At 50.5% G+C, this 61,412-nt stretch overlaps 1 protein-coding gene and 1 pseudogene across 2 annotated transcripts; both read left to right on the top strand.

The window, feature by feature from the left end:
- The first annotated feature begins 979 nt into the window (after positions 1 to 979).
- LOC308494595 (mitochondrial glutathione transporter SLC25A39-like) lies at positions 980 to 2,136 on the top strand (annotated as a pseudogene). Its single transcript has 2 exons — positions 980 to 1,009; positions 1,081 to 2,136. The product of its transcript is annotated as a mitochondrial glutathione transporter SLC25A39-like (transcript).
- A 10,453-nt stretch (positions 2,137 to 12,589) lies between these two features.
- On the top strand, positions 12,590 to 34,382 carry FGD2 (FYVE, RhoGEF and PH domain containing 2). The gene is made up of 16 exons (XM_081038727.1): positions 12,590 to 12,808; positions 15,807 to 16,038; positions 17,665 to 17,745; positions 18,433 to 18,581; positions 19,815 to 19,971; positions 20,697 to 20,835; positions 21,383 to 21,441; positions 21,692 to 21,838; positions 22,557 to 22,649; positions 27,635 to 27,714; positions 27,794 to 27,824; positions 28,285 to 28,374; positions 28,916 to 29,047; positions 31,941 to 32,087; positions 33,320 to 33,466; positions 33,821 to 34,382. Exons 1-16 carry the CDS (start codon positions 12,741 to 12,743, stop codon positions 34,034 to 34,036), a joined length of 1,968 nt encoding a protein of 655 aa, XP_080894853.1. The 5' UTR covers positions 12,590 to 12,740; the 3' UTR covers positions 34,037 to 34,382.
- Positions 34,383 to 61,412: the final 27,030 nt, after the last annotated feature.

The raw sequence follows: 61,412 nt of genomic DNA, 5'->3' as shown, positions 1-61,412 counted from the left end.
CAGTAGGAGCCGGCTTCAGCATACCGCTGGGACAAGCCTTTATTTCAAAGCCTCAGGGGAGTGTTGGCAGAGTTGAGGGAGCAGCAGTTAAGCAGCGTGTGGCTCTGGGGTGAGCAGCCATTTCCTATTAGCTTGAGTGTGAAGGATGGCAAGAAGGAACGGACTCTGCCCTAACGTAGTCGTGTGACATACTAACCCCATTGTAAGAGGGGTCAGCCTTGCAAGATATGGCAGTTTCGCAACCGTATACTCATAACTGGGGTTAGCAACCCATTGGCAGCATCAGGACTTTTTAGTGAAAATATGATTTGTTTCATTTAAAATTCCTGACTCCTAATTTCTCCTAGGGAGAACAGAGAAGAAAACCTGGCACCACAGGGCCCGCATTCCCTCCTGACAAGCACAGGTCATAGTGGAGTAAAAACGGCCCCTGTAGGAAGGACACGAATTCTCACCCGTCACCACGTCTCAACAACACACATGCCCCTGCAACCGGTTGTGTTACCTGCACGGTTCTAGTCGGCATTTGAGTTTGTAGATCCTGTGACTGTGTTTTTTGACTGTGACATTTCTGAGAATTCATTTGGTTTCTGGTATGAAACCAAACAGTGTGTGTGCATATGTGTGCGTGTGTGCACGCGCGTGCGTGCGTGTGCATGTGTGTATGTGTGCGTGCGTGCGTGCGTGCGCATGCGTGTGTGTGTGTGTGTGTGTGTGTGTGTACACCTGCTGGGTGAGCTGAAGAATATGCACAATCCCCCAGTTGGAAGAACAAGACTTGGCATCTTAGGGTACCCAGGCTCACTCTGGATGCTCTTGGGAGAGAATCCAACTTGGCCAGGACATTGCCTGGACCCCTCATAAAATCACTGAAGGATTTAAAAAACAAAAAACAAACAAAACAACCCCAGGCCTCAGCCCAGACAGTTGATTCAGAATCTCTGAGGCGCACAGACCCTGTACCTGCTGCAGAGCCGCTATGGCCCCGCCTGGCCTGGCCCCAGGCGCCGTGCGGCCTGGGCACCTGCCTAGAGCAGAACTGAAGCTACGGGGTGGCTTACCAGGACCCTGGAGCATTAGCCTTTCCAACAAATGGGGGCCTCCGGTGCTGGGCTGTGGTCACCTCCTTCTCCATGGCTCCCCTGGACGTGATGAAGGTCCGCTCGCAATCTCAGCCCCTTCGTGACCAGCAGGCAGATGCCTCCCTCCAGACTGTGGGGCCTCTCCTACACCAAATTGCCCTCCTCTCCCCACCCCACAGGGAAGTGCCTCTTGTACCACAGTGGTATCCCGGAGCCCCTGGACCTGTGCCCAGATGGTGCCCTCTGTGCCACTTGGTTTCAGGACCCCACTCGCTTCACTGGCACCATGGATGCTTTTATGAAGATTGTGACACACAAAGTCCAAGGACCCTGTGAAGTGGCCTCCCAGCCACCCTGGTGATGACTACGACAGCCACTGCCATCTACTTCAACCACAACCAACTCAAAGCCTTCCTCAGTGGTCGAGCCCTGACCTCTGAGCTCTGTGTGTCCATGGCGGCTGGCCCACCGGCCCCCATGGGCACCGTGACTGTGATCAGCCCCCTGGAGCGGGTGCTGATGAAGCTGCAGGCTCAGCATGTGTCATACTGGGAGCTGGGTGCCCGTGTCCACGCAGCCGGGGCTCGGGGCAGCTGGCGCTCACTGTGGCTGTGCTGGGGACGCACTGCCCTGAGGGATGTGTTTTTTGTAGCCCTGTACTAGTTCAACTCTGAGGTGGTGAAGAGCTGGCTGAGTGGCCTCAGGCCAAAGGACCGGACATGGGTGGGCATCAGCTTTGCCGCCGGCAGCATCTCAGAGATGGTGGCAGCCATCTTGGCTCTACCCTTCAAAGCCGTGGTGAAGGCTCAACCCCAGGTCACACTGGGAGCAGTGGAGGCTGAGCCCTCCGTCCCTGCACACCACTGACGCCACCTGGCTGCTGCTGCGTAAGATCCAGGTGGAGTCGGGCACGGGGCCTCTGGGCAGGCTTCCTCCCAAGCACCATGAAGGCCCCCTCCTGTGCCACCAGGGTCACACCCATGAGTTCATCAAAAGCTTCTTCCAGAGGCTCAACCAGAACAGCCGTGGGCCCCTGAAAGGATGGAGGGGATGAAGGCCCAATTTCTTCCCTGGATGGGGTGGGGCAGGAGGAGACTGAGCCAAGGGCCTTGTCCTCAGGGGAGGGGCCTCCGTTTTCTTCCCTCTCAACTCTAGGCCTGCCCAAGCCCTTGTCAAATAGCTTTCTTCTTTCTGGTCCTTGTTCCCAAGCCCCCAGGATCATCACTTTTCCACCCCATCCCCCAAGTTCAAGAGCAAATCTGTTAACTTACCCACCACATTTCCATGTGTGTTTGTTGTCTCCGGGCCTGCCTGCAGGAGCCACAAAACCAACCCCTGTTAATCTGTTAATTCCTTGAGCCTAAAGATGATGAACTTCTCAAAAAAAAAAAGAAAAAAAAAAGAAAAAAAAAGAAGCTCTGAGGATGGAGAGTCTGGAAATAAAATGTTTTAGAGAAACTCTACAGATGATAATTCCAACGTGCACCCTTTGATTAATTAGTGAATTAATTAATTTTAAAGGAAGGCACCCCTTACGTTACTTTTTCCTTGGACTGAGGGAGAAGTCACAGGTAGTAGCATCAAAGAAGTTTAAGTTTTCTTCCTACCCCAGGATGTAGCTCCCATTCCTGCCTCTAATAAAGGGGCAGGGCAGTAAGGAAGTGTGGCTTGCTCCTCCCACCCTGCTGGGGACCAGGTAGAAACTGCTTCTTGTCCAGGAGACTAGGCCAGAGGCTGCAGCACGGACCAGAGGCAGAATTAATTTTGGCTCACAGTGAGGCCAGGCCCTAGAGGTTCTGCCTGGTGAGAGCTCAGGAGGGACAGAAAGTAAAAATTCCCCTTGACTCCTTCAACTGATATTTATTGAGCACCTACTATGTGCCAGGCACTGTTGTAGATGCTAGGGATATAGCAGTAAGCAAAACAGATAAAAACACCTGCCTTCATGGAGCTAACGTTCTAGTGGGGGGAGACAGACAATAAACACAGTAAAGAAATCAGTATATCAGAAAGTGATAAGTGAGAAACTAAAGCAGAGAGGAGGACTGGGAATGGCTGGCAGTGTGACAATTTGGGGGGTACCTGGGGAATGAGGAAAGGCTTTGGTGAAAAAGTGACATTTACGTAAAGATTTGAAGGAGGTCAGAGGGTGAGCCATGCAGATACCTGGCAGAAGAGAGTTCTAGATAGAAATGGCAAGTACAAAGGGCCTGAGGTGCGAATGTCTCTGGCAGGTTAGAGAGTAGAGAAAAAGCCAAGTGTCCAGAGCAGAGTGAGAGAGGGGAAGCCGGTGGAAATGCGGCCGGGCAGTGAGGCCTTGTAGGCCACCGGCTACGGAATTGGTTATGACACCAGGAGACATAAACTAGGTATATCCCTAACGTAAACCAGATGAAGGAAGTCTTCAAAAAGCATGGGGAAACTGAGGCTAGAGTAGACATTCAGCCAGCAAATCTTTCTGATTTGCCTTTTTGGGGAGGGAGGTGGCTCACTCACTGGAGCACTGAGCCCCGAGGTGGATGGAAAACTGGGGATGAAGAGCGTGCTCTAGTCTGAGGAGCCGGGGCCTGGGGCAGGAGAAGGGACAGAGCTGGGGCTGACGGAACCCGGTCAGGGTGGACAAGGAAGTTGAGGACACGAGAAACCAAACTCAGAGAGGGCAGAAGATGGAGGAAAGAGAACGCTACCCTCTCCTACAACCCCTTCCTACATGCTCAGAACATCCTGCTCCCTACGCAAGAAAGATTTATGGAGGCTGTACTATGTGGCAGGCATTGTGCTAACATCTGGGGACACAGAGACACATAAGCCAAGGTTCTGCCCTCTCAAAGCCTTGTAAGGACTAAGGCCTCAGGCAAGATTTATGAGTATCATTTGTCACATTTCCCCAAGTTCCGAGCACAGGGGCTCCGTGTTGAAAGAAAGAAGGGGGAAACTTAGTGGGAAGGAAGGAATCTTGCAGCGCTTTGATGGGAGAACTGAATTTCAGTGGGCTTCTGTGTGATTGGATATGTAACAGCTCTCCTGGAAATATGTAAAAGAAGAACTTAGACAAAGTGCGTAATGGTGGAATTGCAGGCAGAGAATAACTCCTGCTCTTGTGTGAGAAGATGGGAAGAAGTGGCTCAGGCTGGAAAGTGGGTCATGGGAGAAAGGTCACCAGTGGGCAGGGCAGCTGGCTGGCTGTACAGAAACAATTGGTTCTCTTTCTCCACTTGGAAACCTGTCGATTCTCTCCAAGCCGCTCATGTTTCTCCTTGAGCTGCTGTGAAGGACCCAGCAGTCCTTGAGAGAGACCCACCCCTGTTTGGAGATAAAAGGGGCCTGACCTGGGGGTGTGAGGCCCCACATGCTGCCCATGTGCTGGCACTCTGGGCGCCTTCTCAGGCACGGCCTGGCACCGTTCCTGGGCTCTGGTCTTGTCTCGCTGGTTCCCTTCTGGCGCCTTCCTGCCCAGATCCTGGAGCTGGCTCTGCCGGGCCCTCTGTCCTCCCCCAGAAACACGATCTGTCTCTCTGCCCGTCTCCCAGCCTCCTGGGGACATGGCTCCTGCCTCCTGCCCTGTTGCTATTTCACACATGCTGCCCCTCCCTCTTCATTCCGGGTTTCCCAGGACACCTCCCTCAGCCCCACCTGCTGTCTGCCTCTGATGACCTTGAGTCCTTCCTGCATAGTGGGGTGGGTGCCAGGGCCTGGCACAAGCCTTGCCCAATCCCTGAGAATGCCAACTTTGAAACTAGATAGTGCGCAGGCCGCCAAAGAAGAAAGCTGCTTATGTTCTTCACTGACGTCCTCCTGGCCACCCACGTCAGGACTGACACGTTAGCTGTCTTATCTTTCCACTGTCTTTGCACCCTTAGCAGACCCTCTGCCTGGGCAGCCGGCCCTGGGAGAGTGTGTTGAGGGGGTTGATTTTTGCCCCCTCGCGCCCCTCACAGAGCTGAATGGCTCTGAGTAATTATAGCCCCCAGACTGACAATACAATTTAAGAACACCCAGATCACAAAGGGGCTGGAGCCAAAATGTACAGAAGCCAAAATATGGGAAGTGTCCTGGAAAAGGTGCAGGGCAGGGAAGCAGGCAGCCTCCTGAGGCCTGGACCCACATCCATTGACGGCACAGGTGGCAGACCCAAGCAGTCCCAGATGACAGCCTCAGCAAAGGGTGGGAGTGTGGCAGAGGGACAGAGTGGGGAAATTCCGATTATCTGGGGGAGGGGCCAGGCCAGACTGGTCTGCAAGGGAGGTTAACTTTTTTCAGCTTCCTCCCTGCAAGCCAGGGACTGATGACCAAGGCACTAGTGGTGTGGTCTCTGTTCACCACTTGACTACCCAGACAGCCCCTGCCAGCGCCTCCTGAAGACCAGCAGGGCAGTAGGAGCTGAGGGGGGAAAAGGGGTTGTGAGGTGGGCATGGGGAGGGGTGACAAGGGCTGCAGCAGCCGCAGGAACAGGTTTCAGTTGGCTGCCTGCATCTTCCCTGGAGCCACTTCCCTCCCTCCTTCACCGTCACCGTTACCGGCCTGTCTGTCACAGGCCATTAAGCTCTCAGCAGGTGCTATGCTTGGCTGAGGCTGGGGGCCAGCAGCGGGGTGAAGTTGAAGGCATGGAGGAGGCTCGAACATGCCAAGCCAGCCTATCCCCTCTCAGTCCTTGGCTGACTGGGCATAAGTGCTTCCCTGAGAAAGCTGTACCCTCATGAACCCCTGAGATTCCCTGCACACGCACACGCACACACACCACATACAACACATACACCATACATATCATAGAAACACCACACACATACCACACACACACACACACCGCACATACCACATGCACACACCACATACCCACACCACACACACACCACATACACACCACACACACCCACACACACATACATGCACACCACACACACACCATGTACACACACACCATGTACACACACACCACATACACCCACACACCACACACTCACCACACACACCACACACACACCATGTACACACACCACATACACTCACACACCACACACACACCATGTACACACACACCACATACACCCACACACACCACACACACACCATGTACACACACACCATGTACACACACACCACATTCACCCACACACCACACACACACCATGTACACACACACCACATACACTCACACACCACACACACACCATGTACACACACACACCATGTACACACACACCATATACACATACATGCACACCACACACACCACACACACACCATGTACACACACACCACATACACCCACACACCACACACACACCATGTACACACACACACCACATACACCCACACACCACACACACACCATGTACACACACACACCATGTACACACACACACCACATACACCCACACAGCACACACACACCACATACACATACATGCACACCACACACACGCCATGTACACACACATACATGCACACCACACACCACACACACCATGTACACACACACCCCACATACACTTGCAGCATCCAGGTACCAAATGTTGACACTTCTGCCCTGGCAGCCCCCAAATGTCCCCTGATGCTCCAAGGTTCTCAGTGAGAGGCCTTTTGGGTGTCCCCATCTGCACACAAAGCTGCCATTGCATCCCAGGGCAAAGCTTTCTGGACAGCCGGCCAGCCCTGCCGTTAATGCTTGGGCATCTTTCTTTCTTTCCCTCCGTCCCTCTCTCCCTCCCTCCCTCCCTCCGCCTCCCTCTTTCCTCTTGTCTGGGCTGCAGGGGACTGAGCTCTTCCATCCTCTTAGGGCTTGAAAGCACAGGAGAGAAAGCATAAGGCTTATATCCATGCCAAGGACACCAAGAGCCTTGAAATGGAGACGTTGCCCCACTCGGAGGGAGATGTGTTTACGCCCATCGGATCAGGGTCCTCTGCTTAAAATTCTGGACACACTCCTCTTACCTCACAAGCACCTCAACTCAGCAGACAAAGCCTGTCAGGACCAGGCTCCTGGGGCCCCCTGAGCCGGTGCCCTGCCATTCCCCAGCCCCTGGACATCCCAATGTGCTGGACCCCAGCTCTTCTTCCTGGCCTCTCAAACCCACACCCTTTTGCCCAGGCCGTTCCTTCTGCTTTGAATGCCTTTTCTTACCTTGTGCTCCTGGAGAGTTCATTCATCCTTCATTCTTTAGGTTGCCTCTGCTGGGATGCTTTCCTTAATAGCACTCTCTGTTCTCTGCAGACTTTGATGCTCCCTCTTTGAGTGTTCATAACTCCCTTGCTCAAAGCATTTCCCACATTGTATTTTAGCAGTTAACAGGCCCATCTTCCTCATTACATTGTGAGCTAAGGGGCAGGGGACTGTGTTTAATCCAAAACCTCTACCACAGAGTTGCCACATAGTAGGTGCTCAAGAATACCTGTCAACTGAATTCATGACTTAATGAATGGGGCAGAAGAAATGAAAGTAAACAGAGGGGAACACCAGGTGTCTGAAGAAGGAAAGGAATTTCCAGCAGTGGATATCAAAGAAGGCTTCCTGGAGGAAGTGACCAGGCTGTTGACAGGATAGAGACATTCACGGCAAAATAGCTAATTGGTCAAGGTAGAGGCAGCTATAGGAGAGATTTTCTGTCAGGAATAAAAATGTCTGTAGCCAACATTCTCGGAGTACCTACTCTGTACCAAGACTTACTCTAAGCCCTTACACGTTATTATCCCAGTTAATGTTGAAAACACTAATTACAGGTTGGCACTGTAATTATCCCCACTTCACAGATAAGGAAAGTGAAGTTCAGTTACTAGCCCAAGGCATATAGGTCCAGTTTTTAAAAAATAATTTGAATTGTGTTCAATTACAGTTGACATGCAATATTATATTACTTTCAGGTGTACAACATATTGGTTAGGTATTTATATAACTTATGAAGTGACCCCTCTCCAATAAGTCTAGTAGCCATCTGACACCACACATAGTTATCACAATATTACTGACTATATTCCCTATGCTGTACTTTACATCCCCGTGACTGTTTTTCGTAAATGTCAGATTTGATGAGAGAAGCATAACAGCCAGGAGTGAGACAAAATATGGAATTTGACTTTTTACAATGGGGAAGCTACTTTAAAAATTGATACTTCTGAGACTAAATTTATCAGGGCAGGCAGTGGGGCAGGGAAAATGGATGTGAAGTGAGGGAAACAAGAATGAACTGAACCAGTGAGAAAGAGCTGGGACTCTAGAGGACGAACAGGAAGCCACCTCCAACCCATCAACTTCAATGACACAGGTGACCTGCAGAAGTTGACACACTTTGTCCTGTAGCTGAATACACACATGGTCCAGGACCTAGACAAGCTAAAGAAGCAGGTGGGTAGAGCGCCCAGAGACCTGCATCAACAGGTGTGAGGTGCAACAATGCAGCACCTACCTCAGGAGTGAACACGGCTGCTGCGTCCCCTCCTGCGACCACGGCCAACTCACAGGAAAGGGGATTCTGGAACTGTTGTTCAGCTTAGCTCAGCTGACATAGTGCCGAGCCGCCCTTCAGGTCACAACCCACACCTGGGAGTGGGGCTGGGAAGGTTGATCAGAGCCAGACAAGGAGGGTCTTGACAGCTCACCAAGGCATTTGGGAATCCTTCTGTGGGATAAGGTTCTAGTTTTAGAGACTGCACGTTGAGTTGGAAGCAAAGATGGGGCATGCCTTGGCCATGGCCTGAAGGTGTTGGGCGTACTCAGGCTGGGGTAGGAAGGCAGGAACCCTGGGAGAGATTCTGAACTGGGCAGTGCAGGGTGTGTGTGAAGAAGGAGACCAGAAAGCCTGGGTTGAGCCTCAGCTGATGCTTGCAGGTAAGACATGAGTTAGGAGGAAAGGCTGGCAGAACTGTAAAGGGCCAAGGTCAAGGATGTGGAGATGTAGGCGTCTTGACCCTTCTTCCTGGGCAGGTGCAGCTCTGATGGTGCCTGTGTCACGTTCAGAGCTGGGCTATTAGGTAGCTTCGTACAGGTGCCTCTCCCCACTCTCTCGCCTTTGTGTGAGGGGCGGGTCCTGCTGTTTGTGCCCAGATTCTGCTCTGGAAGCTCAGGCACTCGCTGCTAGAGTATGAGAGAAGCCTCTGGGCTTAAGGTGTGACATTTGTCCACTGCCTTCTGAGGCCCCCACTGTATGCGGGACACTGGGCTGGGCTGTGGATCAGCCAGCCAGGAAGCATGTGTGCCCAGGCCCTGCCTTCAGGGAGCCATCGTACCATCTGCTAGAGACAGAGGAGGAAAATGGGCATTGTAGTTGAGGGAAGAGGAGCACCGAGGAAGGAAGCCTCCCCAATCTGGGAGGACGTCCGGGAAGAAGTGGCGTTTAAGTATGAATCTGGTCAAGCCCCTAGATCTAACCACCACGAACAGGAAATCCAGAGGCCGATGCTGCCGTCGTTTCAACTGTGGGAACTGTAAGGCCAGCAATCCAGTGTCTTCTCTGCTATACTGTGCAGGAAAACAAAAACAGCAAGGTGAACCTGTGGATAAAAGGAGAGTTAATAGACAGGACAGCTCATTGTAACATGTGGACCTTATTTGAAAATGATGATGAATTACTCTGCTCAGACTGCTATAACAAAACACCACAAACTGGGAAGCTTAAAAATAGCAGAATGTGTTTCTCACAGTTCTGGAGGCTTGAAGTCCCAGGTCAAGGTCTGGCAGGGTTCCGTTTCTGGGGGGGACTCTCTCCTGGCTTGTACAGGGCCTTTCCTTGGAGCCATGTGATGGGGGTGGTGGTGTAGGGGGCATGTAGAGAGAGATCACTTCCTCTTCTTATAAGGCCACCAGGCCTATCAGATGAGGAACCCATTGTTATGACCTAATTTAACCTTAATTACCTTCCAAACTCCCCATGGCCAAATACAGTCACATTGGGGGTTAGGCCTTCAATATACGATTTTGGGAGAAACACAATTCAGTCCGTAGCAGATGACATTTATGAGGAACTGGCACTTTGAACGTTGGCTGGGTATTTGATTATATTGAGGAACTATTGCTAAGTATCTCTTGGGGTATGATAATGGCAATATTGTTTCATATATTTACATATACATGTACAGTTGACCCTTAAACAATATGGAGGTGAGTGGTGCTGACCTCCCACGCAGTCGAAATTTCGCATATTACTTAAGTCAGCCCTCCACATACTAGGATCCCAACCACCGAACGTACAGTTGAACCTTGAACAAAGCAGGTTTGGCCTGTGTGGGTCAATTGAACTGCTCGGTCAATTGAAAACAATCCATTTATAAGTGGACCGACACAGTTCAAACCCACACTGGTGAAAGGTCAACTGTATATAACATAAAATTTATGTATACTGGGGGTACCAACAAAATGTATACAGTGGACACTTTGGTCAACGTTGCTCAAGCAGTAGCTCGCTGTAATCAGAAGTGTCTGGATGCTGATGGGAACCCCTTTGATTTTTCACGTCTTGTAATTGCAGACGTCAAACATGACTTGTATTCATCTTTTGTTATTGGTATACAGTGAGTATTACAATTTTAATACAGTTTTCCTTTCTTAAAATGTGTATACATTTTTTTGGCACCCTCTGTATATGTACGAGTTTGGACAATTCAGTTTGTGAACTCACCTCAGAAAAAGTGCTACTACACACCTCATTGCTGAGTATCACTACAATCACCTTTGAAGTCCTCCCCTTGGGAAGCTGTGCACTGATGCCAGTGCCTAGTCCACCCTTCAAAGCTATTTTGGAACTCTTTTTCTGGAACGGCCATCAGAGCTGTCGTCGTATTACCCTTGATGTCCTAAATGTCATCAAAATGTCTTCCTTTCAATATGTCCTTCATCTTCGAGTAAAGAAAGAAGTCATTGGGGGCCGGATAGTTGAGTACGGTGGGAGTTCCAATACAGTTATTTGTTTACTGGCTCAAAACTCCTTCCCGTGTGAACTGGTGCATTGAAAAGTTCATGCAGCCTTTTCAGCACTTCCAAATAGTAAGCTTTGTTAACTGTTTGTCCATTTGGTACAAATTCATAATGAATAATCCCTCTGATATCAAAAAAGTTAGCAATATTGTTGCAACAAATTCATGAACTCAATTGTCAGACCTCGTATGTCTGCATATATAGAATATTATCATTGTGTGTGTGTGTACCTTTTTCTTCCAGACACACATGGAAATATTTATGGGTGAAATCATCTGATGTTTGGGATTTGCTTCAAATGACATGGGAAGGGAGAGTGAATGTGGCTGCATATGGAGCCGGTCTGACCGTGAGTTGATTGTTGTTGGGTCTGGGTTATAGGTTCATGGGGTGAGTTATATTATTCTGTCTACTTTTTCTGTGTTCTGAATTCTCCACACTAAAAAGTGAAAACAGGAACTGAGGAGGGTTACGAGTCAAACAAACAAGTTAGGAGGGTTAGGATTGGGGGGAGGAGCCAGGCATCTGCTGGAAGAAATTGCTCAGCTGAAGCTCTGAGAGAGCAGGGCTGTTGGCGTGTGAGGCCCCCATTGTTCACAGGCGCTGGAGTGTGAAGCTGTGCCAGGCCCTTTGGGTACCAAGTCCCTGTACTGCAGGACAAAGCCCAATCTCAATGGAGGGCCCTGGCTTAGGCCAAGGGAGACCAGAACCTAGTGGGAAAACCCTGAAGGGCCTGTGAGGCTTGAATAGGGAGAAGAGGCAGTGCCCAGTTGTTCTGGAAGGGCTGGGAGACCGGTGATAGAGGAGATATCAGGCAAAGACAATCTAACATGCCAGGAGCAGGGAGGCCTGAGGATGGAGCAGTGAGAACATGGTCATCCAGGCTCCCAACCAAATCTTTGCTAGAATTGTAGGACATTTACCTCTGCTTTGGAAATATCGCTTCTTTTGTGTTCTTACTGGGTGTCTTTGGGTAAGTTACTTAAGCTCTCTGATACTCAATTTTTTCTTTTGTAAAATCAAGATAGTAATAGGACCCACCCCATAGGCAGTTGTACAGTTAAATAAGAAAATACTAAAACACTAAAAAGAGTTATTATGTATTAGCTATTATTATCATCAGAGTTTCAGGGAGGAAGTTGCTGTCTCCTGGGGCAACGAGGTGGAGACAGAAGCCATTAAAATGAGAGAACCCAAGTAGGGATGGAGGGTAAGAACACATACTCCTCCCTGCCAGCCCCTAACAGTTTTGTGATTTATTTTTAATTTAAAAAAATAAAGAAAGAAACAAAACTCTTTCCTTACAGCAGTGAACAGGGTCATATGCAGAAAAGAAGTTGTTGAGAAAGAACCGTGTAAAATCCACTGGACCTTGAGAGAAAGTGTAGTTAGCCAGAGACACTCAGGCCAAGAGGCCAGCCAATGGCTCAACTCAAAAAGCTACCTCTTGCCCCCGTGGTGGCTTCTGTAAGTGGGGGTCTGCAGGAGTGAAAGGTCAGTGCCTGTGAGGGAGGGGTGGGGCCTGAGCGGGCTCCTCCCTCTGCGGGGAGCACCGGCCTTTCCCCTTCAGGGCTGTGGCTCTGGGACCATTTCCTCTTTCTTCACTCTGAAGCCAGGAGCAGGCCTGCTGAGCTCTTGGGAGAGACAGGAGCAGATTCCCGATGCCTTACCCACCTGTGACCCCAGGTGGGTGTGGCTGAGTGTGCTGGCCGGAGGCCTCTCTCCCTGCTTCAGGCCCCCTGGAGACCTGCAAGATGGAGGAGGCGCGTAAGGAGAAGCTGGCATCTGTGTCCAATCTGGTGACTGTGTTTGAAAATAGCAGGTATGGGGTGGTGGGGGTGGGAAGGGTCACCTTGGCTAACTGGCCACCTCCCTCCAGCTCCTCTGTGGCAGCCCTGCGCCCCAGGGCGTCACAGGCTCTCCTAGCCTCCAGGCTGAGGAACAGGATCAGGGCCACCTTGGGCCCCCATAAGTGAGCAGTTCTCTCTCTGGGCCCTGTCCTAGACACCTCCTCCTGTCTGGCCAGGGCCCAGGGCCCTCGGTCAGGGGGTCCTCAGAGCATGGGAGAATGTTGTTGGGGCACCTGGAGCTGAGCAGAGGTGAGAGGGTAGGGTGTGTGTGGATGTGTTGGGGAGAGTCCAGACATGTGTGTAATTATGCATGAGAGTGGGTGGACCAAACACAGTGTTTGGGCTGCAGAACTCCACCCATTGCCCCACCAGCAGAAATAATAGCTCATACTTATCAAGCACTTACTCCTGATGCATAGGATAACCATATAATTAATCATTCCAACCACGACACAATTGACACTGAAAGTGAATGCCACTGAATTGTTTTTGGCGAGGGGGAGGGGACAATAGGAAAAGCAGAGACTGTCTCAGGTAAATCAGGATGTAGGATCAGCCTATCTATGGGCTTTGTTACTTATTTCATTTAATCATCTAACAACCTAACGGGTCGGTAGGTTCTATTTTTATTCCTATCTTACAGATGAGAAAATAAAGAACAGAGAGGTGGGGAGGGGGCAAGAGGCAATGCAGGGGCTTCTGTCCGAAGGGAAAAGCCTGGGCCAGATGTGTGGAAGTCTTTGGTGGCTGTGGCAGGGGTGTGTGTGTGTGTGTGTGTGTGTGTGTGTGTGACAATCCGCTCTACAGGCATGTTAGGGACAGTTGTAAGTAGAGTTCTCTGGAAACAGACTCTGAGATAGAGATTTACTTCAGGAGATTTGCTGGGCGGAGTTTTGGGAACAACACTATGGGGGTGAGGGACGCAGCATTGGGCAGAGAGAGAAGTGGAGCTGCCATACACACTTGCAACAGAGGCCCCAGCCTGTCCCAGGGAGCTCAAGTTGTTCCAGTTGAGGCAAAAGCTAGGCCTTTGTATATGGACTAGACATTGGTGTGCACTTCACCTTGGGTGAAGTTAGCCAGCTCTCTTCCAGGGAGGGCAATTCCCAGAGAGGAATTTAGTCAGTTACCTGTCAGCTGCCATGCTCCCAGGAGCTAGGAAAAGTGCCTCAGTCCTGAGTGGGTGCGGGGGGGCACAGCGCAGCATCACGCAGGAACTGCAGCAGACACAGGAGCCTAAAGAATGAACCCTCCCTGGCAGATTTCTGCCTTTGGATGCTAAGCTCATGGAATTACCATGCCGCCAGCTCACTGACAACAGATATCCTGGGAGCGGCCTAGACTCTGTGCTGAGGGCATCAGGGCCGACAAAGCCTCCTGTGCGCTTCCCAGCAGCAGTGGCATAGATGTGGACCCACAAGGGCAGTTCAATGTCCTGAGCCAGGTAACCTTACCCTGCCTCTCCCAGGGTCCTTTGCCAAGCACGTTCTGTTCAGCACCTAGGACAGCTCTAGGAACCACATTCCTGGTCCACCAACCACCTTCATGGCTGTGGAAAGAAGGCACACCAGGCATGCCCAAGGGAGACCCTCAAAATGTATGCTCTGCCCAGGTCAAAACCCCTAGCAGGAGGGGTCGGCCCTCAGCCCAGAATGGGGTCAGAGGAGGCCCTCTCAGAAGGTGAAATTCACCCCTTATTGTGTGAGGGGCCCCATGCCAGTTAGCTTGGCTTGGGCTTTCTTATGAGGGTTTCCAGCACTAATCTGAAACCGAAGGGTGAAGAGGAAAGAGAAGCTGGCCTGGAGCATTTTGGAGAAAAATGCAGAAGCTGAAACCACATATAGAAGAGAAAGCCTGAGCCCAGCAACTTCCATGAGCTGCAGACCTGCGGGCTAAGGAACTAGGCATTGGGGTACCAGAGAGGGGTGGAAGAGCCCATGAGGGGCTATTGGGGACTGGGCCCCAATCCCACCTCTGCCACAAACCAGCTGTGTGACTTGGGACCAGAGGGTGAGGGGACAATAGGAAAAGCTGAGGGGACAGAAGGAAAAACTAACTCTGGACCTGTTTCTCCTTGACTCAAATGGCGAGGGGTAGTTTAGGGCAAAGGTTCAAGAGCCAGACTGCCTGGTCTGAATCCCACCTCTGCTTTCCCTAATGGAAAGTTACTTATCTTCTCTGTACCTCAGTTTCCTTAGCTGTAAAATGGGGATAATGAAAAACTTTCTCACAGAATGTTGTCTGGTTGTCTATTTCCCATCCCGTTTCTCTCAAAAGGGTACCCACGTGTGTTGTCATCACAAGTCTTTCCACATCAAAGGGAATGGGATACAGGCCAAATCATTGGATACATTCAGTGAGGGTTGCCTCTGTTATCGACAGAATTTCACTGGCCTGCAGACCCAGTAGGGAGAGTAACAAAGCTGCCCTACGAAGGCCCATGTCTGGTGGCACAGGGAAACTGCTCCCAGACTGGCTTTCCCTGCCCAGAGGTGTGTAGGACATAGCTCCCATTGAAAAAAGCTCCAGCTTTTATAGCTCTGCCCTCTCTTTGCAGTGTTCTATGGCTCTCACCTTCCCTCAATGTATCAGTTACTAAGGTTTTAAGGCCTTTCCTGCTGCACAGACTAAAAACGGGTGAGCTCCACAGGTGAGGGTGATGGGGGGCACTTAAAAATCTCTGTGTGCAGAAGGAGGGCTCCTTGCTGGCTTCTAAACAGGGAAGCATGTAGTTCCCCAGAGAACAAAACGCAGTTCATGCTGACTCATTTTGAAGACTGGAGTTCCTTCCAAAAAAGTGTTGGAAGGGAAGTGGAAGTTTTACTTAGCAAACTCCTCCTCAGGGCCAGTTACTCAGGGGCCACTGCACACCTGTGATTTGCATGAATCACCCCAAAATCCCCACCAGGAAGGTGCTATTCTTCTTCCCACTCTACAGACAGGATACTCTCAGGTCTGCTTTCTTCTCAGGACACCGGGAGCAGCACCCGGAGCCCACGTGCTGGAGGCCACGCATCACAGCCCTGGGTGCAGGCCTCCCCCTCCCGCAGGAGCATGGGAGAGGCCCAGTGTAGGGGAGGCCCTGGGGTCCGGGCCCAGGACGGTCAGCAGGAGGTACTTGAGCTCCCTGAAGAACAAGCTGTCCAGCGGAGCCTGGAGGAAATCTTGCCAGCCTGGGACCCACCTGGGGCCAGGGATGCAGGTGCCTGAGGGCTGGGATAGAAGTGGGGAGCCGGGGGTCCCCTCCACTGACTTCCTCCCCAAACATTCTCTTCTAGTCAGAGTCAGCACTTCCCCAGCTGGAACCTAAATTCTCCCCCGTGAAAGGCTTTTAATTGTCTAGTATGCACCCCACTGTTGGTATTATTTCATATACCCCTCAGTGTAGGAGAGTTTTAGCCAAGGAAATCAGAACTCAGACAGCTTAAGGAATTGGTCCAAGGCCACACAGCTTGGAACGATCTCTCTCTTGTGAACCAGGTACCCTTCCCAGGTGTGGCCTCAGCTTACCCACTGAAGGAGGCAATAATCCCAACTAGAAATAGAGGCCAGTGCTAATTCCTTAGGTTGATCTTGGGCAGGTCACCTCCTTTCTCTGGGTTTCAGTTTCCTCGTCTGTGGAGTGCAAGGGATAGGTTGCGTCACACGGTGTACCTAGAGCCACATGGCAGGGTTCACGTCCCAGCTCTTTTGCTTACTAACTGTGTGACCTTGGGCAAGTCACTTTAACCTCTTTGTACCTCAGTTTCCTCACTTGCAAAATGGGGATGGTGGTCATAATAGTATGTTCTGGTAATTAACTGCTTTGTGACAAACCACCCTAAAATGCTGTGTCCAGATACAATGTATTATGTCTCACAATTTTGTGTGTTGACCGGAATGCTATTGGATATTTTTTCTACTGGTCTCATTTGGTATTTGTCCTAGTCAGCAGAGACTGCGGTAAAGTACCATAATAGACGGGGTGACTGATACAACAGAAATGTATTTTCTCATAGTTCTGGAGGTTGGAAGTCCAGGATCAAGGTGCCGGCAGGGCTGGTTCCTGGTGAGGCCTCTCTCCTGGCGTGTAGATGGCTGTCTTCTTGCTGTGTCCTCACGTGACCTTTTCTCTGTGCTGACGCTCTCCTGGTGTCCCTTCCTTTTCCTATAAAAATACCAGTCCTAGTGGATTAGGTTCCCCACCCTATGACTTCAAGTAACTTTAACTACCTCTTTGAAGTCCCTATCTCTAAATATAGTCACATTTGAGGTTAGAGTTTCAACATATGAATTTAGTGGAGGACACAATTTAGCCATCTCTCGTGTGGCTGTAGTCGGTGGCTGGAGCTGGAATGGTCAAGCAGCTCAACTCTCAAGCCCGGTGCCTGGCCAAGGATAGCCAGGAGACCGGGCTCAGCTGGGAAGCTGGCACGGCTGGGTCACTGACTCTCTCTCTCTCTCTCTCTCTCTCTCTCTCTCTCTCTCTCTCTCTCTCCCCCCCCCCCCCCCCGTAGTCTCAGGGCTTCTCCTCTCTATGTGGCCTGTCCACAAGGTCTCTCCACCAGGGCAACCAGACCTCCAGATATGGTCGTTCAAGGCTCTCAAGAGAGTACAGGCAGAAGCTTCTAGGCCTCTTGGGGCCTAGGCTCAAAACTGGCACAGCTTCACTTCTTCCCCATTTTCTCAGTTAAAACAACCCCAGCGCTAGCCCAGGTGCACTGTGGGAGGGCATGAATGTCGGGAGCTGCGTTTCACTGGGGCATCTTTGGAGACGATGCCCAACGTCCACCTCGGAGGAGTCTGAAGATGTCCCTTTCCTTCTCCTTCTCCCCCCAATCCCCTGCAGGAGCCTGAGGAGAAGAGGATCGTCCAGGAGCTGCTGGAGACAGAGCAGGCCTATGTGTCACGCCTCCATCTGCTAGACCAGGCCAGTAGCCAGGACCATTCACATGAACCCCAGCACCTGGATGTCCTCACCCCACCCCTGTTCTCTCTCCTGACCCACCTCACTGAGCTGAGAGTTGGAACCCCTCAATATGATTCTAGAAAGCCTAAGTCCTTTAACCACATTGGCTGGAGTTGGGGCAGAAATCAGAACTTAGCCCATGAACACTTTGTTCCCACTTCTGCCCTTGGAGCCTCACATATAGCAGAGTACACACCAGCCAGTCCTTCCAGGCCCCACACAGCATCCCCATCTGTCATCCCAATGCCAATATCCTAACCATTATTACCCCTTCACAATTTCTTAAGGAGCCCCAAAGCTAGAGGGTTAAATCATTGAACATCAGCAGAGGACTCTTTAGCTCGGCAAAGTCCAAGACCATGACAGACCCCAAATTGGCCCATGTCTGACGTTCATCAGCAGCCCACCTTTGACCAAGTCCCTGAGTCTCTAGGCCTTGGTTTGCCCATCTGTAAAATGGCCAGAATACAATCTTCCCTGCCTATCTCTTCTGGAGTTGTCGTGAGGATGATGGGAGATTAGGGAGGTGAAAGCATTCGGTAAGCTGGGGAGGGCTGCCGAAGCCCCCGGGGCTGTGTTTGCTCCCTCTGGGTAGCTGTGGGTGGCCCCCTCTCTGCCACAGGCCCCGTGACCCCGCGGCGGCTGCAGGTATTCTTCCAGGAGCTGTTGAAGGAGGCACGAAGCAGCAAGGCCTTCCCCCAGGATGTGGTCAGGCTCATCTTCTCCAACATCTCCTCCATCTACCAGTTCCATGCACAGTTCTTCCTCCCAGAGCTGCAGCGGCGGCTGGATGACTGGTGAGGTCCATCAGGAGCCTCTGAGTCCCTTGACCACAGCCTTGGCCAGGCTGGGGCACAGCCCTTAGGGCATTGGTTTCGGCCTACTAGTCTCCTGCTCTTTGCTGTGTGGCCACACGACAGTCTCCCGCTCAGGGCTCATTATCTGCACAGCAAGGGGCTTGGACAGATGAGCCCTGGGAGGCCTGTGTGTGTGTGTGTGTGTGTGTGTGTGTGTGTGTGTGTGTGTAAGGAGATGGATCAGGTCCTCCCTAGGCTGAGTGACTTAGGAGCCAGTGGAAATAGCCAGCGCTAACAGGGCTTCCTATATGCCCGGTTTTGGGCTTTACACCCATTAACTCACTTAATCTTCACATCAGCCCGCTGTCTGATGATGGCATCGTGGTTACGTAAGAAACCCTCTTTGTTTTCAGAGATGACCGCTAAAGTATTTAGTGCTGAAATTACTTGCTTTCTGTATTTGGCCCAAGAAATGCCATGATGTCTGGGATGGCCTTTAAAAATCTTGGGCAAAGAACAATGTTAGTAATTGTTAAATCCAGGGATGGATATATAGGGGTTCATTATTATATTCTTTTTACTTTATGTTTGCCTCAAAGGTTTCATAATAAAAGTTTTTTAGACAACCCTATGAGGTCACCTACCATTATTTTCATTTTTTCAGACGGTAAAATGAGGCACAGAGAGGCTAGGTGGCATGCCTGTGAACTAGAGTGAGAGGTGTAGTTGGGAGTCAAACTCAGGCCAGCTCCACAGGGTGGCTCCTTCCTGCTTCGCTGTAACAGTCCCTGAGGTGAACGACCTTCAGGCCCTACCCCAGGATGGTCCTGGCTAAGTCTGACCTCTCTGAGCCTTCATTTCCTCATGCTAAGATGGGCCAAGAAGTGTTCCCCCTGCAGGGAAGTGAGAAGGACACGAGACGAGACATGCACCGTGTCTTGGGCACTGCTTGGCATGTGGCCCTTGTCATTGTTACGAGCATCAAGTCACTAGTGAGCACCTGTCCTGGGCCTAGCTGGGCCTTTGGGGGAGCCCGATCTGTGGGAGGACAGCATCTGCCCTGAGGGGCTCAGTCTCAGAGGGCGAACAACACACTTGTGTGGGAGGGTGACATGCCGCCCTTGGCCTGCACCCGGCAGGGAGGCGGAAAGGCTGCTTTGGGGGTTCAGGGAGCCTAGGATCAAGGGAGGGGGTCCGCAGGCTGAGGGGAACGCCTGAGTGCCCCTCCTGCAGGTCAGCCACCCCACGTATCGGTGACGTGATCCAGAAGCTGGCCCCCTTCCTGAAGATGTACAGTGAGTACGTCAAGAACTTTGAGCGAGCTGCTGAGCTGCTGGTCACGTGGACTGACAAGTCCCCCCAATTCCAGGAGGTTCTCACCCGCATCCAGGTGAGGCTGGGGTAGTGGCGGGGCAGAGCCCGCAGGGCCTCAGTTTCCCCAGGCATTTGGGGTAGCTCTCAGGTTCAGTGCTTCCACAAGTCCTGGTACCCACCCGCCCCGCCCACTCCCATGGCCCCGAGGGGAAGCCTGACCCTCCCCTCCCCACTCCCCCACACTACTCCCCCACCCCTCCCGACTCCCCCACACTATTCCCCCACCCCTCCCCACTCCCCCACACTATTCCCCCACCCCTCCCGACTCCCCCACACTATTCCCCCACCCCTCCCCACTCCCCCACACTATTCCCCCACCCCTCCCCACTCCCCCACACTATTCCCCCACCCCTCCCGACTCCCCCACACTATTCCCCCACCCCTCCCCACTCCCCCACACTATTCCCCCACCCCTCCCCACTCCCCCACACTACTCCCCCACCCCTCCCCACTCCCCCACACTACTCCCCCACCCCTCCCCACTCCCCCACACTACTCCCCCACCCCTCCCCACTCCCCCACACTATTCCCCCACCCCTCCCCACTCCCCCACACTATTCCCCCACCCCTCCCCACTCCCCCACACTATTCCCCCACCCCTCCCCACTCCCCCACACTATTCCCCCACCCTCCCCACTCCCCCACACTATTCCCCCACCCTCCCCACTCCCCCACACTATTCCCCTCACCCATCCCCACTCTCACCCCACACTATTCCCCCCCCCACTGTCCCTCCCCAAGAGCAGCGAGGCCTCGGGCAGCCTGACCCTGCAGCACCACATGCTGGAACCTGTGCAGAGAATCCCACGCTACGAGCTGCTGCTCAAGGAGTACGTCCAGAAGCTGCCAGCCGAGGCCCCAGACCGGGCTGATGCCCAGAGTGAGGACACCCCCCGGGGATTCAGGGGCTGGGGAGGCCCGAGCCACTCCTATACATTTAATGAGCACCTGCTAACATGGTGTGATGACCATCAGCCATCAACATTGATTTTTGGTATTTCGTAGACATTATAGCACTTTTTACAGACAAGGACACTAAGACCCAGAGAGTTTAAGTGACTCTCTCAAGGTCACACAGCCAGAAAGGAGCAGAGCTGGGATCTGAAGCCATGCCTGCAGGAGGCCGAAGTCCATGCTCTTTCCACTGCACCCTCTGGGTCTGGCTCACTTTGGGGAACAGTGAGAGACACAGAAGCCAATCGCCTAAGCCCTGTCTTTCAGCGGCTTCCAGTCTCTCCACCCTGAGGGGGAAATGGCCCCCATCATCCAGACTCCCCACATGTGGGCAGGAGCACTGGGAGGGCTCCTGCAGGGGCCACTCACAGCAGGCCCTGAGGCTACTTTGCTAGGCCTCAAGGACCTCCTACCTCAGCCACCAGCCCCAGACTTTTAGGGGATAACTCTGGCTCACCCCCGCTCCCCTTCAGAAGCCCTGGACATGATCTTCTCAGCCGCGCAGCACTCCAACGCAGCCATCACTGAGATGGTGAGCAGCCCAGCTCTCAGGGCTGGGAGCAGCGGGGGCATCCCCGGGGCCTGTCACCTCCTGCCTGCGGCTCTCCACCTCCCTCAACCCACCCAGGTCTCTCTATCTGCTCATCCCCTGATCCCGCCCCGTGGCACCGGCCCCACTGCTGCTCTCCCTCTCATACCCTGACCCTGTACACACAAGGCAAAACTTCCAGAAGGAGGTGGACCCTGCCTGGCCATGGCTGAGGGTGCACCCCTGTCCCCAGGAGCGACTGCAGGAGCTGTGGGAGGTGTACCAGCGCCTGGGGCTGGAAGACGACATCGTGGACCCCTCCAACACCCTCCTTCGCGAGGGCCCAGTTCTCAAGATCTCCTTCCGCCGCAGCGACCCCATGGAGCGCTACCTTTTCTTGGTAGGAGGATGCTAACCCCGCCCCCCCCACACAACCCCCCACGGGGGAGGGAAGTCATGGGCCGCACTGCCCAGGTCCTGCCTGCCTGGTGTCTACCTGGTACTGCAGGAGGAACCGGGATGCTTCTCTGGCCTTCTCTGCTTTGACATGTGGGTGGCTTTGGACAAGTGTTTCCTCCAGGCCTCAGGGATTTCCGCCTGAGGGCTTTCCCAGACATGCCCTAGGAAGCAACCGAGTGAGCATTAGAACCCCTGTTTGCTTCCAGCCTGTGGTGTTATTTGTGCTCTAGGACTGCACAGCAGGAGGGAGTTAGGTTAGCTACTAGGAAGAACTGCCTGGGTTTACACTCCAAAGGGCTGCGGTCTCCTGGAGAGCTGGAAACTGGTTCTGCCTAGAGGTCTGGGAGAGGCCGTGACCCCTTTAGTAAGCCCCTGCCACCCTGATCCCCCTTGAGAAAGGCCTCATAGGTTTCTGAGCTCTGCCGTGGTCCTTGGAAGCCCACAGGTAGGGCAAACCTGCAGTGACCATCCTCGTTGGAGGAGGGGCTGGACAACCCCTTCCTCACAACCTGTGACAGACATCCTTGAGCTGGCCCAGAGTGTGGCGGGAGGGGAAGGAGACCAGTGGTGCTTGGCCCCCCTCAGGGAAGCCCCCCCCATTCTTCTCTGACCTGCCCCTACACACACTCTCACACATGTTCCTGTTGTGTCCACTGCAGTTCAACAACATGCTGCTCTACTGTGTGCCCAGGGTCATCCAGGTGGGCGCTCACTTCCAGGTGAGGACCCGCATCGACGTGGCTGGGATGAAGGTGAGAAGCACCCCAAGCATTGTCGGGCTTCACCCCGAGGGTAGGCCCAAGTATGGGGAGGACTAGGAGGGCCTCGCCCTGGGTCTCAAACCAGGTACCCAAGCCTGGCGGGTCCTGGGCCATCGCGGAGTTGGGAGAGTTTGCGGTTAGAGCTCTCCCATCTGGGCCCCTAGCCCTCCTGTCCAGGGCCCTTCTCTGCTCGACCCTTTGGGTTGGGCGCCCGCCCAGCCTGGCCTCACTCTGCTTTCACCAGGGCTTATAAAACTTTAATAAGTACAGGAACCCCCTGAAGGTCTTGTTAAAATGCAGGTTCTGATTCAGCAGCTCTGGGGTGGGGCCTGAGATTCTGCATTTCTAGTCAGCTTCTGGGCGGTGCTGACATTGCAGGTCCACAGGTCACACTTTGAGTAGGAAGGGTCTACACTGTCAGCTCAGCTGCTGGCTTTATGTGTCCCCATCCAGAGGTGGCCACAAAAGAGCCGGGAGAGCAGTCCGTAATAGTGCCCACTAATAGGCAGGCACCGTGGGTCGGGCTCTGCCTCATCCCATCAGATCCCCTTACCAGCCTTGTGATGTAGGGGCTCTTATCCGCTGCAGTTTTGGGTTTTTTAATCTTTCAAAAATAATAATTTTATTACTTAAAAATTATAGGTAATACACATTCCAAAACTCAAACAATATAAAAAATATATACAATGCAAAGTCTCCTCCCCAAGGTCCCGTTCCTGGAGGCAGGCTTGGCTTATCGTGAGGCCTTCCAGAGGTAGTCTTCACACACACAAACTAATACTGTATTATTACTGCTCCCTTACTTTTGTTTCACATCAACAGTGACACAGGTTTTCACATACACTATCCTGCGCTTGGCTTTTTTAGCTAAATAGTAATTCTGGGGGTTGCTGTGTGTCAGCTCACGAGGAGCTCGGTCCTCCTTTTGCAGAGCCGCGCAGTGGCCCAATGTATGCCTGCACCGTGGCTCATTCAGCCAGTCCTCTACTGAGGGACATTTAGATTGTTTTCAGTTGGCAGCCTCTGCAAATGAGACTGTTGACTTACTCTGCGCAGCTTGCCTGTGTTCAACTATCTGTAGTTGATCCCATTTTTAAAAATAAGGAAATAAACTCTGATACATCCAATGGAATATTATTCAGTGCTAAAGAAAAATCAACTATCAATCAGTGAAAAGACATGGAAGAACCATAAATGCATATTATTGAGGGAAAGAAGCCAATCTGAAAAGGCTACATACTGTATGATGCCAACTATATGACATTCTGGAAAAGGTAAAACTATGGAGATAGTAAAAAGATCAATGGTTGCGATAGGTTAGGAGAGAAGGAGGGATGAAGAGGCAGAGCATAGAGGATTTTTTAAGGCAGTGAAACGATTTTGTATGATATAATGATAGGTCATTATACATTTTCCCAAACCCGCAGAATGCGCACCAGCAAGCCTGCATCCTAATGTAAATTCTGATGTGTTCATCCACGTAGGCTTTTCAGTTGTTAATGAATGTGCCATTCTGCTGCGGGATGTTGACAATGGGGAAGGCTGTGCATGTGTGGGGCAGGGGGCATATGGGAACTCTCTGTGCTTTCCTCTCAATTTGCTGTGAACTTGAAACTTTTCTTTAAAAAATGAAATCTTTAAAAACTATAAGGAACCTAAGGCCTAGAAAGGTTAAGTAACTTGCTTGGGGTCGATCCAGGTTGAAGGTTCAGGTATAACAGAGTCCAGAGCCCCTGTGTCTGCTCCCCAGACTGTGCTGTGTCCTATTAAGCCTTCAACCCAGAGGAATAAAACTTATGGCAGAATTGCAGGCCTAGTAGGGGAAATGGCGGGGGAACGAACCTTCTTGACCACTCCTTTTTCATCCCTCCTGTCCCGAGTGTCCTGAGGGCTGGGGCTGGAAGAAGCATGTGCAGGCTTGTATTTCTGGGAGCCTTGGTGAGTGAGACTGAGAAAGGCAGGTTTATGAAGAGTCACAGACAGACAAATGGAGACAGACAGCCCTGTCTTAGGACTGGCAGAGATCCAGGCATAGAAAAGGAGAGGCAGAGATTGACTGACAGATAGAAAAGCCAAGAAATATAGAGACTAAACCAGAGTCATAAGAAAAAAAACAGAGATGGGGCTGAATGTCAGACACTTAGGGCTCATGGTCCTAGCAAGTGCCAGGTTCCTGGCAGCTACCAGTCCCAGTGAGCTGTTCCCCGCAGGGCATGTTCTGTGCTCCAGTGGCCGCACAGCACCCTCTCCTGGATGGCACAGGCCTGGTAGGTGCAGACTGTCTGGCCATGACTGCGTGGGAACCATTTTCTGAGTCTGACAATTGGAGGCAGGGCTGGCCTTCACCCATCATGATGTTTCCCATTGGCCTATGGCCTCCCTGGCCTCCTCCTTCCTGGGTGTCAGGGAGGCCTGGTTCTCAGCAGCTGACTCTCTCTGAGGTCTGAATTGGTTCTATTGTTGTGCCATCCTGCACAGCGCCAGCCTAGGAAGAAGGAAAGGATGTGAGCACACACCGCCCCCCCATGGGTTTCCATGTACCACAGTGCAGGTTGTGCACTGCACGAGCTCACCTAAGCTAAGATGAGCCACACCTCATCCACAGCAGCTGTCACAGATGGTAGATTAATAGTTCTCATTGTCCGGCAGATGGCAGTCAAGCCTCTTGTTCCAATAATATCTGCCTATAAGGCCAATTTGCCAACAGATGTCAGTAAGGTGTTTTGAGGAAGTGGTGTCTTTTTCTAATTAGCACAAAGGCACTGTATGGCCTAGTAGGGACCTGAACGAGCCCAGACTTGGGGGTGGTTGAGACTGGGCAGTCAGGAAACTGTTCTCTGGAAAACTTCATCCTCTCCCTCTGCAGAGGTAGATGGCCCTGGACCCTCAGGTCAGGAGCTCCTCCCATGTCTATTAAAAGCATCATATTTCTACCTACCACTGGACTCCAAACCTTAGATTTCTTGCTTCTTTTCCCTCTCCCTTCTCCCTCGCCCAATTAGTCAAGGAGTCTTGCCAGATTTTCTGGTATTGTCCCCCAGGTAGAAACCTCTTCTCTCTCCCCAGGTACAGGCAGGCCGTAGGTAGGCCTGGACTACTTAGGGCATCACTTCCTAACTGGCCTTTGGGCAATTGGTTTGTGCCATTTCCCCCAGATCCAGCCCTTCATACCTTACACACAACTGCTGGAGTGACTCCCCACACGCCTCTTTCCACCTGAGCTTCTCCCTCTATAAACCCTCAGAGCCGCTCCATTGCCAAGACCGTCAAGTCCAAGAGGGGGCAGACTGATTCTGCCGTCCTGAAGGGTGGACCAGGCCTAACACGAAGAAGGGTATGCCCAGAGTCTAATGCTCTCTGGGATGTGGGGGGGCCCCTCTTAAAGTGGTCACATGTGGCAGGGAGCCAGCAGAGGGGCTCAAGTGTCAGACAGATTCAAGGACAACAAAGTTCCCCCACACTAGGGCTCTTGGGCTCTAAATCTATGGTTTAGCTTTCCTTTGTGACTCCTTCTCCACACTGCCTGGGAGAGGTCTGTGCTCACAGGACTCTAGAGGTTGGGTGGAAATAGATGCTCTTCTATTTTACCTCTGAGGGCCCAAAACTTGAGTTTGCACCCTCACTCTGCCCTTTAGATGCTGTGTGACCTCAGGCAGCTCTCTTGCCCTCTCTTAGTCTCCATGTTCTCATCTCCTAAATGAGGGTGTTAATATCCACCTTCCAAGATTGCTGTGAAGATTTTCTTTAACTTTTTATTATGGACATTTTCAAACCAAGGAAATGGTACAATGCACCCCCACATGTTCATCACCTGGCTTCAACAATTGTCTACTGAAAGCCAGTCTTGTTTCCTCAGCATCTCTCCTCTTAATCCCCCTTTTCCACTGGATTATTTGAGAGCAAATCCCCCCCACACAATCATTCTACCTGTAAATACTTCAGTATGTCTATAAGAGATAAGAATTCTTTTTCTTTTTTTTTTTTGGCCCTAAAACATGACAGCAGTACCATTATCACATCTGACAAATTAATAATAATTATTTAGTAACATTAAGATCCTTGGGTTTGCCTTGGCTGGCTCATACATGTCTTCTCACAGCTGATCTGCTTGAATCATTTGTCATACACTTCTTACATCCCTTTTAATCCATCATACCTCCCTGTCTCACTTTTTCCCCCCCCATTTATTTATTGGGAAAAAAAGATCATTTCTTTGGGTAGAGTCTCTCATAATCTGGATTTTGCTGACTGCAGCCCTGTGGTGTCATTTAACATGTCCCACAGTCCCTATATTTCTTGTAAACTGGTAGGTAACCTGGAGAGGTACCTGACCAGATTCAGCTCTGCAGGAAGATAAGCTAGAGAGTCACTGCCCCTCGGATGGCTGTTGGCATTAGGACTGATCGGTGGGGTCAACAGTTTTGTGGATTGAATGAGAACATGCATGGAGAGCCCTGAGCTCAAGGCTGCCACTTAGCAAGCTCTCTAACTGGTATCTTTCATAATGGCCTCAGGACTCTGTGGCATTCTGGGACAAGAAGATGGTGAAAGACAAGATCTGCTTGATCTATGAATTGGGCGAGAAATTCTTTCATTCACTGTATGGGATAGAGAGTCTTATTCGAGGCCCTAGGTCTGCTCTTGAAAAAATTGTGTCCCCAAATCCGATTTGTGACCCAATTTCCATTTTTGGTGAAACCTTTGTCAGGAACTGTCACCCCTACCTCACACTGGACCAATTTAGCTGCTGCTAAATTCCAGAAGCTGAAAGTCTGATTTGCTTAGAGCGAGGCCCCGTGCACGTGCACTTGCTTAGCTCCCCAGGGTTAGGGAGACAGTGAACAAGCTCCCGATCCCTGTTCCTGGAATTTGAATTGTCCCTTGAGCACAACCCACCTCCACCACCCACACTGCCTGGGGGGCGGTGGGACAAGTCTGAACAGCGGCAGTCCGGTGTCTGTCCTATTTCCGCGCAGGTGCGGGAGCTGACTGATGCCGAGTTCCCACACTCCTTCCTGGTGTCTGGGAAGCAGCGCACCCTGGAGCTGCAAGCCCGGTAGGCGGCGGGCTGGGGGCGGGGAGGCAGGATACTGGGAGGGTCTGCTCTCATCAACACCCGTTCACTTTCTGAGCAGGTCCCAGGAGGAAATGATTTCCTGGATGCAGGTATCAGAACGCTTCAGGGCTCCCAAGATTCTGACCCTACCTCCCAGGGCTGAGGGGGAGGGTGGGGTGCATGTGTGTGGGAGTGGGTGGGGGGATTGGGGGACTGGGAGGGTGGGGGGTGGAGGGGAGGTGTGGGTGTGTGCCCAGCTGCTCCGTGCTCTTCCTCGGGAGTGGCTCTGTGGCAGTTTGGAATCAGACTTGAGTTCAAATTATGCTGCCACCTCTCATTGTGTGACTGGGTGGCCTGGGACAAATCACTTAATATCCCTGACCCTCAGTTTTCACATAGGTAAACTGGGGGTAATCATTTCTCTTCCCTTAAGTCAGCCAATGTGTGCTTAAAATCTGGCGCCTGGCACCCAGTAGGCTTTCAGCAATGTTTGTGGAATGTGTGATGGATGGACACATGAGCGAGCCCCCCCTGCCACCCCTCTAACCATCTCCTGTGCCCCTGCCTCAGGCCTGCCAGGCCGCCATTGACCAAATCGAGAAGCGGAATGAAACCTTTAAGGCTGCGGTCCAGGGCCCTGAAGGAGATGTCCAGAAGGAGGTAAGTGAAAACTGCAGAGCCGCCAGCCGCACACAGGGCTACTCCCGCTCTGCGCTACCCAGGCCCTCTTGGAGGGCAGGAGAGTCACCTACTAACTCAGTTCCCCATTAGTAAAGAATTCCTGTGGGAGCCTCTGTATGCAACCACCCCTAAGAAGGACTGCACGTCTGTACAGCTCTGGCTGTCAGGGGCAGCACAGGTTTGGGTTTGAAAGTGCCTGAGATGAGTAGGTAGAGGGAGGCGGGAGGGTGGGGGTCAGGGAGAGTTTCTGTGACTGGATTTTAAATTGAGCTCTGAGCCCTGACTTGCTGGGTGTCTCTGCTGAGTCACTTGACCTCTCTGGGCCTCAGTTTTCTCACCTGTAAAATAGGACTAATAGTAAGCCACGTACCACACAGTCTTCATTAGTTCAGTCAGCTCCATGTGAAGCCACTGGGAAGCACCACACACATAAGCCTCACCACAAACTGGGGCAGGGGCCCCAGGGCCTCAGGGAGGGGGCACAAGAGGGTCACGAAGTCCCCACCCTGCTCCCCAACAGCTGCAGTCCGAGGAGCTGGGCCTCCGGGCCCCGCAGTGGGTCCGGGACAAGATGGTGACCATGTGCATGCGCTGCCAGGAGCCCTTCAACGCCCTGACGCGCCGTCGCCACCACTGCCGGGCCTGTGGCTACGTGAGTACTCCTGCCAGCGCCCCTGCCTCCACCTGTGCCACCTTAGCCTTCGCCCTCTCTACTCAGGCCCTGCTCACCCTACTCTCCCCTCCCCGCCGACTCTGCCGGCTTCAGCCAGGGTAGCCCAGAAGCTCCGGGTGTGATCTCTGTGCCAGGCATGTAGCTACCTTGTGTGGACCCCACAGCATCCACCCGTGAAGCAGGGCCTGCATTATTCTCATTCCACAGACAGGGAGACGAGGCACAGAGAGGTTAAACGGCTTGCTCAGGACACTCCACAAAGTGACCCTATTAATGCACCGCCATTTCCCAAGGCCCCCAGATCCAGCACCAGGAAATGGTCTCCAGCTCCAGAGTGGGGGCATTCAAGCCCTTCAGCCCCGCTCAGGTCTTGCACCCACCAACTACCTCATCAGCCCCATGCCTGCTATACCCATCCCTCGTTGTCCTCTCTTCATGACCGACCTCAGCTCACTGTCCCCTCCTCTTCTTGGCAAGTCCTCAGCACTCCAGCATGTGATCAGCTCCATTGCTAAGTCTGCCCACCAGGTTTGGCCCTCAGTTTCCTCACCTGTACAATGGGGATTAGAATAGACAGACACCTCCAGGATACTGGTAAGGACTCAACAACAGAAGGTGCACTCCTTTCCCTGTCTTCCTCCTCCTTGCCTTCCCCCTCAAGAGTTCAGGCAGGGCTCCCACAGGAGTGAGTCACCAGCTGATTGAGGAAAGGACCTGTCCACTCCACGTGTCCCTCTTATCAGCTCAAGCCCAGTGATCAGAGGCAGATCTGATTTTGCTTTTTAAGCACCTGCTGCACTTGAGCTGTTCTCTGCCCATCACAATCCCCTCCATTTACTCTGCAAACAGAGAAGCCCTTTACAACCTTAGTCTTTAATGACTTCCTGGGGACTGGAGACCAGCTGGGCAGGTTGGGTCAGGGAGGTGTCCCCAAGATGTGTTAAACTACAATCAGGACACAAAGCAAATTTCTAGGACTGGGGACACACCTCTATTCAGATGTAAGTGATGAGTTACATCCCAGAGCCAAATAGAAAGGTTCTGGAGATTAGCTACTGTTCTTGGTGATTCCGTCTGTAAATAAGAGGTGAGTCGATTTACACTTGTGGCTTTGTAAGTAGCTCCTTAAAAATTATTTAAAATAGTTAAGAAATACAAAAAGGCACAAAGAACAATATAACAATACCCACTTCCCTAGCTTCCAGGTACATGGAAGAAATAAAATATTCTGACAGCTAAACGAAATGTATGACCCCTGATTGGATCCTGGATGGGAAAAACAAAACCAGCTACTGAGGTCATTATTGGGACCGTTGGGGGAAATTTGATTATGAACCATATGTAGGTACTATTGTATCGATGTTAAATTTCCTGAGTGTGAACAGGACATTGTTAATGGGCAGGAGAGTGTCCTTGTTCTTGGTTGATATCAACTATATATTTAAGGGTGAGGTGTCATGATCACTATAATTTATACTCAACTGGTTCAGAAAAAAAAAATAATATATATATATATATATATATATATATATATATATATATATAGAGAGAGAGAGAGAGAGAGAGAGAGAGAGAGAGAGAGAGAGAGCAAATGTTAACAACTGAGGAATTGGGTAGTGGGGGGGTTTCATTGTATTATTCTTTCAACCTGTCTGCAGGTTTGAAATTTTTCAAAATAAAAAGTTGGAAGAAGAGAAAATAGATTAATAATATAAAAAATATTTTTCATCTCAATAAGAAATAAAACACTCCCGAAGTAGTTGAAGCCTCTTATGTGAGGCTGTGTGCAATAGCCTCGGCCCGGTTTTGGGGTTTCTCCTGCCTATGCATACCTTTGTACTCTGTGAGTCATTCTCTCAGTGGTTTGGTGGTTTGGTGCCCAGTTTCTGTCTCCCAGCTGCCAGACGGGAATCCTGGTGAGGGTGGGGCAGGCCCAGGACTTGTCCTGTGGGGCCCTCCCAGGTTATGTGCTGTGCTGGGCACACAGAGGAGCTCCCTGATAAATATCCTTCCCCGTCATCTCTACCTCTTGCTCCCCGTTTCCAAGCCCACATCCTGGACTCATTGTGACACCCCTGTCTTCCTGGAAGTCGCATCCTGCAGCAGCACCCCGTGTTTCTCTCCGAGTCTCATCATGCCTCTTTCACCCTGTCTCCCCAGTGTGGTACACATCGGCCTTCTTGGGGGCCTCTCCATGGTGGGCTGGGGTGGGCCCCACTCCACAGAGTATCCATGGCAGGTCTTCCTGGCAAAAACAACCAGCCCATCATTTTTGTATTGGAACACGCTTGACTCTAGGATTGCGTGGAATGCAAAATTGGCATGAATCTTAAAGCTAAACCACCGGAGGGCAGGTTGTTGCCAGTGAGCTGTGTGGCCTTCAGCAAGTCGCTGCCCACTCTGGGCTGCCCTGCGCTTGCTGTCAGGTGAGGATAAAAGCCCCGGCGCTGTTCACCTGGGGGTACTGCTAGGAGAGTCAGGTGAGATGGTAGAGAGGACAGAAAGCACTTGGAGAAGTGAATCACATGCAAGGGGTGTGTGCAGGCAAGGCCCTGGGGTTAGCAGCTGCCTTCCCAAAGGAGGAATCTGAAGGGGAGAGAAGTGAGGCAACTGCAGTGGGGTCCAGACCTCAAACCCCCAGCTTAGGGAGCCCAGGGTCTCTGAGCTCTCCCCCTTCACCGCTGCCTCCAGGAGGCTGGGCCTCTGCCAGCATGGGGAATACCCCTCTCTGCCTCCATTCCTCCTCTGAATCTCCTGTTTCTTCCTCCTGTCCCTGGTGGCTCTCACACCCCCACCTCACTGGCCCCTGTATGAACACGGTCCTCCTCGCCTCACCTCAGGCTCCAAACCCCTCCTTCCTGTCCTCCCCTAGGTGGTGTGTGCCAAGTGCTCTGACTACCGGGCTGAGCTCAAATATGATGACAACAGGCCCAACAGAGTCTGCTTCAGCTGTTACACGTTCCTCACCGGAAACGTGCTCCCCGAGGACAGGGACGACAAGAGGCGGCACATCCTGGAGGTGAGGGCCTCCACCCTCCACTCAGCAAGGGGGTGCAGGGCGCCGACCACCCCGCGTGCTGGCACTGTCCTAGGTGCTGAGGGAAAGCCAGCTGTGGTCACACTCTCCCTCCTCCTCTCTCTGCCCACAGACACACCCCCATCCCTTCCCCGCCAAACAGAGCTGGGCCTGTCACCAAACTGAAGCAACTTTGGTGGCAAGCTGTTGTTCTTGCTCTTCCACCTCTCCCCTGTGTCCCCATCCAATAATCTCACAGCCAGTTCCTGTTCATGTCCCCATGTCCTAGCCAACAGTCCCAGGAGGTGAAGAGCGCTGGTGTTACTGAATCCACTTTACAGATGGGGAAACTAAGGCTCTGGGTCAGGGTCCCACTGTTGGAAAGAGGCAGACTGGAGACTCCATTCTAACTGGAAGGGACTTCAGGGACCTATCCCATGCAGGAGACTCAGGCCCAGGGAAGTGACTTGCCCAAGGTCACACAGAAAGTTAGGAGCCAGCTCTCTAACCTTTCCACAGACATCCTTTCTGTTGCCCTTGGGGCCTCGCTGAGCCACTCTCCACCCCACAAGCACTCTCCAGGCGTCTCCCTCAATGCCAGTCAGCACTGATGGGGCACTAACTATATTCACCTACCTGCTACGAATACATCGTAACTCAGCCCCGCTCTGGGTACCACGGCTTGCTGCCCCTCACTCATTAAAAGCCAGGTTGACATTCCACTCCCCTTGGGAGGTGGAAGAAGACCCCAGCCTATTCCAGCTGACCATAGCTCCCAGGTTTCACGTTGGTTCCTTTCCAGGGACATCTGCCTGCTTTCCATTGGACATCTGCCTGCTTTCCAATACTCTCCAATCTTCTGGTCCAGCCCCTGCTCATGCTCTCCCTGACTACTGTGCAACACAGCCTGCCTCTGGAGAGAGGGGATGGTCAGCCCCCCTTATCAGGCCCCTCAGTTCTGCTTAGTTCTGAGGGAACAGTTCTGAGGGAACTTGTAGGTGATAAGTCCTCTCAGCACCCACCCCGAGTTCAGGCTGGCTGGGGTTTGACTGCAGCTCTGCCGCTGGCCAGCTGTGTGACCACAGGCCTGTGATGGGACCTCTCTGAGCCTCAGGCAAATAACCCTCCTTACACTGTTGCTGCAGGCATTAGAAATGGTGGTTGTCAAGCCCCCAGACCAATGTCTGTCACGTAGTGGTGCTCTGTTCCCTGACAGTCTCTCTCTCTGATTTTAGAAAGGCTCCGCGGCGGGGTCTGAACAGAGTCTAATGTGCAGCTTCCTGCAGCTTGTCGGGGACAAGTGGGGCAAGAGCGGCAGCCGGGGCTGGTGTGTGATCCCCCGGGATGACCCCCTCGTGCTCTATGTCTATGCTGCCCCTCAGGTAATGCCACCACCTGCTTCCCCAGGCCTCCGCCCTCTCACAGTGTGGGGCAGGGTGCAGGGGGTGGGGAGGGTGAGTACTGTTGGCCCAATATGTCGGATGAGGAAACCGAGGCCCAGTAAAGACATGGTTCCTGCCAGTCACAGGATTAGTGGCTTTCAAAACTGGACCTACACACTAGGTCACAATTGCTTTGCCCTCAAGGGGCAGCCAATTCTCTTCTTCCTTGATACCCTCCTGCCAGCCACCCTGCCTCATGAGTGTGTGGGGAGTGAGAGGTGGGTGTGTGGCTGTGACTGAGACGGTGGGGCTGAGTGGGAGGACAGCTGCCCACAGCTCTTTCCTCCCTCCCAGGATATTCGTGCTCACACCTCCATTCCCCTGCTGGGCTACCAGGTGACAGCAGGGCCCCAAGGGGACCCCCGGGTCTTCCAGCTGCAACAGTCAGGCCAGCTCTACACCTTCAAAGCTGAAACTGAGGAGCTGAGGGGCCGCTGGATGAAAGCTATGGAGCGAGCGGCCAGCGGCTGGAGCCCCAGGGAACCCAATGATGGGGCTCTGTCTGATTGAGCCACAGCCAGCCCCTCTCCCCCTCAGAGCCCAGCTCCTGCAGCCTCTGTGACCTTCCACCCCATGCTGAGTTTTAAATAATTGATTGCTAGTCATCTGGGCCCAGACCATGTGTCCTGATTTGGGATTTAGAAAACATGCGTCCATTCCTTTGGGAAGAGGTGGAGGGGTGACCAAACTCCTGGTTTGCCCAGGGCTGAGGGGCTTCCTAGGACATGGGACTTTCAGTGGTAAAACCAGGGAAGTCCCAGGTTGCCCATGATTGTTGGTCACCAGTGTGGTCTCAGCGTGGGCTGCACATTAGTATAACCAGGGATCTTTTAAAAATACCCATGGAAAAGATATGAAAATAAACTAAAACTTAAAAAAACAAAACAACAATACCTGTAGCCATCATCAAAGATTTCTGATTTAATTGGTCTGGGATGGGGGAGGCACGGGTATGTTTCAGGAGTACCCACGGCCTCGGTTACCCAGATGAAGAAGGAAGAAAGCAAATGACCACTGGTTGAACCCCTATCAAGTGCCAGGCATGGCAGTAATAATAATAAGAAGAAATAATAAGAAATATTTTACATGGATTATCTCATTTCACCCTCAGGATTTATAATCCCCATTTTCCAGATAGGGATACTGAGCCCTAGCGTGGTTTAGTCATTAGCTCAAGGCCACACTGCTGGTGGATGCCAGAGCCAGGTTTTATTTTAAACCGGTGCACTAAGGTCAAAGCTCTTTCCATCAGGTAGCAGAGCAGTAGGGCAAGCAGAGAGGGCAGTCAACGGGGAGAGGGAAAGGAAGGAACGAGAGAAGAAAAGGCGGGAAAGCAGGAGGGAAGAGGTGGGAGGAGGAAGGGAGGGCAAGAGCACCTTTGGTTCCCTAGCTGGTGGGTGAGGCTGCTTTTTCATAAGGGACCACCAGGGGGTGGTAGTAGTCAGCAGGCCACAGGCAGTGGCCCCAGCCTGGGCCCTGACACCCAAGCGGCTTCCATCAGGTCCAGACACAGCTGGGCTCTGCCCTTGAGGAAAGCAAAATGGACAAGTCATAGATCTCTGCCCCTCCAGGCCCCACAGTTTGCCTGCCCCCAACCTGAGGCTACCTCCTTCCTATAGGGTGTTTTTAAAAGCACAAGAAAACCTCGTTGGCACAATCTCTGGGCACCAGGCTGCCTATGAGTTTATCCTTTCATTCAACAAATATTTGTTGAGCATCTTCTAGGAGCCAAATGCAGTTCCTGTACTGGGGATACAGCAGTCGAGATAAACAAAAATTTCTGCCTTCATGGAGTTTATGTGCTAGTAGAGGAGATCATCAATGAAATAAGTATGCAAAACATAGAGCACATCAGAGGTGCCAAGAGCTTAAATATGGTGACAAACCAAAGTCCTAAAACTAGGACTTTCCTAGTTTTCAAACTGAAAGTCCCAGGAAACCCTGGGTCAGTTCGAGGTAAACCAGGATAGATGGTCACCCTCGTGAAAGAAGAAAAAGCAAGAAAGGGAATGAGGGAGAATGGTGTGTGTATGCATGTAAAAGGAACATCAAGGAAGGCCTCACTGAGAAGTCGATGTTTGAAAAACAACCTCAAGGAAAGAAAGAAGGGAGGGAGCTACGCAGGTATCTGGGGGAAGAGTATTCCAGGTGGAGGGAACAGCCGTCCCCAGGTCCTGAGATGGGGACCCGCCTGGTGCAAGCAAGGAACAGTGAGGAGGTAAGTGTGGCTGGAGCACAGTAGGCAGAAAGGAGATCGGAGAAGACGTTAGGTCATCACTAAGGGTAGGGATTGGGGGAGGCAGAAGGGAGGCTGAGGGCTGAGGAAGGGGGTTGTTGGGGGGATTTGTTTTAACAAACTCTACTGCCTCACCCTCACTGAAAGGGGTGAGGGTGGAAGCAGTTTAGAGGCTATTGCAACCGTCCAGGTGAGAGAAGTGGTGGCTTCCATCAGGCTGGAGCAGTGAAGGTGGGGGGGAAGGGACGGGATTCTGGATCTATTTTCAAGATAGAGTGGAAGAGATTCCATTACAGAGTGAATGTGATGGGAGAGAAGGAGGTGACATCCAGGCCTCTTGACCTGGTCACGTGGAGGACGGAGCTTCCGCTGACCAGGAAGAGAAGGCCATGGAAAGGCAGGTGGGGGAGCAGCAACGCGTCAGGAGCTCTGGCGTGGACAAGTCACAGCTGAGGGCCCTTCACACCACATCTACTAGTTGGGTATCTGACCTCAGGCACCAGGGCTGGGCTGGGCTGGAGACACGGGAGCCGTCATCCCAGAGATGGGTTTAAAGCGTGCGTGGGAAGGTGAAGGAAGAGGTCCAAGGACTGCACCCTTTCCTACCTTTTAATGGTGCACGCACCAACTCTAACTATCTTCTTACCCTTTCACCTACAGTTAAAATTCTGAGAAATTACCCCAAGGACAGACTGGCCAGTGTGACAAGATGTGTGCACATTGTCTCCAACAGTCCCCCACGTTGGAAACTACATAAATAACCATGCAAAGGAGACTCATTAAATGAGCTTATGCCCGTAGAGAGGGAACTCCTTTAACCACGCAGCAGAGAGCCGGTCGGCTGTTCGATCTTAGTGTGTGGACCTGGGAAGACACCCGTGAGGTGTTAAGTGAGTAGTAAGTACAGAAGGAGCTGACATCTAAACACTCACTGTGTGTCAAGCCCTGTACTAAGGCCTTCGTGGAGATTATTTCAGGTCATTCTTAATAACATTCGAAATAGATACTATATCCGGACCCTCATTTTACAGATGAGTAAACTGAGGCGCCGATGGTTGAGTAATTTGCTTGTGGTCACATCAACTGGGGGAGAAGAGGCAGCATTGCGAGCCACTAAGCTGTGGAACGTTCCGGTCCTGCTTGGATGAGAACATTTTATATCTGCACTGCCTAAAAGTGTACACAACACACTTCAGGAATGGTTGTTTTGCTTCCTTCTTTAGATGCTTCTGTGGTGTTTGCATTTTTTTTTTAATATCAGGTATGACTTCTAGAATCGTGAGAACAAAAGTGCCTTCCCCGTATCAGGGGGAAAATGAAGGAAGAACAGAGGAAGACTCACCTGCCCTGCCCGGGAAGTCTAACCTGCCACCATGTGAGGTCACCAGGGCATCAGTACCAGAGCCCAGAGGCTGTGTGCCCCAAGAGCCACTGGGATGCACCCCACAGGAAGGGGGTCACTTACTGTTCCACGAACCAGTGTGGAGACACGGAGATGAGAAGTGACCAGGGGCAGAGCAGAGCTGGACCTGCAGTACCCAGGGTCCCACAGGAAAGCCATGAACACTGACAGGGTGCTGTCCTCGGGGCTCTTCTCCTGGGAGCTCACAAGGGGCCTGTGTGACCTGGGGGAGCTTCCCCCCATCCCTGGCAGTACCTCATCCTGGATGCGCTCACCCAATGACACTGCATCCCAGGCTCAGGCTGCATTAGGCAGTGAAGACTCTAAGGGCTTCAAAATTTTACTACTCAAGGTACTTATATCTGAAAGTCTGGAGGCGCCCCCAGCAGTCTGGTGGCTCCCCCGGGAGGGGAGTTGGTGTGGGGGGAAGGCTGGCGGATGCCAAGGTGGGGGCATCTCTGGAGGGCCTGGCACACCCCCCGTCAGCTGGAAGACCTTGCCTCTCCCTGCTTTCCCTCCTGGGGGAATTCTCCTCCCAGGGACATTCTTTTCCCAGGAGCTGTTCCTGCTGCCAGCACCCTGGGGCTCTGGGAACAGCATTCATTCATCATTCATTCATTCATTCATTCATTCATTCATTCTTCCTATAACCATCATTGCTAGCATCGAGTATTTTACTATGCAGGAAGCACTTATGTCATTTCCTTCTGTAACAGCCTTTGACATCAGTTCAAGGGTCCACGTTTTATAGATGAGGAAAGTGAAACCAAGCAAAGCTAAATAACTTGTCCATGGCCCCCTAGCCTGTACGGAGTGAACCCAGATTCAAATCAGGCCCATCTGGTGCAGGCGGTCCTGGGGGGCAGTGTCTCCCAGTGGTTAGTGCTCCGGGCCACCACGCAGCTCTGCCACTTGCTGGCTATGTTGTCTTGGGCAAGACTTCACTACGCTGTGCCAGGGTTTCCTCATCTGTCAAAAGGGCACAACCACGCTCCTACTTCCCCGGGGAGTGGAGGTCAACTAAATGAATACGTGTCCAGCTCTCAGAATAGAGGCAGCCGTGTGTCATGATTACAGGTGCTCACAGTTATCAGCTCTTTCACACCACGCCGTCTGCCTCCGTGTGCTGCAATGCACATATTTATGGGGAATCGGGAGATACAACGTTGAGTAGATCATAGTCCCTGCTCCTAGGGAGCTCGGTGTCTAGGTCATTAGAATTCCCTGGGAAGTTTTGAAAAAGTCCCAATGCCCAAGCTGCACCCCAAGCCCATTCAATCAGAACCCCTGAGTTAGGCTGGGGCCGTGGCATCAGCATTTGAAAGTTCACCGGTGATGCTGATGGATAGCCCCCGTAAGGGCAGGATCAATTCTTGAGCCTAGGATCCCTGATTCTGGTCCCCAAAGTTTCCCAGGGCCGGGGGTAGTCTATGTCGGGGCATGGAAAGTGGCCTTACTATGGCTCTACATGAGTTAGGTTTAATGAAGGATAATTTACACACAGTAAAATTCACCCTTTATAGTATAGTACTGAGTTTGGGGAAAAGTACTATGTGCCCTGGAAACACCACCACAATCAAGACAGAATAGCTCCATGCCCCCAAAAGTTTCTCCCTTCTGCCCTTTTGTTGTCCCTTCCTCCCCTCATTCCCTGGCCCTTGGCAACCATTGATATGTTCTCCTTCCTATAGTTTTGTCTTTTCCAGAGTGTCATATATATGGACTCATACATTAAGTAGCTTTGTGAGTCTGTCTTCTTTTATTCGGCTACGGGGCTCGTCCATGTTGTCGCATGGATCAGTAGTTTGTTCTTTTTCGTTGCTGAGTAGTACTCCCTTGTATGGATGTACCACAGTTTGTTTAACCATTTGCCAGCTGAGAGACATTTGGGTTTTTTCCAGTTTGGGGCAGTTATGAATTATGCTGCTATGAACTATAAACACCCATATTCAGGTTTTTGTGTGAGCGTGCATTTTCATTTCTCTGGGTAAATACCGAGAACTAGACCGCTGGGACGCATGGTAAACATATGATTAGCTTTCTCAGAATCTGTCTTCCAAGGTGGCTGTACCATTTTTCATTCCATCAGCAGTGATGAGTGTTCCCATTGCTCACATCCGTGTCAGCAATTGGCAGGACCAGGAGTTGTTTGTTTTGTTTTGTCTGTTTTTAATTTTAGCCATTCTGGTGGGTGTGTAGTGCTTACAACTTTTTCAAAGTTTATGAATGCATCAAAACCATCACATTGTACATCTTTAATCTATACAATTTTTATTTATCAATTATACCTCAGTAAAGCTGGGGGGAGTTCATGAATGTAAAGAAATAATGGCCTTTAATAGTAAATATTTTGCAAATAGTAAATAATCATGCAAGAACCTACTATGTGCCAGGCAGTATCCCAATCCTTCCAAAGTCCCAAGGGTAGCTGGTATGATGGGAAGGGTACCCATGACTATCCGAAAGGCCCAAATCCCAGGTTTGTTGTGGGCCTGCTGTGGGATGTGGGGCACATCACTCAGCCTCTCTGAGCCTCCATTTATTTCTCGTAAATAGATTGAGCAATGCCCTCTTGCAGGTCTTGTGGGAAAACCAAACAAGATAATGCAGGGAAGGTTCCTGGCCCACAGGAGGAATTCAGTAGCCTGGAGTTGTTACTAGCTATGCTCTTTCTATAGCTGCATTCCTGAAATAATTTGTTCCAGCAGCAAGTCTAGTTACTTTTACCTTCAGGATATATTCCAACTGGAGTCCCTCGTCACTTCTCTCACCACTCTGGTCCAAGCCACCAACCTCTCTCTCGGATGACTGCAAGAGTGGCTCTCCTGGCTACTACATTTGCCCCCTTGTGGTTGTTCTCCAAACAGCTCACAAAGGAGTTCTTTTCTATCTGAGACCCTAATCCAGGGTCCTGGTCCTAACTCTTCAGGGGCATCTCAGAAGTCCATCTGATGCCTCCCTCCCACAATCCACCATGACTTTTGTGATCTAGCCCTTGGCTGCCTCTCAGAGCTCACGCCTTCCTTCCTGTGCCCCATCTGACCCTTCTCACTCAGCATACTCCACCTGAGAAACTTTGTACCTGCTGTTCCTTCAGCCTGGACACTCTTTCCCCCAGAAATCCGCCTGGCACGCTCCCTCACCTCACTCAGGTCTCTGCCTCAATGCTCCTCTTTGGAGAGGCTCCCTGACCACCTGCCTTATCTAGTGCACCTTGCCACTCTATTCCGACGCTGCTTTACTTTATCACGATCTCACTGGCATCATACTGCTTTTCCTAGTTTGTGTTTATTTGATTAGTACCTGTCTCCACCACTAGAAATGTCAGTTCCTAGAGGGCAGAGACTTTGTTTCTGCTCTTTGCTATTTCCCAGAATGTGGCCCACAGTCCGTCCTCACTAAAGTACTGAGACCGACCCGAGGAATTGTGCAGCTTAGATGCAACACGGTGGTCACCTTGTACGTCTCAATTATTGCTATGGCTACACTGGTGAAATCATAGAACTGTCATGCCTGCCCCTCTCCAGCACTGACCCTACCCCCCGACAAGAGCCGGTTGTTCATTTCCACCCGCACACCCCTGGACACTGAGTCTGGCCTTCTGAGGAGACTGAGTGAGGCCCCTCAGCACCCCCGTCCACATCTTGAGCTTACAACCAGACCATGAGCCCCCATCAAAGGTGGCCCAACGGCCTTTTCCCTCTCTTTTCTCCCCTGCCAGGCCTTACTCACGCTCTGTCCTGGGCCAGCTGCCAGCTGGCCATAAGCCCATGCAAACAGTGAGCTTCTGCAGGTTGAAGGCCAAGGTAGGGGTGAGGCAACTTCCCACTGGTGCTCTGACCTGACCCTGCCCTCTGCCTGGTCATCCCCTTCCTGTACTCACTGGCTGGGCAGGAGCCGTGCACTGACATGCCGGAACCATGTCTCCCTCTGAATTTTTCTCCTCAGCCCCTTCTCTCCACGATTCTCTTATTTCTCATCTTTGCCATTCTTCTCATGTCTCTCTTGATCTCTGGGAATAAAAACAAGAACTAACTTTTAATGAGCTCTTAATAGGTGCTTTCCATGCATCGGCTCATTTCATCCTCACACCGGCTCCCGTGTACAGATGACAGATTCAGTACAGAGAGATTCAGTGACTTGCCCCAAATCACACAGCTAGAAATCGGGAAGCCAGAACTGACTCAAAATGCTATGTGACTTCTCTGGGAAGCAGCAATAAACACATCGGACTTAGAATTTGAAAACACGGGTTTGAATCAGGCTCTGTCATCTTCTGACTTCTCTCTCTAGGTCTCAGCTTCCTTCCTTATTCATAAGATGGGGTGACCAACACGTGCCCTGTCCATTCATAGGATTGTTTCAGGTCAAATGATATAATGGGTATACGAGGGCTTTGAAAATGGTGAAATGCTCCGCAAATGAATGGATTGTTAGTAACTGGTTCTGTTTTCCAATTTTCATTTTCTCTCTTGGCTCTCAGAAGGGTTCTTTGTCTGCCTCAGTGGTATCGATGTGTGGGGCGCACAGCAGCCCCTCCCGCCTCCCGTTGTGGAGGCCTCAGTGTGACTTCTTTTCCTCCCTCCTTAACTGGGCTTTTATTTCTTTGGGCTTTTATTTGTCAAGCTTTCATGGAGCTAATCGCCTCTCCCCTACTCTCCCCTACTCTCTCTATCATCACATCCAGTCTCAGAGGGTGGGAGGGAAGGTCGCCCTAGCAGGCTTTCTTTGCTTTTTTTTTAAACCACAGTTGCTTTTTTTTTTTTTTTAATTTTTATTGGGGAAATATCGGGAAACTGTGTTTTTCCAGAACCCATCAGTCATTGTCCTTCAATCTAGTTGTGGAGGGCGCAGCTCAGCTCCAAGTCCAGTTGCCATTTTCAATCTTTAGTTGCAGAGGGCGCAGCCCACCATCACCTGCGGGAATTCAACTGGCAATCTTGTTGTTAAGAGCTCGTGCTCTAACCAACCGAGCCATTTGGCCACCCCTCTGGAAGCTCAGCGGCAGCTCATTGTCTTCAATCTAGTTGTGGAGGACACAGCACACTGGTCCATGTGGGAATTGAACTGGCAACCCTGTTGTTCAGAGCTCGCACTCTAACCACCTGAGCCACCTAGCCACCCTGCTAACAGGCTTCTAACATGCAGATCCGGACCAGCACTGGAATAAGTACACAAACACATCTTAAACATTATAATGGAGGCCAGTTGGAAATTATGCCTCACTTTATAGAAACTGGCTTAAGTAAACTTTTCAGAAACACAACTACTTTTGTGGAGCAAGGCAATAAATCCTGGTCTGACTTTATTTTTCTTTTTAAAACATTATTTTTTAATATATTTAATTTTTTTCATTAAAAGACATTGCTTTCTGCCAGAACACATAGTTAAATTTAGTCTATGGTTTCATAAATATTTAGGCCCTAATTCAAACATGATGTAAGTCATTTTAAAATCTATTTGCTGAAAAATCATATTTTATGTTATATAATTAACTTAAAATAAATTAAGCATTTTATGTTACCTGTTAAATGGTGAAAAGATGAATGTTTTCCTTGATTTAGTATAAATATTAAATATAGCAATAAAATCTTTAATGTAAAAAAGATATCACTTTGTTGAAAGTGTAACTTATAACAAAGTGCACAGATCTTAAGTGTATGGAATGATGATTTTTCACATGTGTTCACCCACACAACCCCCACTAGCAAGACCCAAAACATTTCCAGCACCCTGGATGGCTCCCTTGTGCCCCCACCCAGCATAACTGCCCCCACAATATTGATGTGCTTTTGGTACAGAATCCAAAAGGTACAAAGGATAAACTGAAAAATCTCCCTCCCATACTGCTGTCAGATGTCCACTTTTTTCTCCTGAAAGTCAATATTACTGGTTTCTTACAGATATTTCCAAAGAAAGGAGATATGTGTGTGCACATTCACACACACACACACACACACACACACACACACACAATGTTGTGGTTTTATAGTGTATATTTTCTCCCCTTTTTACACAAAAGGTACTTAACTATGCAATTGTTGTACACCTTTTTTTTCACTTAATACATTTTACAACACTAGAATCATTTTAATAATTAGCAAATTAATATTTTTACCAAAAAGCTGCCCCTTACAAAAAAATTGGTTTATAAAAATTCCAAATTTTTATTACCAAATAATTCAATACTCTGCTTTACAGCCCCTTGAGGGTCCTCAGGTAGCAGGTTCTTCTACTATACCAAAAAAACACTATTCAATTAGAAAAGTGTAATGCATACAACTTTTTGACAGCCCACCCAGTGAAGCATTCTGTGAGATTCTGTGTTATTGTATTACCTTTTTCTTTTATAGCTCTTATCAATAACAACATCATGGGTTTATAGTTCCAATAACTCCAGAACAAAAGGTGACTAAAATTTGGAGTATAAATTGTAGAATTTCTCAAATTACTGGAGCTTATTAGATTGGGGTGAATCAAAGGGGAACAAAGTATTTTGTATTTTCAGATGTATTAAGCAGTTTTCCTGAGAAATTGGTCGAGAGATTCTGCTGGTGCTGTATGAACTCCCCTGCCAGAGGGCAGCTGAGAGGGCTGGGTAGGGCTGGGCTGTGAGTTCCAGGAAGCAGGGGAGGGAGGGCTAGCAGGGTAATCCAAATCACAAAGTCCTCAGATGCATTGGCAAGGCCAAAGGCATAAACCAGGCTCCAAGCCAGAGACACATTCAACAGGCAGAGCTTCTGAGCTAGACTGGATGAGAATGGAGTTAGGGACAAGCTGAGAGGCAGCAGGTCATTGCCAAGAGTGAAAGCAAAGTTCATTGGTCTCTGGGTACATGTGTGGGGCATGCTGACCCAGAGTATGGACTTTGTATGCTATCCTCATGGAGAATTGTTACGATAATGCCCTCCAACAGAATTACCCCATTCCTGTATCCATGCCCCTTTACAATGGACTCTACTATCACAAGGTGGAATCTACGTCACCTTCCCTTGAGTGTGGGTTGGCCTTGGGACTTGCTTTGACCAATAGGATATGGCAGAAGTGATATTGTGCAACTTCTGAGTCTGGGCTCCTGATTTCTCTCTTTTGGAATGTTTCTATCATCATGTAAAGAAGCCCAGCATGAAAGACTACAGGGAGAGAAAGGCCTAAGCATTCCAACTGAGCTGAGATGTCAGCGGGCTATAGCTACATGAATAAGACTAGCAGAAGAACCATCCAGCCAACTCATTAAAATAATCATTAAAATAATAGATCATTGTTTTAAGTCATTAAATTTAAGGATGGTTTGTTACACAGCGACAGATAACTGATACATCCCTCTACCCTATAAATTTACTGCCCAGTCTACAAAGCGTCTCTCGTGATAGGCAAACTCAGAATTGTGAGACACAGAACCATAAATATCTTATGTGTTAATAATTATATTATCTAGAATGCTTTCACATGTACTATCTAATTTAATTGTCATGACAATCCAGTGAGGAAAAGGAAGAGGGAATGTGGCATATTTCCATTAAAAAGATGAGAAAACTGAGGCACAGAAATATATGTGACTATCCCAAGATTGCCCAGCAAGTCAGTATGGATACTATTATGGACTGAATTGTGTCCCCCAACATTCATATGTTGAAGCCTTAACCTCTCATGTTAATGTATTTGGAGGCAAGGCCTTTAAAGAGGTAATTAAGGTTAAATGAGGTCGTAAGAGTGGACCTTAATCCAAGAGGATATACACAGAGAAAAGGCCATATGAGGACACAGCAAGAAGGTGGCTGTCTGCAGGCCAAAGAGAGAGGCCTCAGGAGAAACCAAACCTGCTGACACCTTGATCATGGACTTCCAGGCTGCAGAACTATGAGAAAATAAATTTGTGTTGTTTAAGCCACCGACTTTGTCATGTTTTGGTATGGCAGAACTAGCAAACAACTATAGGTGCTGATACTCAAATTTAGGTCTTCTACTTTCTTAGAAGGAATTTTCTTAAGACATTAAAATACCATTTCTTGCATAACAAACTGGCAAAGATTTTTGAAAGATAAACTTAGTAGTAGTAAGAATGTGGAGAAATGGACTTTCTCAGTCACCACTGGTGGGAATCTAAATTGGTACAACTTTCTAGAGGGGATTTGGTAATACATATCAAAGGTCTCAAAAATGTACTTACCTACATTTTTTCATAATAGCAAAATATTGCAAATGACCTATGGCAAGTTATATATTCTAAAGATGGAAGCACCAATATATCCCACTTCCCATACTTTTCTTACAATGTGATGTTGGCAATCCTCCATGGAGAGGTAGGATCTATTCCCTTCTCTTGAACCTAGACAGACTTTGTAATTGCCACAACCAATAGAATACAGTGAAAGCCAAGGTGTGTGACTTCCAAGGCTAGGTTATAAAAGGCATTGCAGCTTCCATCTTGGCCTGTTGGATAACTCACACTGTGAAAGACAGCCACCATTTATTTCATGAGGGCACCCAAGCAGCTCTGTGGCGAGAAACTGAGGCTCTCAGGCTACAACCCACACCATCTTGCCAGCTATATGAGTAACCTTAGAACTCGATCCTCCAGGCCCAGTTGAGCCTTCAGATGACTGCAGACCCATAGAGACGCCAAGCTGAGACGGAAACTGCCCAGCTGAGACCTCAAATTTCTGACCAACAGAAACCATAAGAGAAAATAAATTTTTATTGTTGTTTTATGTCACTGTACTTCAGGGTAATTTGTTATAGTCATATATAATTATTATACAACCTATACATCCATCAATAGGGGACGATTTAAATATATTACAGTATGTGCATATAATGAAATGCTGTACAGTTGTTTAAAAAAATGAAGAAGCTCTTTATGTACTGACATGGAAAACCCTCCAAGACAATTTAAGTGAAAATTGCAAAATGCAGACTCATATATAGAGGATACTGCCATTTATGAAAAAAATTATGTATATACATATAGGCATACATATGTACATACGCATAGTTATGGAGAATACATATATTTTACATATGTGTATATACATACACTATATACATATTATATATATTACGTATAATATATATTATATATATATGCAAAATATCTCTGGGAAGAGCATAAGACATTGGTAATGGTGATTGCCTCTGGAGAGGAGAACTATGTGATTTGCAAACAGAGGTGGGAAGATGCCTTTTAAATTTTGAACCTCGAGAATATATTATCTACTCAAAAATAAAGTTTAAAATTTTTAAATAGTGCTTCCTTCAACGCAGATATTTTACTTCTAGGAATTTATCATCAGTAAGTAATTATGACAAAGATTTAGCTATGAGAAGTTATGAAACGGTATGGTGTAATCTTATCTTTAAAGTAAACCATATAAATGTAGATGAAAATGTGAATCAAGACACATGGAAAGATACAGCTAGACATAGGAACCAAAATGTTAACAGTGATTATCTCTGGGAGGTCAGATTATTGTTCATTTTATTTTACTTTCCATGCATGTTTTAAAAAATAAACGTCTTACTTGTGTAAAAACACAAGCACTGAAAGTTTGTCTCTCTTTTTTTTTAAAGAATTTATGGATGATCCTATAAATAGCTGCTCCAGGTAGAGAATTTGAAACTTTGTTTTTAAAGATGCCAGCTTTTCAAGGACAAAGATGACCAGAACTTTGTTGGGTAGAGAGAGCTGCCCTTCCTGTTCTAATGAAGTCCCAGCACTTTGGTCACTATGTTGATCCCCCTCCCAGCCACGGGCCAGTGGGTACCATATCCAGAGGCTACATTCCCAAACTACCCCTGATCAAGTCTCGCAGGAAGGGGAGGCTCCAGGATTTCTAGGAAGGTGGCTGTTTCTGAGGAGCGCTCTTGGGGCCAGTCTCCAACTTGAATTTCCAAAGCCTGCACACTGTTTTACCTTCCATTGTAGGTTTAAAATCACCAAGTGTTATGGGCTGAATCGTGTCCCCCCAAAATCATATGTTGCTGTCCTAGCACCCCAGTACCTCAGAATGTGACTATATTCAGAAATAGGGCCTTTAAAGAGGTCATTTAGGTAAAATGAGTCACTACTGTGGTCCCTCATCTAATATGTCCTTATAAGAAGAGGACCTTAGGACACAGACAGGCATGGGAGACGGCCACGTGAAGGCAAAGAGAGAGACCTCGGCAGAAACCAACCCTGCCAACATCTTGGCCTCAGACTTCTAGCCTCCAGGATTGTGAGAAAATAAATGTCTGCTGTTTAAGCCACCCAGAGAGCAGCACTTGGTTGTGCCAGCCCGAGCAAAGCAAGACACCAAGTTTCCTAGAAATACTACACTTTTACGTAAGATTGAGAAAATGTCCATTGTTCACAGCAAAGCCTATTATCATCTGGTGGTGACTCAGAGGTACGGAGCTGATGGTGATTACGGGGACTTAGGTGCCCCAGCCTCCAGGTGCCCTCCCAGCAGCCCCCGAGTTAGCGTTCCCTGGCGCTTCCCTTCCCCGGTGGAGGTCGAGCCGGGATCCCAGCCTGAGGAGCTCCCCGCCTTAGCAGACGAAGTGGCCTCCAGCTCTGTCAAGACTGCAGCCTGCGCGAGGTCTCTGCCCAGTCTCCCCAGTCCCCTCTCCAGGGTCACGTGGGACTCTGATATCTTCTCAGAGGGGGTCTTCCCTGCCTACCAGGGCCCCCCCACATCTCTACCCCCCGAGATTCTGACTGCTAAGGTTCACTCCCACTCCATCAGACTCGAATATGGTTTCTGGTCTGGAGGGAATTCACTGCCTCCACATCCCCAGGATTGCTCTTTGAGGGGCCTAAAGGCACTTACTGTCTCAGAGGCCACAGCCTTCAAATATATTCAAATGAACCCACATACCACATCACATAAAATTTACATACCTATAGGAGTTGAATTGCAATCCTCAGTCAACATTTTGTAGCCGGTTAACCATTTTGTTGTTACAATACACTTTTCTAAGTTCGGCACGACATTGACCTCCTACTGTGGCTCAGGGGGTTGTTTCCATGAGTGTTTGCAAAGCTGGTGGGCCACAGGCATTGCTGTGACCCAGCTGTGGGTTATCGCCAGGGCCCCTTTCAAGGAGGTCCAACATGCACCTGACCCAAGAGGAGCCTGCCAAGCACGAACCCGCTTTCAGTGTGTAAGGAGGAGGGGCAGAACTTTTCCCAGTAAAGCTACCCCCTTCTCCTCGAAAGCTGCCCCTTGGTCACTTCTCACCTTCTCTTGCTTCCAGCAGATTTCCCACAGGACAGAAATGCCAAGGGCTAGAAGAGTCATTATTCATCATAGAATCCAAACGTCTCCCCCATTACATAGATGAGAAAATTGAGGCCCAGAGGAAGAAAGGTCTGCTTCAGGAGCACCCATGTATGTTTGTGGAATTTGAACACGGAACTCTGCCCTAGGTTGAGCCTGGGCCTTTGACAGCATTCAGGAGGAACGGTTAAGCCAGAGGGTCCACTTGTCTCTGACCACTGAAAACCCCCAGGTTTGTTTCCATCTCAGGTCAGTGGTTTTCTCCAGTCCGTGACTGTCTCTCTCCGCCGCACCCCTTGGGGAAGGCTGGAGCTTTGCCCCACTCGCTGAGTGTCTAAGTCGCCAGATACAAAACAAAATAGGATGGAGGCCGGCCCGGTGGCTCAGGCAGTTGGAGCTCTGTGCTCCTAACTCCGAAGGCTGCCGGTTCGATTCCCACATGGGCCAGTGGGCTCTCAACCACAAGGTTGCCAGTTCAACTCCTCGAGTCCCACAAGGGATGGTGGGCAGCACCCCCTGCAACTAGCAACGGCAACTGGACCTGGATCTGAGCTGTGCCCTCCACAACTAAGACTGAAAGGACAACAATTTGACTTGGAAAAAGGGTCCTGGAAATACACACTGTTCCCCAATAAAGTCCTGTTCCCCTTCCCCAATTAAAAAAAATAGGATGTCCAGTTAAATTTGAATTTCAGATAAACAATAATTTTTTTTTAAGTCTAAAGATATCCCAAATGTTGCTTATCTGGAATTCAAATTTAACAGGGTATCCTGCATTTTTATTTACTTAGCCTGACCACTCTCTGAGTGTCCCCTTTTGTCTGGGTCAGCCCCCTCCACCCTGCAACTGTGAGTTTTCTTACCACCTCAACAGTGCATGAGTCACGCAGTTGTGGACCTCTAGGCAAATGTTTTGAATGGAACAGAATCACAATTTAGGGGAATCCCCCCACTGTCCCCACAGCACATGCATGTGTTGGCACAGCAGAAACCCAAAAACAATGCCCGGAGAAGAAACTAGAAGAGACTAGGGGAGTTCCTAATGCCTGGGGGAGGGCCCTGGCCAGGTCAGTGCGGCACAGACGGTTTTCTTTCGTTGCTCGCTCTCCACCTCTCAGACAGGCACAGCTGCTTTGAGAATCATGGGGCTATCAGAGACCAAACCTTCTCAACCCTCTCCTCTGAGGAGCAGATATTCTTCCTTCCCCGCCTTTCTGAGAAAAAGTCTACTGGGAAAGGGGTGCTTGGGCTGTGTGAGCTGGTCAGGGTGCTTGACATGGGGGATAACGATTGTATCTCTGTCATGGCCTCAGTTGTGAGAAGAGGACATTAATGCAAAATACTTGGCGGGATGCCTGGTATACCGTAAGCACTTACATCAATGGTGGCTATTGTTTTAATAATGTGAGGACTTTTACTTTATACCAAGCCAGTGGGTCTTCTTAAAAAGGCATTTTCTCACTTCTCTGGCCTCCTAAAATTTGTCCTCCAGAAGCTTTGGGCCTCTAAAATGGGCACATCCACTGGGCCAGAATGTGCACGAAGCCGGTGTCGCCTGTCAGTTCTTCATTTGGGTTAGATTTTTAGTGGCCCAGCAGAGCCCTGAGGAAGCAGGACTCAGAAGAGGTTGGCTTTGAGGGTTAAGGAAGCAAGGTTTCTACCTGGGATGTCCCTTGTTGGTGGGGGTAGGGAGGGGAGTTTCGGGGTTGTGTCCCTGGAGGAGGAAGAAAGGATGGAGCATGAGAAAGGGCCTGCAAAACACACACGTCTTGTTTCCTCTTCTGAATGTCCACTATAGGAACCAACAAATGAGCTTTGGTTGAAACTGAGGTGCGGGAGCCCCTGAAGTTGCAGCTCTCTCCCTTTAATACCTGGCTCTGCCAAGGGCCCTGGTGTTGAGACACTCTACCTTCTTAGAAAGAAACTGAAAGTCCTTAGGAGAAACTCCACCACTTCCCCTTCCTCGATAAGAGGAACTTGGAGTTGCCCTGACAGGAAAGTCTTGGTGGGGCTTCTCGGAAGCTGCCACCGCTGCTCTACTGAGGAAAACCGCAGGCCGGAGGCCAGGCCAGGGGCCGGCTGGTGGAAAACCAGCCATTGACAGAGTCATGGTCTTCCGCTAAGCTCACAAACAGAATTGTGAAGCTGCCTACGTTTTTCTCTTCAGTACCGCCTGGCACCTTCTCTTTGGGAAGTCTTCATGCCGCTCCCCTCCCTCTCAGCTGCCCAGGGTTCCCTCCCTTCTACCACCAGCCCTCTAACCAGGATCATCCTTGTATCAGTGGTCTTGATTGCCCTACTATATTCACCACCCACCAACACTCACTTACCCAGTTCCCATCCCCTCCGAAAGGCACTGTTTCTCCAGTAGGGGGAACTGGGAGCTGCTGGTGGGCACAAGGGATGAAGTGTTGGAACAGGTCACATCCTCTGAGCCATCTCGAATGCCTAGGGAGTTGCAGAAAGGGCATCTACTAGGCACTAGGGATGCCTGGCTTCATAGTGACTGCTGTGTGTTTCATTCTTTTCTAGACTGGACATAGTCTTCTTTCTCTCTGGGGACGGGGGCTGACTCTCCCTATCCCAGACACATCCAAGGGCAGCTGCTGTAGCAAGAGGAGACAGTGCACAGGGACAAATCACAGCCAAGGCTCAGCCCCAGAAGGGGCTGAGAAACACTCAGCTCCTAAGTACAAATGTGTCAGTATGGCATGGCACTAAGAGCTGGCCATGGCACCCCTCTGCTTAAAACCTCCCATGGGTCCCCACTGCCGGAGGGGACAGAGTCTAGACTCTGCAGCCTATAAATAAGACCTTCTGCCAGGGTTCCCAGCTCTCTTCTCTAGCATCCTGTCTGAGCTTTGCTCTGCCTCCTTCGCCCAAACATCTCCTGCTCATATGAAGAGACCCAACAGGGCTTGAATTTGCTGGCGGAGTCTTCCCTGCTCCCAATCCCAGTCCAGATGGGTTAGGGGCTGCCTCCATGACCTCACCGGGTGTATTCCTCACCGAGTGCATCCCTCACCCACATCACCCTGTGACTGCCTATGCTCTTGACCATCGCGGCAGACTGTAGGGGCCCAAGGGGCAGCAACTGTGGGCTTGGCATATCTCAATGAACATTTGATGAGAACTTAAGTGAATAAATGAGTGAATTTAGTGCGATCTGTCAGGCTGTGTGGCTGAGAGCCCCACGTGCCCACAGGCCCAGACATCCACGTGTGGATGTGTATGCCCATGTGCAGCGAGAAGAGACACGTGCAAAGCTGTCATGGTGTCCCTCAGATGTATCTGTAGGGCCCTGTATTTACCCACCAGCATCACTGACAACTTTGGCCAGCAGGTGGCGCTGCATCCCTCCTCTACGGTGTTTGCCCATCCTGATGGCCACCGGCTGTCTTTACTGGAGGGGCCTAAGCAGACACACAGAGCCCGCCTCCCTCCCACAGGGTTGCTTGGGTCTCGTGGGTGCCAGTCTGGTCTTCCGACTGAGCAGCCAGGGCTCTGACACTACAGTGCCCAAACTCCAGTTCAACTCATGTCCATGGCGCTCTGTATGCCCTGCACCCACCTGGACCCCACAGGAAAGCCTGAAGTTCAGGCAGCTGCGGAGCACAGAGGTTAACATAAAAGCATGGGCTCAGAGTCCCAGCTCTGCCTCTGGCTTGCTGTGGGACCTTGGGCAAGTCCCTTAACCTCTCTGAGCTTTTCCCTATGTCTGTTAATCGGAATCATAGCAATCTGTAAAATGAAATGATCCATGTAAAACATAGACCATAGTGAGGCTGTATCATAAGGCAGTGGTTCTTAAACTGTAGCCGTAGAGGGCTCCTTAAAACAGATTGCTGGTCCCTCTCCAGAGTTTCAGATTCAGGAGGTCTGGGTCGGGGGCCCGTGAATTTGCATTTCTATTGAGTTCCTGGGTGGTACTGAAGCTGCTGGTCTGGGGACTACATTTGGAGAATCCCTGGTTACGGCATGCTCAGAATGCTCGTAGTCATCAGGGGAAACATACAAGGTTATACACACGGCACAAAAGCATCCGGCTTCCTGCAAGATGAAAGGGAAGCAGAGGAGATGAAGAGCAAACTCTGAAGGCTGCAGGGGCCCAAGGAGGGGTGACACATCCCCATGGCCTGGGGAGAAAGAGAGGCCTCGGCTCTCTCCTGCCACAATTCTCAGCCCCGCCCCCTGGGCAGCCCTACTAGAGGAGGTGAGCCCAGGGCCGGCTGGCGGGGCACCAGGCCTGCCTCCCTCCACGTGGCCGCTGCTTTTCCCTGGAAGGGATGGGTCATTGGTTTTCCTCTCTGTCTTGGCCTCTGCTGTGCTTCCTCAGCTTCTGGGAACTCACATTTCCCTTCTCTTTCTTTTTTTAATACTGCTTTTTAATCAAATTATCATGAGGGTATCACATGTTCATCTTAGAGCGTTAATACAATGCAGCAAAGTATAAAGAAGAAAATAGCAATCCAAGATTCAGTCACTCAGAATCACTATTGGTCTATTTCTTCCCTCATGTAGGTGTCTTTGCACAATATTGCATCCACTTGACATTGTACCATAAGTGTTGTCCTTTGACATTAAAACTCTTCCGACACAGGAATGTAAGGGCAGAGCAATAATTTAAGTGAAGGTCTTGATATTCAAAGCGCTGTTTGCATTTCAGGTGACTTGCCCTGGGGGAACTTCCTAGAAAGGAACTTACTGGGTCAAAGGGTATGAAAAGTTTTAAGACTCTTGATACATATGGACAAACTGCTTTCCAAAAAGTTTGTGTGGGTTGATGGTCCCACCCAGAATGGGAGGGTCATGGCAGCTGCTAGGCTCAATTCACAACATTTAAGAAGAGAAAAGGAGGCCTCAGCAGCGGCAGGGAGAGAAGGAAGGCCCAGTGCTGCCTCATCACCCCGGCAGTGCCGTGTCCCATGCCATGTTCCAAGAGAAGGAGGTGACACTTAGGCCAGATGCAATCCGGGCAGAGCTGCCCTCCTGGGGGAGCCAGAGTGGTCTTGACCCCTGGCGTCCCCTCTTACCTCATGTTCAGGCTATCTGCAGATGCTTTTGGGTTACTGTCAAAACATACCTCAAATGGGACCACTTCTCCCCACTCCTCTAACAGCACGCTGGCCCCCCTCTGCCAGGTTGATCTCAGTAACCCCTCATTGCCTCCCTGCCTGCCCCCCACCCTCACCCCTTGCCCCATGAGAATCTGTTCTCCACAGCAGCCAGAGAGAGATCCTTTTAAGACCTAGGTGAAATCAGGTCAGTCCCCAGCTCAAAATCCTCCAATGGATCCCGCCTCAATTGGGGTAAAATCAAAGACCTTACTATGACCTACGAGGCCTTTAGTATCTGTGCCTACCCCACCCTCATTACCTCCCTGACCCCACTTCCTCCCTTACCTACTCAGCTCCCTGACCTGAGGCTCCTCAGAACACCCAAGCACAGTCCTGCCTCAGGCCTCAGGGCCTTTGCACTTGCTGTTCCCGCTGCCTGGCACATTTCCTCAGATATCCACAGGCCTCATCTGTTCAAATGTCACCTCAAAAGCAACCACAACCACAGGCAAATATGACCTATTTTGGAAAGGTACTCCCTGAGCACTCTGTGTAAAATAGCACCCTGGCCACTCTTCATTCCCTTGTCCTGTGTCATGTTCTTTCAGAAGCACTGCTCATTTATTTGATTAACGTCTGCTTGCCCACTGGAAGAAAGCCTCCATGAGCACCGTACTCTTTGCCTATTTTGTCTGCTTTATCCCCAACACTTAATGCACTACCTGGCACATAGTAGGTGCTCAGTGAACCTATTGAATGGATAATTGAATGATAAGAGACTGTTGCAGAGGGATCGGGAGACTGGAATTCCAGGTGAGCCCCTGGGCCACTCAGAATCACTGAAGCCTTGGGCAAGTCACTTCACCTCTTTGGACCTTGGTTTTGTCATCCGTAAAATGGGCATGATGATACCTGTGCATCACAGGGCTGTTGTAAGGATTAAATGATAAATGTCGGTCAGCAAAGCACAAAGGTAGCTCTGCTTAAACTGCAGCTCCTCCATGAGGCTCTGCCCGTCACCCCACTCCCACTCCCTACTCTGAGGGCCCTTGGAGCCCTACGTAGATATGCACAAATATGAGTCTTGCTGGTGTTTTCACGTGCGGTGTATTTACAAGGCTCCCCACCCCCTAGACTGTGAACCCTTGAGATGGGGGGCCAGGACTCACCATCTTTACATCCATCCACTGGGCACTGTTCCTGGCAGCTGGGCAGTGCCCCTTGGACATCTGATGACTGGCTGGCAAATACATTTGCTGAAAGCTGGAGATGCGTTACTGTGACACGAATACACAAGGGCAGGTATTTCAGAGCCAGACAGAGGCTAGGGTGAGGCAACCCAGTTGGGGGCTCTTCGGGTTCTGGGGCAGGAGGACCTACCTACTGGGGTCTCGAGTGCACTGACATGATGGGAAGGGAGGGTGGGATGGGGGCCCAGCCACGCTCACTCTGGGACAGCCTCGCCAGCTTCCTCCGCAAGCCCTGCCAAGGCGGCCACATCTCCTGGGCTGCGGGGCGGAGGCCTGGCTACCCACCGGCATTCCTCGCTCTGTGTACCCATGATCTCATCTCGGCCCTGCAGCCGCCATGGGGCAGGAGCCTTTGCCCCACTCTGCAGAGGAGGGAATGGGGGCTCATGGAAATTGTTGCCCTGTCCCGATGGTCATCTTGCAAGGCACCCTGGTGGCCTAAGGCTCCACTGGGATGAGTAGGGTATGGCCAGGGAGGCCACTTCACAGTGTCCAGTCGGGCTTACAAAGCCCACCGATCCTATCCCCACACTTAAACTCTGGTCAACTGGCCAACTGACTCTCCCTAGGGCTGCCCAGGGTTGCCCTGGGGTTTGCCATGCCCAGCTGCCTTTTTTCTGCAGGCTCAGTGACCCAGACAGGGCTAGCTGACAAACAGGCCCTGCCTGGGAGGGGCGTGGGACGCAGTGAGCGAAACTCCTTTTAGGAAGGAAATCTCAGAGTCAGGTCTCAGAAACCAGCATCTCGCCAAGACCTGGGGGTGGGGTAGCCCAGGTGAGCCGACTCAGTCCTTAGGAATGGGTGGTGCCTTGAGGAGAGGTGGCACTTCCTCCAGCCCCAGCCCGGGGTCCTATTCAATCCTTACTGAGGCGTTTCCTGGCAACAGGCAGTGACCTGTCAGCCGCCCTGTGGGAAGCAGCTTGGCGTGGCCCTCACCATCTCATTAATGGTGATTCACCCAGGCCTCACCTGGCTGTCAGGGGCCTATCTAAATGCCCGCTGGAACCAGCTCAGCCAGCACCCTTGAAGGGGCAGAGACCTCGTTCCTTCAGCTCTCCATTCTGCATGGCACCCAGGGCAGAGCCTGCCTGGCACACAGTCAGAACTCAGAATTCATTCATTCAACCAACAAATATTGATTGAGCATCTATTGTGTGCCAGGCACGGTGGTGCTGGGATATAGGTGCTGGGGAGACAGAGTGAACCAGGCAGGCCCAATCCCTGCCCTTCTGGAACTCACATTCTCATGGGGAAAGACAGACAGTAAACAAATAAGAAGGTGAATCATCCAAGCTCTTGAAGGTGGTGAGTGCAGGGGAGAAAAATAAAGCAGGGAAGAGTGTGAGGTAAGGGTTACAGTTTTAAATAGGATGTTTGGGCGCACCTCTCGGAGGGGATATTTGAGCAAAACATGATGATGCTGACGATGAAGAAGGTAGCTGTGCAGAGAAGGGAGGAAGGTGTACCAGAAATGGTAAGTGCAAAGGACCTGGGGTAGGAATGCAGGGGGCAGGTACCTAAGGACCAGCGAGGAGACCAGAGTAGCTGTAGCAGAGCTGGCAAAGGGTAGAGCAGTGGAATTAGGGTCAAAGAGGTGAGGGTAGTCCAGACTGTGCAGGATCTTAAAGGCCTTTGTAAGAACTTTGGCTTTTACTCAGTTGGATTTTGTCAAAATGCTCGAAAATCCCCCTGTTAAACCTGAGACACCTGAGACTGGTTCTCCGTGCTTCTTCTGCCTGGCTCGTAGCTCAGAGAGCGCTCAAGGGTCCCAGGTGTTTTCACTGGGGAGGGTCTGAAAGGATGAGTTCTCTGTGCAGAGGGTTGCTGCCTGTGAAGGATGTGTAAAGAGGAAGGTGCTTGTTTGGCAAACAAGTGTCTACTGTACAGAGATGTTGTGGCGAGAGGAAAATAAGGAAGTAGAGGCTGAAAAAGTAAGGTGGAACCAGTAAGAGAGAGCACTGCCCAGCTCTCCGCAGCCCCCCAAGCCTGTCCTTCCAGACTCATCTGGGACACATCCCTTCTCACGCTGCTCCAACCTCTCTCAGCTCTGGGCCTTTGCACATGCTGTTCCTTCTGCCTGGGAATCCTTGCTGCTCTTTGCCTATGGACTCCCACTCATTGTCCACGAAGTGCTCCCTGAGTCCCCAGAGCAGGCGCTTCTCTCACGGGCCCGCCATGTACCCACTGAAGCGTTTTCACACTGGGTCCTCTCTGCCCCACGAGACTGTGGCTATGGACCACCTTGGGGTTTGCTCAGCTTCACATCCTCAGAACCTGACACAGAATAGGTGTTGAAACAGGTGAGTGCATAACAAGTGTTCGCTAGGACTTGGATCTCTCAGAGGTTTTGAAACAGTGAAAAGATTACATGCACATTTTAAGAAGATGACTCTGACCCAGAGTGTTTTGGGGGCTGGAGGGAGCCTGGCGGAGGGTGACAGCTAAGAGGTTAGTGCAGTAGTCCAAGCAGGGGCAAGAGAGAGGTGAGAAAGGACAGGGCCAGGATGCCAGCTGCTGGGAATGAGAGGAGGAGCAAGATCTGGGAGTAGTTTTTGGAAGAGACATCAACACTGGCCCTGGGAGTGATGAGGAAGAGGGAGTGGAGGGTGGGGTCCAACTTTCCCTCTTTTAATTTGTGTCCTTCCCTCCGTCCTGCCAGACACCACTTACTCAGATGCAATATGGCACAGTGGTTCCAAGCACAGGCTTTGGAAACCAACTCTGCGTTCAAATCTCATTTCCACCACGTGCTTGCTATGTGACATTGGAACGGGTTTACTCAGCCTTTCTCTTCCTCAGTTTACCCACTCGTAAGGCACGGATGACAACTGAGAATTAGTTACTGTTTTTCATTGATGCTAAGATTCCCATTTTCACAGTTCTGCAATCAGGGTGAGTCTTAGACTCAATGATCTGTTATGCGTCAGCAGCCTTCTTTAGTGGTACACACGCGATGGTACATGTGAAGGCTCATGAAAACACTTTGATGAAACAAAAAATACATGGAGAGACCAGTTGTAAGCGCTGAAAAAAGTGGCAGCTATTGTTAGTACAGTCCTTACTGCTCTCTGGAGTACAAGGTAACACATGTCCCATCGGAATAAAGAGATAAATACACTTTGGAGATAATAGAGAAAAGGAGCTAATTCATAAATAGCTATCAAGGTGAAAAAACTTCAGTAATTTCCCCCCAAAAAAACACCCAAATCCTAATGCTTCCTTTGAAAGATCCCATAGAATTCTGCCAAAGTTCCAGAGAAAACTACAGAAATTCCTCCTTGAACATGGGGGCCAGAACTCCTGGCTCCCTGACCGACAGAGGGAACCAGGGCATGTCCCCGGATGACTGTGGGGGTGTGCCCTGTGTCCTTGTGAATTTCCCTGAGTCACCATTACTCACTGCCCACAATCAGGGCTCTGCTACCTTCTGACCAGGAGACCGATGCCCTGGGATCAAGGGCCGTCCTCAAACAAAAGCGTGATTATAGAGTGTTCAGCATGGGCCTTAAACTGTCTCCTGCTCAGGAGAACGGGGTGACCCTCACTGGTGTCTTAGTTTTGGCCTCCTGGGTTGCGTTCCTGCCTACTGACTTGGCAAATCCTGGGCGACTCGCCTTGTTTTCTTTCCTCACTTAAATACATGTCTGGAAAAAGCCTCCACCCCCACAGACCCTGCTGTGTGTGGAAATGGTGACAGGCTTAGAGGAGGAGGAGAAACTAGGTGGCTGGTTCACGGAGCCTCCCTCTGGATGAGGGAGAGAAGAATTGGCCCAGGCAGGTGCCCTTAGGTGTAGCTGCTAGGGTCAGCGACACTCCCAGGGGCCAGTCCTGCACTCCTTTGGGCTCAGACAGGGTAGCCACGCCAGCTTTTACTCTCTCCTGCTCTGACTGTGTTGACAAGAGACCATCTTGGCCACCTTTGCCCTGTCAGGCTCACGCACGTCTCTGGTGACAGGAGCAGGTTAACTCCTGGGATTGGGAGACTGGGAGCCTGAAAACACAGGAATGTAATTGTACACAGGCAGCGTGCACATGCTTGACTGACGGCGAGGGGCTGCATGACATAGCTCTAGAGCCTCTCCCACCCCTCTACCATGTCCATCGATGTGCCATCTCTCAGCCGGATAGGAAGCAGGACACTCTTTCAGGGAACGTGAGGGACTGAGCTGCCAGTAGGTCTCTTGGGAGTCCCTTTCGACAGGACAATTGCCCTCTTTCCTGGCCCCCAGACGTCAGGCCAGCGTTTGTCCAAGGCTGCAGCCCAGCCCTGCTGCCCTGGCATCTTTATCCCAGAGTGCTAAATCTCTAGCAGACCTGTTCACTCACGTGTTGCATGGAGCCTGCTCTCCAGGCTGGGGGAGACACCAGGATGGGTTCGAAGCCTCATGACACCCATCCTACCCTCTCATTTGCACTGGGAAGATGGAACAGACAAAGAGGAATGCAGGGCTCCTCTCAAGCCCAACTGCCACAGGAGTCCAGAAAAAAAGAGGGGAGGCATCAAGAGGGAACGAAGTCCCCTCCCCATCAGATCCGCCATGTTGTGATCGGAACCATCTTTATTTTACATAAAATCACTTTGCAAAGGCAGCTTCAATCCTCTGTCTCTGTGGGGAGCACTGCTCCCCAACCTTCCCCACTCACATCAATATTAAAACGAGCAGTTTCCATGTTTGTCTTGTCCATTAAAGATGACTTCCTGAAGGCAAGGTCGTGTCTAATTCACCCTTGACCACCTTCCCCTAGCATAGTGCTGGCACATAGCAGGCATGTCATGAACACTTGTTGAACGAAAGCGCTACGTGACACCTCACGGATGCCTGGGTCAATTTGGGGAGACAAGCATTATCATTCCCATTTATCATCCCCATTTTATTTATTTATTTATTTATTTATTTATTTATTTATTTATTTATTTATTTAAACATTTTATTTATTTAAGTGTGTTTTTCCAAGACCCATCAGCTCCAAGTCAAGCAGTTGTTTCAATCTAGTTGTGGAGGGCTCAGCCCACAGTGGCCCATGTGGGGTTCGAACCGGCAACCTTGTTGTTAAGAGCACCGTGCTCTAACCATCTGAGCTAACCAGCCACCCTTATCATCCCCATTTTAAAGATGAGCAGACTGAGGCCCAGGGATGTTAGCAGCCTTGTCTGTTAATATGTAGCAAATCTGGACTTTCAACCAAAGTTTGTTAAACCCAAGAGACTTTACTCTTGACCACCGTTATCATATTGCGTGCTTAAAAGGTGCTTGACAAAGCCCCTGGCAAAAGGGGTGCTTAATAAACAGCAGCTATTTGATAAACAATACTGATCTCACAACTCACTGAGGTTGCATTTTTGTTCCCATTTGAAAGATAAGAAAACTGAGACTCAGAGTTTCCACAGCTTGCCCAAGACCACACAGTGGTGGAATAAATGGGGGAGCCAGGTTGGGTTTGAACCCAAGTCTTATCTGACTTTACAAGACATGATCTAACCACTGCACCCACTGTTTCTTTTTGGGGAAGCACCGCCAGCCCTGTTGAACTGCACCCTTAACAGCCAGCTGATACTCTCTTTCTGCAGAGCCTCCTATCTGGACTTTTCTCCTGCTCTTCTCTTTCTCCTGGGCAGCACCTGAGCTTTCCATCCAGCTTCCCAAGTGCGGGGGGGCCTCTCCCAGCTGTGCAGCACTCCGTTGTCGGCTGCCTCTTTTCTTGGCCTCCAATCATGCCTGGGGACCCTTCCCCCAAAGCTCCTTCTGCAGAGCCAAACAGCCCTGGCTTTAAACTTCTCAACTATTTCTTCACCAAAGGTAACCTGGGAAGAGATGTCAGGAGCAAGATAACAGCAGCAAGAGGCCACTGAAAAGGGTGATAGGGGCCATTCAGGGGATCTGGCCCCCTTGGAGAATGCCTTATTTCCTTGGTGGCATCTTTTTAGCCAAAGCAAATACAGTGAAAGACTTGGCTAGCCTTTGCAACTCCTGTGTACCCTTCTCCAGCCACTGGCCATGGGTAGACAGCTCTCAGCAGGTCACAAGCACTGGCATCCTGCCCAACTTTGCTTGGCTCTGCAAGGATCACAGAGAAAACACACTCCTTTGACCAAATGCTGAGTCAATCCTGCAATCAGACTCATCAGAATCATTGCTGGAGCAGTGAGAAGAAATTACAATGTAAAAAAAGAGACCTTGTTTACCTCACCCCCATTAGGATGGCTACTCTTAAAAAAAAACAGAGGGCTGGTTCGGTGGCTCAGGTGGTTGGAGCACCGTGCTCCTAATGCTGAGGACGCCAGTTTGATTCCCACATGAGCCAGTGAGCTGCACCCTTTACAGCTAAGATTGTGAACAACAGCTTTTCCTGGAGCTGGGCTGCCATGAGCAGCGGCACTTGGCCTGCATGGGCCAGGGAGCTGTGTCCTACACAACTAGACTGAGAAACAACCACTTGAAGCGGGGGGGAGAAGGGGGGCGACTGAAAAAAGGGGAGAGAAAAAAATAGAAGATAGCAAGTGTTGGCAAGGATGTAGAGAAATTGGAACTGTTGTGTACCATTGGTGGGATTGTAAAATGATACAACTGCTATGGAAAACAATATGGAAGTTCCTCAAAAACTAAAAAATAGAACTACCATATGATCCAGCAATCCCATTTATAGATACATATTGAAAAGAATTGAAAGCAGGGCCTCAA

This window comes from Rhinolophus hipposideros (assembly GCF_964194185.1).
Source record: "Rhinolophus hipposideros genome assembly, chromosome: 3".
Taxonomy (NCBI): Eukaryota; Metazoa; Chordata; class Mammalia; order Chiroptera; family Rhinolophidae; genus Rhinolophus; species Rhinolophus hipposideros.
The sequence above is the reverse complement of the archived record's forward strand: the minus strand, read 5'-3'. Positions and strand labels throughout refer to the sequence as shown.

Coding starts and splice junctions, on each gene's coding strand:
- FGD2 (XM_081038727.1), top strand. CDS start 12,741: ATGGAGGAGGCGCGTAAGGAGAAGCTGGCATCTGTGTCCAATCTGGTG. Junction 20,836..21,382: donor AGACCGGGCTGATGCCCAGA/GTGAGGACACCC, acceptor GCTCCCCTTCAG/AAGCCCTGGACATGATCTTC. Junction 28,375..28,915: donor AAGGAGATGTCCAGAAGGAG/GTAAGTGAAAAC, acceptor GCTCCCCAACAG/CTGCAGTCCGAGGAGCTGGG.